Source organism: Bufo bufo, chromosome 4, assembly GCF_905171765.1.
Source record: "Bufo bufo chromosome 4, aBufBuf1.1, whole genome shotgun sequence".
Taxonomy (NCBI): domain Eukaryota; kingdom Metazoa; phylum Chordata; class Amphibia; order Anura; family Bufonidae; genus Bufo; species Bufo bufo.
This window is the reverse complement of record NC_053392.1, coordinates 302,427,435-302,499,523: the sequence shown is the minus strand read 5'-3', so window position 1 is coordinate 302,499,523 and position 72,089 is coordinate 302,427,435. Positions and strand designations below refer to the sequence as shown.

Sequence of the window (72,089 nt, the reverse complement as noted above, 5' to 3'; positions counted from 1 at the left end):
GCCCCCAGTGTGCCCCCCCCCCCCAAAAAAAAATTTGAAAGCTAGAGACGCCACTGCGTGCTAGAGAGATGAGACCTGGTCTAAAACCTTTCCAGACACCAGATGTACCTGTGTGCCAAATTTCGTGATTGTAAATGCGACGCTGCGGATTCCTTTAGCGGACATACATACACACATACACTTAGCTTTATACACTCACCTAAAGAATTATTAGGAACACCATACTAATACGGTGTTGGACCTCCTTTTGCCTTCAGAACTGCCTTAATTCTACGTGGCATTGATTCAACAAGGTGCTGATAGCATTCTTTAGAAATGTTGGCCCATATTGATAGGATAGCATCTTGCAGTTGATGGAGATTTGAGGGATGCACATCCAGGGCACGAAGCTCCCGTTCCACCACATCCCAAAGATGCTCTATTGGGTTGAGATCTGGTGACTGTGGGGGCCATTTTAGTACAGTGAACTCATTGTCATGTTCAAGAAACCAATTTGAAATGATTCGAGCTTTGTGACATGGTGCATTATCCTGCTAGAAGTAGCCATCAGAGGATGGATACATGTTCTCATTCTGTTTACACCAAATTCGGACTCTACCATTTGAATGTCTCAACAGAAATCGAGACTCATCAGACCAGGCAACATTTTTCCAGTCTTCAACAGTCCAATTTTGGTGAGCTTGTGGCAAATTGTAGCCTCTTTTTCCTATTTGTAGTGGAGATGAGTGGTACAGTTTCTGCTGTTGTAGCCTATTCGCCTCAAGGTTGTGCGTGTTGTGGCTTCACAAATGCTTTGCTGCATACCTCGGTTGTAACGAGTGGTTATTTCAGTCAACGTTGCTCTTCTATCAGCTTGGATCAGTCGGCCCATTCTCCTCTGACCTCTAGCATCCACAAGGCATTTTTGCCCACAGGACTGCCGCATACTGGATGTTTTTCCCTTTTCACACCATTCTTTGTAAACCCTAGAAATGGTTGTGCGTGAAAATCCCAGTAACTGAGCAGATTGTGAAATACTCAGACCGGCCCGTCTGGCACCAACAACCATGCCACGCTCAAAATTGCTTAAATCACCTTTCTTTCCCATTCTGACATTCAGTTTGGAGTTCAGGAGATTGTCCTGACCAGGAGCACCCCCCTAAATGCATTGAAGCAACTGCCATGTGATTGGTTGACTAGATAATTGCATTAATGAGAAATAGAACTGGTGTTCCTAATAATTCTTTAGGTGAGTGTATATTAGATATACCTAAAAAATCTCTTTTGTTGTGTGATAGGGAATTTGTATGTCTATTGCAGAGAAACCGGTCTGTCCAGTAATCAGAAACACAACATACAAATGAGAACACTGCCAAAGAAAACTATGATGTTTGTATAACCTTCCAGAAATATATACTAACTGCAAATATGTGTGTATCAGAGATTTATCACTGTGTTATCTGTGGTGTTACATAGGACTGCAGGTGACATCTACTAAATTATCCATGCTCAGAGAGTTATCACTGTTATCTGTGGTGTTACATGGGACTGTAGGTAATCTACCACATTGTCTGTTCTTAAAGGGGTTGTGTCACTTTAGCAAGTGGCATTTATCATCTAGAGAAAGTCAATACAAGGCACTTACTAATGTATTGTGAATATCCATATTGATTCCTTCATTTTTCCACCACATTATACACTGCTCATTTCCATGGTTATGACCACCCTGCAATCCATCAGCGGTGGCTGTGCTTGCACATTATAGGAAAAAAGATCAGCCTATGTGCACTCCCGCAGTCCCGGCCACCAGAGAGGCCGGCACTTTTTCCTATAGTGTGGTCATAGTCATGGAAACGAGCAGTGTATAATGTGATGGAAAAATTAATCAAGCCACCAAAGGTGCATCAGGTACTTCTGCTGGCTAGCGATGGGAAGTGCCCTTCTGCATTCAACTGTATTGCCATCCTCAGGATGTATCTCGGGCAGCAGTATTTTATGTTGGACTGTGCTTTTTGGTACTGCTGAGGCAGTCTTTAGTGCTGCACTATAGTATTGCTGGCCCTGCCTACTTATGTTGGCCTTGCCTTCTGTCGATTTGGACCCACCTGCAACATGGGGCCACTTTTAGTTTTTTTGGGCTGGCCGGCCATATACTTAGCATTACATGTTGACCCTTCAAATAAGGCTACGTTCACACTAGTGTTTTCAATTCCGCTATTGAGATCCATCACAGGATCTCAATAGCGGAAGAAAACGCTTCTGTTTTGTCCTCATTCATTGTCAATGGGGACAAAACTGAACTGAACGAAACAGAATGCACGAAAATGCATTCTGTTCCGTTTGGTTGCGTCCCCATCGCGGACAAAATAACGCTGCAAGCAGTGTTTTTCTGTCCCCGATGTGGTGAGTAGCAAGACGTCCTGACACACAATGTAACGTCCTGACACAATAGAAAACTGATCCGTCCCCCATTGACTTTCATTGGTGTTCATGACTGATCCATCATTGCTATATAAGACGTAATACAACCGGATCCGTTCATGACGGATGCAGGCGGTTGTATTATTGTAACAGAAGCATTTTTGCAGATCCATGACAGATCCGCAAAAAACGCTAGTGTGAAAGTAGCCTCAATGCCCGGCCATGTACTACAGAAGCAGTGGCTGTCCACTCTGGCTAAGGCCTATGCACACAAAAAATACGGATGACGTCCGTGTGCATTCCGTATTTTGCGGAACGGAACAGCTGGCCCCTAATAGAACAGTCCTATCCTTCTCCGTAATGTGGACAATAATAGGACATGTTCTATTTTTTTGCGGAACGGAAATTCGGACATAAGGAAACGGAATGCACACGAGGTACCTTCCGTTTTTTTTGTGAACGCATTGAAATGAATGGTTTCACATACCGTCCACAAAAAAAACGGAACGGACACGTAAAGAAAATACGTTTGTGTGCATGAGCCCTAATAGAGGGGGTCTAAACATATACACTAATAGTGGTGTGACAACCCCTTTCAAGTGGTAAAGTTCTGAAACCATTTAGTTTAAAGAATAGACAACAACAAGGAACAGCTGAAAAAAAAATAATATTTCTCAGGGCAACCTTAGGCTAATTAAACAGAGAGGAGATTGTTTATGGAACGTGTAACTTGAAAAACATGTTAAACGGTAGGTATTTTCTTTGTTCATTGCAGCCTTATTTTATGAATGTGTCTGCTTTTCCAGAATGATGAAATAATGTAATACAAGTTCAAGTATTCTCAGAAACAGTGCGACAAAAAAAATTACCTAAATTTCCACCGATATGCAGCGAAAAAAATAATCTGGTTTCAGATAATACACCTTAGGCTACTTTCACACTAGCGTTCGGGTGTCCGCTCGTGCGCACCGTTTGAAGGGGCTCACGAGCGGCCCCGAACGCATCCGTCTGGCCCCAATGCATTCTCAGTGGAGGCGGATCCGCTCAGAATGCATCCGCCTGCCAGCATTCAGCCTCCGCTCCGCTCAGTGAGCGGACACCTGAACGCTGCTTGCAGCGTTCGGGTGTCCGCCTGGCCGTGCGGAGGCGAGCGGATCCGTCCAGACTTACAATGTAAGTCAATGGGGACGGATCCGCTTGAAGATGACACAATATGGCTCAATCTTCAAGCGGATCCGTTCCCCATTGACTTTCAATGTAAAGTCTGAACGGATCCGCTCAGACAACTTTCACACTTAGAAAATTTTCTAAGTTTTAATGCAGACGCATCCGTTCTGAACGGATGCGAACGCCTGCATTATCGGAGCGGATCCGTCTGATGAAACATCAGACGGATCCGCTCCGAACGCTAGTGTGAAAGTAGCAGGCTACTTTCACACTAGAGTTTTTGCTTGATCCGGCAGTAACTCTTCCATTACTGATAAGGCTACTTTTACACTTAAAAATCACAGAAAAAACTAAGATAAAAACATCCTGCACGGTATGATATATAAATGTGCGGATGTCCCTGGCCATATTATTGAAGAAAACCACAGAAATAAGATCATAATGCACTTAGTAAAGTAGATGCAAGCATTATATATGGACAAAGTCCTCACTCTGATATGATAAAATCTGAGACACTTAGAAAATATATTTTGATCAAATCACATCTGTGCCCACCTAACAAGCGCCAAGGTGGTCTCAGGTCAGGCGGGTCCTACGCTAATCCTACCTAAGCCATTGGGCTTCAATGTTCAGGAGCGCAGATGCCACACATATGGTGTGCTGCTCCTAGTCACCTCCATGTGCATCAAGCAACCAATGGGAGGAGGAGAAAGCACACCCATATGTACCACCTAATCAAGGCGCTCTATTGGATAGGAAGGACAGATCCGGCATTCTGGTATTTTGATCCGGTGTTCTGTGCAAATCTGCTGCCCATACAAATCTGCTGCCCGCGTCACTTCCTGTCTGTACGTGCGGCTTCTTAGGTAGGTGTGTTCTAAATCCTGTAATCTTATTGGCTATATGGAGGGCTTGTCTCAGGGCAGCTGATCTTAACAGCTGCTTTCGGTGAACGCGCGGGCAGCAGATTTGCACAGCGCAGGGCTGTGTGAACGCGCAGGGGCAGCAGATTCGCATGGTAAGCACAGTGTATGTTATTTGTGCTTAAACCTATATAGGGCACAGTTGGCAGACTCGGAGGGGGCATCTTTTATTGGGGGACAGTGGGCAGACTTGGATTGGGCATCGGACACTTAAAGGGGGCCTCCGATGCATCATGTAAACCTATATAGGGGACAGTTGGCAGATTCGGAGGTGGCATCTTTTATTGGTGGACAGTGGGCAGACTTGGATTGGGCATCGGACACTTAAAGGGGGCCTCCGATGCATCATGTAATCCTATATAGGGGACAGTTGGCAGACTTGGAGGTGGCATCTTTTATTGGAGGACAGTGGGCAGACTTGGACTGGGCATCGGACACTTAAAGCAGGCCTCCGATTCTTCATATATTCAAAGCAGGGCAGCAGATTTGCACGGTAGCCTCAATGTATTTTATCTGTGCTGAAACCTATATAGGGGACAGTTGGCAGACTTGGAGGTGGCATCTTTTATTGGGGGACAGTGTGCAGACTTGGATTGGGCATCGGACACTTAAAGCAGGCCTCCGATTCTTCATATATTCAAAGCAGGGCAGCAGATTTGCACGGTAGCCTCAATGTATTTTATCTGTGCTGAAACCTATATAGGGGACAGTTGGCAGACTTGGAGGTGGCATCTTTTATTGGGGGACAGTGGGCAGACTTGGATTGGGCATCGGACACTTAAAGCAGGCCTCCGATGCATCATATATTCAAAGCAGGGCAGCAGATTTGCACGGTAGCCTCAATGTATTTTATCTGTGCTAAAACCTATATAGGGGACAGTTGGCAGACTTGGAGGTGGCATCTTTTATTGGGGGACAGTGTGCAGACTTCGATTGGGCATCGGACACTTAAAGGGGGCCTCCGATGCATCATGTAAACCTATATAGGGGACAGTTGGCAGATTCGGAGGTGGCATCTTTTATTGGTGGACAGTGGGCAGACTTGGATTGGGCATCGGACACTTAAAGGGGGCCTCCGATGCATCATGTAATCCTATATAGGGGACAGTTGGCAGACTTGGAGGTGGCATCTTTTATTGGAGGACAGTGGGCAGACTTGGACTGGGCATCGGACACTTAAAGCAGGCCTCCGATTCTTCATATATTCAAAGCAGGGCAGCAGATTTGCACGGTAGCCTCAATGTATTTTATCTGTGCTGAAACCTATATAGGGGACAGTTGGCAGACTTGGAGGTGGCATCTTTTATTGGGGGACAGTGTGCAGACTTGGATTGGGCATCGGACACTTAAAGCAGGCCTCCGATTCTTCATATATTCAAAGCAGGGCAGCAGATTTGCACGGTAGCCTCAATGTATTTTATCTGTGCTGAAACCTATATAGGGGACAGTTGGCAGACTTGGAGGTGGCATCTTTTATTGGGGGACAGTGGGCAGACTTGGATTGGGCATCGGACACTTAAAGCAGGCCTCCGATGCATCATATATTCAAAGCAGGGCAGCAGATTTGCACGGTAGCCTCAATGTATTTTATCTGTGCTAAAACCTATATAGGGGACAGTTGGCAGACTTGGAGGTGGCATCTTTTATTGGGGGACAGTGTGCAGACTTCGATTGGGCATCGGACACTTAAAGCAGGCCTCCAATTCTTCATATATTCAAAGCAGGGCAGCAGATTTGCACGGTAGCCTCAATGTATTTTATCTGTGCTGAAACCTATATAGGGGACAGTTGGCAGACTTGGAGGTGGCATCTTTTATTGGAGGACAGTGGGCAGACTTGGATTGGGCATCGGACACTTAAAGGGGGCCTCCGATGCATCATGTAATCCTATATAGGGGACAGTTGGCAGACTTGGAGGTGGCATCTTTTATTGGAGGACAGTGGGCAGACTTGGATTGGGCATCGGACACTTAAAGCAGGCCTCCGATTCTTCATATATTCAAAGCAGGGCAGCAGATTTGCACGGTAGCCTCAATGTATTTTATCTGTGCTGAAACCTATATAGGGGACAGTTGGCAGACTTGGAGGTGGCATCTTTTATTGGAGGACAGTGGGCAGACTTGGATTGGCCATCGGACACTTAAAGCAGGCCTCCGATTCTTCATATATTCAAAGCAGGGCAGCAGATTTGCACGGTAGCCTCAATGTATTTTATCTGTGCTAAAACCTATATAGGGGACAGTTGGCAGATTCGGAGGTGGCATCTTTTATTGGTGGACAGTGGGCAGACTTGGATTGGGCATCGGACACTTAAAGGGGGCCTCCGATGCATCATGTAATCCTATATAGGGGACAGTTGGCAGACTTGGAGGTGGCATCTTTTATTGGGGGACAGTGTGCAGACTTGGATTGGGCATCGGACACTTAAAGCAGGCCTCCGATGCATCATGTATTCAAAGCAGGGCAGCAGATTTGCACGGTAGCCTCAATGTATTTTATCTGTGCTAAAACCTATATAGGGGACAGTTGGCAGACTTGGAGGTGGCATCTTTTATTGGGGGACAGTGTGCAGACTTGGATTGGGCATCGGACACTTAAAGCAGGCCTCCGATGCATCATGTATTCAAAGCAGGGCAGCAGATTTGCACGGTAGCCTCAATGTATTTTATCTGTGCTAAAACCTATATAGGGGACAGTTGGCAGACTTGGAGGTGGCATCTTTTATTGGGGGACAGTGTGCAGACTTGGATTGGGCATCGGACACTTAAAGCAGGCCTCCAATTCTTCATATATTCAAAGCAGGGCAGCAGATTTGCACGGTAGCCTCAATGTATTTTATCTGTGCTAAAACCTATATAGGGGACAGTTGGCAGACTTGGAGGTGGCATCTTTTATTGGGGGACAGTGTGCAGACTTGGATTGGGCATCTGACACTTAAAGCAGGCCTCCGATGCATCATATATTCAAAGCAGGGCAGCAGATTTGCACGGTAGCCTCAATGTATTTTATCTGTGCTAAAACCTATATAGGGGACAGTTGGCAGACTTGGAGGTGGCATCTTTTATTGGGGGACAGTGTGCAGACTTGGATTGGGCATCGGACACTTAAAGCAGGCCTCCAATTCTTCATATATTCAAAGCAGGGCAGCAGATTTGCACGGTAGCCTCAATGTATTTTATCTGTGCTGAAACCTATATAGGGGACAGTTGGCAGACTTGGAGGTGGCATCTTTTATTGGAGGACAGTGGGCAGACTTGGATTGGGCATCGGACACTTAAAGCAGGCCTCCGATGCATCATGTATTCAAAGCAGGGCAGCAGATTTGCACGGTAGCCTCAATGTATTTTATCTGTGCTAAAACCTATATAGGGGACAGTTGGCAGACTTGGAGGTGGCATCTTTTATTGGGGGACAGTGTGCAGACTTGGATTGGGCATCGGACACTTAAAGCAGGCCTCCAATTCTTCATATATTCAAAGCAGGGCAGCAGATTTGCACGGTAGCAATATATTGGGGGGTGTCTGCGCAGTATATGGGGGGGGTGTCTGCACAGTATATTTTCTGGGGGTCTACGCAGTATATTGGGGGTTGTCTGTGCTATATATTGGGGTGGTCTGTGAAGTATATTGGGGTCGCCTGTGCGTTAGATGTTTGGGGGCAGTGTATTATATTTGGGGGAGCTGTGCAGCACGTGTGGCCTGTGTGTAAGATGTGTACAACCCTAGTTTCACCAAAAAATATTTTTTTCCTAGATCTCCTCTGCCATGGCATGCTTTTTGCTACGAAACTGCAGCCATCTCGTCACTCATTGGAGAAGGATGAGAAGCTGCCCCCCAGCCAGAGGGACACATCTGCCACCAAATCCGTCGCTCACTGGATTCTGTCATCTCCGTCTCTGTGTCTCCCACAATCCGTGTGTCTGTCTGCTGTATATGTGGACCGTCTGCTGCACTGCGTCTGTTCTGCCATTTACTCTAACCTGTTTTTTTTTGTGTGTCCCAACTCTGACCAGCATGTTCTCCTATGGAACACGAAGTACCTGAAGTGGATTGAAGAAGCCCATGTTTGAGGCCCGCGCCCCCGGCTGGAGCAGTGAAGGGGCATCTGACAGGTGACAAGCTGCTCCTGTTTGCACCGCTACTTCAGCATTGTGTACGGTGATCACCGCGAGGTCAGAGGTCGGCAACCATAGGCCGTCCACATGCTGTGAATTACATCTCCCATCATGCTGGCAAATCATAATGAGAGGTGTAGTCCAAAACATCTGGAATACCAAATGTGTATGAATGAAAAGCATGGTGTGTGTGACTGGTCAGTAACAAGGGTTGGAGCCTTGACGTGGCGTTACTGCTCACATGTGTGTCCATGTGCCAATTCAACCAATGTGAGTGACTGTAATACTGATGAGGTAACTAAATACTGTGACGATGGAGAATTAAACGACTGTATCTCCTACACACTGCTTACACCGTGACTGTATCTCCTACACACCGCTTACAGCGTAGCAAAAGACAAAGAGGGAGCAGTGGCCAAAAGCAGAACAGCACAAGGAGTGGTGACCAGCTTATATTCTCAGGGTCACTACGGCCAGCATCACCCGATTGACACAATCGCTACTAATTTGGACATAGTGGGATCGCAAAGGGGGGGAGGGGGTGGTTCACATTCACAGGCTACTGCCTGTGCCTGCTTGGCTGACCGCAACTTTGAAGATTACTTAAATAAAAACAGGAGTCATCTTATTCCACAACTGTATTTTATTAATAGATATTGTATTGATTAATATTTAAATCATAAATAATATTGTTTTCAACAGGACACGTACAATACATCACAATGTCATAAGTATTAGCTAAAAATACACCCTTTCACCATGTGTTGTTGTGCTCTGGGGGGGGGGGGGGTTAAAAAAAATTTGTTTCATTTATTCTTTTCCTTTAAAATACTGTTAGCAATCAGGTGATTTGTATACTGTTAATACGTTAAGATATTAACAGTTCTGTTGTATTCAGATGACACCAAATAATGACAGCTTGGCTGGCACAATTTGATATGTCCATATTTGTTTAAAAATTAGATTAGTAGATTAAATTATATAAAAAAAATAATAGTACCAAATTATTTTTTTACAGTTTTTAACTATAACTCATATAGAAACAAAAACAAGGAAAAGGTTACTCGGCAACCGTTCAACACAATGGGGAGTCCTGTTTTCCAACTGTTCTAAAAAGCAGATTCTCAAATTCGATGGACTGTGTTCACAATTGTACAACAGGTGTCAAACATTTCCCGTTTGCATCCAACAACAGTCTGTGTGGCATCATCCTACAAGCGGATGTTTAAAATACGCTTCTTTCAGCCCGGTCATGGAACACCTCTAGTGGCCACTCATCAGATGGTCACTATAGGTGCTTCCTAGTGCAGTGTTGCACAACGTGGAGGGCATGATTGCATGCTAGGGTGTGGAAAGGCGGGATCCAGGGGGCCCAAGTAAATTCTTGCCCAGGGTCCAATCAATATTAAAGATGGCCCTGAGTGTATGACATGTGCTGGGCTACATACTACAGTGTATGACATGTGCTAGGCTACATACTTATTATTAGATTAGTATATTGTGATAACTAGGGTATAGTATTAATCTTTTTATATATGACCATTTAAGATGTATCCCTTCTTCAAAGTAGTCACCTGGAGGACACTGGTTGTCTCTGTTGAGCAAAAATGTAAAAAATTTGAGGTTAGTTTACAAACCTACAACAATATTAGAGAGACATTGACAATTACTATAGTATCACAAAATTTAAAAAAAAATTAAATTTTTGTTTGCTAAATGGGAATCCAAGTGAAAGTATCTTACATGGAGCTCTTCCTTAGTCTTCCTCCTCCGTCGCAGGACACAGCGTTAGCCTCAGTCGATCCAACAAAGAAAAAGGTAAGATTGTTAGCTTGAATAGTTACCCGTTGAAGACTGAAAGTGCACGTAAGGTAGTCTAAACTCTACCGTTTTGTTCTTAGACAAGTATCTTACATGGAGCTCTTCCTTAGTCTTCCTCCTCAGTCGCAGGACACAGCGTTAGCCTCAGTCGATCCAACAAAGAAAAAGGTAAGATTGTTAGCTTGAATAGTTACCCGTTGAAGACTGAAAGTGCACGTAAGGTAGTCTAAACTCTACCGCTTTGTTCTTAGACAAGTATCTTACATGGAGCTCTTCCTTAGTCTTCCTCCTCAGTCGCAGGACACAGCGTTAGCCTCAGTCGATCCAACAAAGAAAAAGGTAAGATTGTTAGCTTGAATAGTTACCTGTTGAAGACTGAAAGTGCACGTAAGGTAGTCTAAACTCTACCGTTTTGTTCTTAGACAAGTATCTTACATGGAGCTCTTCCTTAGTCTTCCTCCTCCTCCGTCGCAGGACACAGCGTTAGCCTCAGTCGATCCAACAAAGAAAAAGGTAAGATTGTTAGCTTGAATAGTTACCCGTTGAAGACTGAAAGTGCACGTAAGGTAGTCTAAACTCTACCGCTTTGTTCTTAGACAAGTATCTTACATGGAGCTCTTCCTTAGTCTTCCTCCTCAGTCGCAGGACACAGCGTTAGCCTCAGTCGATCCAACAAAGAAAAAGGTAAGATTGTTAGCTTGAATAGTTACCTGTTGAAGACTGAAAGTGCACGTAAGGTAGTCTAAACTCTACCGATTTGTTTTTAGAAAATGATCTGGAGCTCTTCATTAGTCTTCCTCCTCCGTCGCAGGACACAGCAGTTGTGCAATCAGCATGCTAAAAGATAATGTTAGAGAGAAAATTTTTCCAAATGAGAAAATGACAAACCTCAATTAACTGTAATTATTAGATTGATCAGATATTTCAAGGGAAGGAGTTTATTGCTATATATATTTATGAGAACAAGTAAAGGGTCATACCTAGATGTTATTATGTCTGTATGTCTTGTGGATTATTTTAAGAATAAATTTACAGTTGGATGTTATTATATGTGCACATTTTGTATGAATGTAATTATCTAGATTAACCATTTGGAGATAGTTAGATATACCGGACCTTTGTACTGTAGTAGGGCACATGCTATTTCCATTCTTGCATCCCTTATATGTTCCTCCGTGGTCTTGACTTCCCAGATGGTCCTTGTTTGTAGGAATTCCTTGGCGAACTTCAAAAAAATAAAAATAAAATTTTTTAAAAACATTTCTGATTTTGAACGACAGTGACATGATTCTTTGCATAGAATTTAAGTTGGTTATAAATAAATTTACCAGCAGAACTAAAACGCCACAGCTACTCGAATCTTGCTGGTTGTTGTGATACTGGATCCAGGTCTTCCACTCTGCGGCTTGTTCTTCTGGCTTGTACTTGCTCAAGAATAGACTGTCAATCAAGCATAAAACATTTTTTTTGATAATGGCTTTAAATGTATACTACAACATACATGTTTTGCCTAGTCTCTTGGACAGCGTTAAGTCTTAATGGAAACAACCGTACTTCCAGTTCTTCTGAATTTTGTCAAGATAGCAGGTTTCGTTACCCTGGGGATCCATCACCACAAGCACTTTCTCGGACATGATCACCACCTAATAAAAATAATAAGAGCTAAGTAGAGTGAAGATATTACAAACATATCTATTTAAATAAAAAAAAAAAAAATTAAAGCACTGAATTCAATAACAACCCAAATACACATTATTAGGGCATCCATGGAAAACATTTAACGAAATTCGTTCAATGATATTTTATAGACTAAGAACAATGTGGATAATGGCTTTATTTAAGACAATGAAAGTTATACCTACTTGTAGCTGTAATAGAGTATAAATAAAATTTATACATGGTAGCATTGAGATTGTACTTCTACATATTGAAATATACACCGTAATTACATTAAACTTTAATACATGATTAAATAAGTAGAACATAAACAATGATTTGACCAATATATACCATCAAAATCCAGTGGGCTCCAACATTAATAGGGCATATCCATATATCTTCATCTGGAAACTTGACCTGAAAGAAGGTTAGGAAACATTGCCTTATCAAATGTATGTATAAATCATAAACTTAATTTTAAAAAAAAGGATTTTTATTATAGAATTATATATTATAAATACAAATTTAAACAGTAACCAACCTTTCCAAGTGTTTCTATTTTTCCGTAAAACAACACCGAGGACAAAACAGCATCAAACTGGCGCACAGGTTCCTATTGAAATGCAATAAAAGTTAGCAAGTAATCTAACTAAAGCAAAGGACATAAAAAATGAAGTAATGTACGTAACACTTGCCTCATGCTTCGCTATCAGATGATGGATATAGGCGTCAATAACCTGCATCATACAATATAAAATCGATTACACATATACACATCAGTTAATCATACTTGTCAATATTATGTATTTTTTTTACCTCGTCCACCAGCCAGTTATTGCCATGTAGTGTACAAAAGGATGAACTATACAGCTTGTATGGTCCAACAACTGCTTGCACAGAGCCGTCGTCTTCAGCTTTCCACAGCATATGAACTAAAATAGAAAAAAAAAAATAATTTGAAACTCCTGGTCGGTAATAGCAATCTGGGACCAATACCTAATACTGGTTGAGTCTGCCCAATCCTAAAATTTACTTAAGGTTAAGAAATCTAAAATTTTGAGTTCAGTCCTACAAATATTAACCACCTACCATGAATTTTACTTAATCACTGTAAATAAAAACTTTTGTAGTGCTGCTGTTATGCAAAGGGTGAAAAACTCAACCAGTATTGGGTCAAATAAAAAAAACAGAACATGTATTGTTCAAATTCATACTGATTTTATTTAATGTAATGCCAAACGGTGGCAAATACTGAAAGCCTAAATATTAAAGGGCAGAAATAGCTAAAGAGTTAAAGGCCAAACCAACAGGGCACGGCCAAACAGAAGACCAACGTGGTCAAACAAACTTTTTTACAACCAGTATATGCTACCTCGTTCTTCTATGCTGGGTTCCACATTGATTGATACTGAGGGCTTTAAAATAAATGTCAAAATCAATATTCATTGCTTACTGTTAACATATTATAATTTCAATTGCACATAGTAGAATATTACAATTGCCACGTAATTTACTGTGGATGGTACCAGTACATGTCAGACACTCCCAACTCGTTACTTTAAATGACATGTTCCGGCCGATTATTATTGTGTCTCTGATCTCGTGAATACGTGACCTGTTGTATCCCTTGTTCCCTGTTCCACTCACTGGTTACCTTCACTCCTGTATTGGTTAAGTAAGATTTCGCCTACACTTATGACATTAATACATAATGTGTAAAGTACCTTTATTCTTAATCCCCTTTTCAATTGTACACATAAAATATCTATGAAAATCAGATGTATTATAGATACATATGTAACTATGAACTTATTTGTCTGTACCAATTTCAACTCAATGTTGACATACCTGTAAAGTGCTTTCCTTGTCTGTTCCTATCCAGTTGATGACAGAGGTCCGTTGTGGTCCTGGGGACAGGTGGGTGCTGTCTTCCTGAGCCATGGTCACATCTTTTTCCGACTTCTTGACTGTGATCCTCTCACTTCTTCTGAATGGCTTTATGTGGTCAACGTTGATCTTCTTCTTTAACGTAACGCCATTGGAATTCGCAAGTTTCACCACCTTGCCGCACAGCTCCTTGATAACATAAGGACCAGAGAAATCAGGCTCCATCTGTCCACCTTTCCTACCACTCTTTCTCATATTATATAGGAGGACCTCATTGCCGATACTATACACCACATCTTTGTATTTCTTCAGCACTTTCTTGGCATGCTTCGTCTTCTGTATTTCCTGGGCTTTATCAATGTGTTCCTTGGTGCTTTCCTTGATCTTCTCCATCGATGATGTCTTTTCCTCAACGAAGGCAGTGTACGTTTTCTCATCCGGAAGAATGATGCTCGAAAGCTGTGTAGAATATACAAAATAAAAGGCAAAAATTTATTTTAAATTACATTGTCTATATAAAACTTTGTCCATATGTATATAATATTAAAGTTACTTTACAAATTCACCATAAAAAAAAAAAAAAAAAAAAAAAAAAATTCACCGGAAGTTCAACTGGAACCTCGGAGGGGAATACAGCCTCTCTCCCGTACATCAAACGAAATGGCGAGTACTTGGTGGTGGTTTGGACCTTCGATCTGATGGAGAATAAGGTAGCGTCCAAAAACACGTCCCAGTTGTTCTGCTTCTCATTTACCAGCTTCGTCAGGGCTCTAAAAAGAATGGCATAACAAAAAACATTACCTTTGATATTGTAATTAACGAACGATTGCCAGATAATATCAGATTACTATACAATAATTTGCCAAGCATCTGGTACAATAGGACATATGAAATTGTGTTGGACGGTGATTTAAAAAAAATAAAATAAATTCTTATAGTGAAAATACAATGCTTCTTTGAAAAAAAATAAGTGATTCTTTCTAACTTTTAAATAGTTCAAAATTAATTTTGAAGGAGTTGGGGCATTAAAACAGTAAGAGATGGCCTAGGTTTAGGAAAAGGAAATAATAAAATGAACTATTTCAAATGTGCCAGAATGGATCTATTAAATTTATTTTTTATATTTTAAGAGCAATTATGTTCTTAATATGTGATTGACCGAGAGCATACTACTTATTTTGAACACTTGCCTTTTGATATTATGATTGGTCTTTTCATCCAATCCGTTCGTCTGTGGGTGGTACGCCGCTGTCACACTTCTTTCGATACCCAAAATGGAACACAGTTGGCTGTTCAGCTTTAACAAAAAATAAAAAAAAATTTTTTACAGTGCCATTATCATAGCAAACAGCTTACATGTTAACTAACCGATTTAACATACAAGAGCACAGGGGAAATACACATACTTGGTTCACAAACTCTCTACCCTGGTCCGAAAGGATTCTCTTGGGACAACCATGTCGATATACCATGGAGCAGATATGGCGTCCGACCTCCGCAGCAGTCTTTGTTCTCAATGGGAATGCCTCCACCCATTTGGAGAAATAATCCGTAGCCGTCAAGATGTATTGGAAGCCATCAACCGTCTTAGGAAGAGGACCAGTTAGGTCGATCCCGACAAGCTCCCAGACAGCAGATACCTATTGGGAATAGAATATGTTATTTATAATTTTTGGACTTACATTTTGTAACACCAAGGGTATATTTAATTTTAGACAAGATATTTACCTTTATACACTGTAACGGCTGTGGAGCAGCGATTGGTTTTCCAGACTTCTGGCATTGAGGGCATTCCTGGATCTAATGAAAATGGCATGTTATTGGTGTACACCTTTCCTCCTAATACCAAATACGGATTAGAATGGTTTCTTACCCATCTAGTAATATCAACATGCATTCCATGCCAGAAGAATCGCGATCCGATGGCCGATCGTGTTCGGTTGATCCCGGAATGTCCTCCAATGGGCGACGCGTGAAATTCCACGAAGATTCTACAGGCCTCTTCCTCGTTTTTCACAAATCTTCGGTTTTCTAAGAACAACTCTCCATCTTACAAGAAAAATTTAAATATTAGAGCTTTATTTAGTGAAAAATTGTATGTGCACAGATAATCAGAAGGAGTGTCTTTGTAATACTAACCCTTTAAGGCAAATTTTGATGCGGTACGTCGTAGTGCCTGCCTCTGTATCTTCTTAGACTCAGACGGGTACTCTCCAAAGCTGATGAAATTGAAGACTTCCTTGTAGATTTTCTCCATATCTTTAAAAAGAAAACACAATGCTCATTGTCCTTTGGTCAGAAGACCAAAAAAACATAATAACTCTTCCTGCAATCCATCACCTTTTTACATCGGTAAGGGCTCTTTCACACTTGCGTTGTCCGGATCCGGCGTGTACTCTATTTGCCGGAATTACACGCCGGATCCTGAAAAACGCAAGTGAACTGAAAGCATTTGAAGACGGAGCCGTCTTCAAAATGCGTTCAGTGTTACTATGGCACCCAGGACGCTATTAAAGTCCTGGTTGCCATAGTAGTAGTGGGGAGCAGTATAGTTTCAGTCCGTGCGGCTCCCGGGGCGCTCCAGAATGACGTCAGAGCGCCCCATGCGCATGGATGACGTGTACATGCGATCACGTCATTCATGAGCGTGGGGCGCCCTGACGTCACTCTGGAGCGCCCGGGGAGCCGCACGGATGGTAAGTATACTGCTCCCCCGCTCCACTACACTTTACCATGGCTGCCAGGACTTTAGCGTCTTGGTAACCATTCAGAAAAAGCTAAACGTCGGATCCGGCAATGCGCCGAAACGACGTTTAGCTTAAGGCCGGATCCGGATTAATGCCTTTCAATGGGCATTAATTCCGGATCAGGCCTTGCGGCAAGTGTTCATGATTTTTGGCCGGAGCAAAAAGCGCAGCATGCTGCGGTATTTTCTCCGGCCAAAAAACATTCCGGTCCTGAACTGAAGACATCCTGATGCATCCTGAACGGATTTCTCTCCATTCAGAATGCATTGGGATAAAACTGATCAGGATTCTTCTGGCATAGAGCCCCGAACAACGGAACTCTATGCCGGAATAAAAGAACGCAAGTGTGAAAGAGCCCCAAGTACTAAATAACTATCCTTTTCACTATACTAAAACTGTCTTATAACAAGGAAATTGACCAAACTATACTTTAACCTGGAGTGAATGTTGTAAGATAGGTTTATACTCACTGCTCATGATGAAATCAAAAACTTTTAGACAGATGAATCAACAACAAATCCTTTATTAGAAAAAAAAGAAAATATTTTAAAATCTAACAATGTAAAAAATAATGTATTGTAATAACTCACGGTTTAGACGTATGAAATCCCCAGACAAGGATCAAGGAATTCTGAGCAAATTACATTTGGAGCCTATAACGATTCAATATTATTAGTTGATTGAAAAATTTACTTAACTGTATTGGGAATACTCACCAACACAGAATCTAAACAAACAGGACACTGCTATGGCAAATTACTGAATAAGATACCAAGCCTGTGAATAAAGAATAAAGAAACACGGCACATGTCACAGATGTTTTTATGTACTACATAATATTATTATTCGGCAGTGAAGGAGTCTCTACTATATATATATAAACACACACACACACACACACACACACACACACACCACACCGGTACGCAAACAAGAAACCTTTAACACATTGTACAATACAATCCTTTGTTTAGGAGGATAAACAAACTTTAGCGCTAAAGGACGAGCGTTATCGTCCTGTAGTCGTTCCTTCCCCCCGCGTGTGAGGTCCACCAATCTGCGGCTGTTACTGACAACCGGATCCCTGCTGCATCTCGCAATGCGCATGCGCAGTGTCGGCATCATGTTCATTCCCTGTACTGGCATCAGCACAGGGAACGAACTACGCATGCGCTAGCTCGCGCATCGCGAGATTTCGGCGCTACAGCTCTGTGACGTCAGCCAGCAAGGAGGAGATTCGGAGGACGCGGGGCGGTGCTAGGCTCCTTTACGCTTGACTCCTCTCCGGATACAGGACTCATATCAGGTCATTTGTATATGGATCAAAAAGGTTTTTTTTTTTTTCACAGGTGTGTGAAACAATCTCTCTCCTTTTGATAACATGGCCAACCTCTGTACTCACTGTCACTATGAATGCAATGCACTGCAGCGAACGGGCCGGCCGGCGCATGACTGACATCACTTAGTAACGCTCCTGCTCGCTGCCGCTCGCTTCAGTGCATTCATAGTGACAGTGAGTACAGAGGCGGCCATGTTATCAATAGGAGAGAGATTGTTTCACACACTAGTAAAATACTTTACACAAAGCCAGTTATGTGCGCAGTTTAGGACACATGAGGGGACACATAGGGCCATGAGGGGGACCAGCATAAGATGCTATATGTCTTATGCTGGCCCCCCTCATGGCCCTATGTGTCAGAACACATCCCCTATAACAGCATCCTCCACGGATCCACCCCATAACAGCGTCCTCCACAGACCCCCCACATAACAGCGTCCTCCACAGACACCCCACATAACAGCGTCCTCCACAGACACCCCACATAACAGCGTCCTCCACAGACACCCCACATAACAGCGTCCTCCACAGATACCCCACATAACTTTTAGCCAAACCATTTTTTTTTTATAAATCACAGAAAAAAAATGCACCAAACGGATATACCACTGACTATACTGGCTAGTCATAAATGCAGATATTAAAAGCTGAGACTTTCGCCAATATATTCCTGTCAGGAAAATATCGGAGCCCTTCATGCACCACGTCACGGTCACTCAGCATGGCAGAGGGTCCTACCACTGCTCTAACTATGGTGTGAACACGGTCTGAAGGTGATGTAATCCAGTTCACAGCCAGGCTTCCACGCAAACGCCTAGCAGGACAATTAGTGCAATGTGAACAAAGCCAGACTGTAAGCCACATCGCGCCGACATCCTCCACCGTATGCATTTTTTGCTGGGGATAGTAGTTTGCTGCGGTCCACATGCGGTGGGGCTGCTCCCCCAATGTAAAACACGCTACAGTGTTAGGGGTTGAGCAACTCCTCCAGAATTGCCACTACATTTTTTTTTTTACCCAAACATTTTTTTTTATCAAAGACATGTAGAACAATACATTTAGAGAAAAATTTATATATGGATGTCGGTTTTTTTTCAAAATTTTACAACTGAAAGTGAAAAATGTCATTTTTTTTGCAAAGAAATCGTTAAATTTTGATTAATAACAAAAAAAGTAAGAATGTCAGCAGCAATGAAATACCGCAAAATGAAAGCTGTATTTGTGAGAAGAAAAGGAGGTAAAATTCATTTGGGTGGTAAGTTGCATGACTGAGCAATAAACGGTGAAAGTAGTGTAGGTCAGAAGTGTAAAAAGTGGCCTGGTCATTAAGGGGGTTTAAGCTATAGGGGCTGAGGTGGTTAAAAGGGCCGCAATCGCACAAAATTCCCATATCGTGCAGCCCTAATTGGAACATGTTTGCTATACACGCAGCAACACTGATTGACTGGACAAGCTTGCAAATCTTGCAAGACAGCATGCTGGCACATTTGAATGAAAAGTGGCACATATGGTGCTGTACAAGCAGTAACACAAGCTTAAAAATAAGTAAACATTTGCTATATAGACTGCCAAAAACAGTATACATAAATGAGTGGTCTGAAAAGTACATTTTTTGAAGAAAAATAGACTTACTTTGTGTCCTGCTTGAACTTCACTCTTGCTGCAATAAGGAAAACTCGCAGAATATAATTGAGATATTAGAAAAACCTTTCAAATTCAATTAGCAGGCTGGAGACTCTCTGAAACACAGTATGAACCTGTGGTCATAACAAAAATCCAACACCCACAAAGGGATGAATGATAGTCACCCTCTTATATACTTTCCTGCACAGCCAATCAGCAGTCTTCACATGACCCTTTGACCAATGAAGGTTCATGTTATTACATTAGGCCATAAGCTGCCAGCCAATCGGCTTTTCTACAGCTATAACTGCAGTTATGAGGTGATTTAAACATAGTGCAAAATGCACAGGTGTATTTTCCCGCCAAAATTAAAAGTCAAGCAAATCCATGCTCCTTTATGTGCTGATCTGGTAATGCTGGGTAAATAGAAGGTGCAGCTTCTCTGTCACATTGACAACCGCTGTTAATATGAGAATACATCCCCTGTGAAGATACGATGCCTCTTTTAAGTGTGACCGATGCCCCCATCCAAGTCTGCCAACTGTCCCCTATGTAGGTTTTAGCACAGATAAAATACACTGAGGCTACCGTGCAAATCTGCTGCCCTGCTTTGAATACATGATGCATCAGAGGCCTGCTTTAAGTGTCCGATGCCCCCATCCAAGTCTGCCCACTGTCCCCCAATAAAAGATGCCACCTCCAAGTCTGCCAACTGTCCCCTATATAGGTTTACATGATGCATCGGAGGCCCCCTTTAAGTGTCCGATGCCCAATCCAAGTCTGCCCACTGTCCCCCAATAAAAGATGCCACCTCCAAGTCTGCCAACTGTCCCCTATATAGGTTTTAGCACAGATAAAATACATTGAGGCTACCGTGCAAATCTGCTGCCCTGCTTTGAATACATGATGCATCGGAGGCCTGCTTTAAGTGTCCGATGCCCAATCCAAGTCTGCCCACTGTCCCCCAATAAAAGATGCCACCTCCAAGTCTGCCAACTGTCCCCTATATAGGTTTCAGCACAGATAAAATACATTGAGGCTACCGTGCAAATCTGCTGCCCTGCTTTGAATATATGAAGAATTGGAGGCCTGCTTTAAGTGTCCGATGCCCAATCCAAGTCTGCACACTGTCCCCCAATAAAAGATGCCACCTCCAAGTCTGCCAACTGTCCCCTATATAGGTTTTAGCACAGATAAAATACACTGAGGCTACCGTGCAAATCTGCTGCCCTGCTTTGAATACATGATGCATCAGAGGCCTGCTTTAAGTGTCCGATGCCCCCATCCAAGTCTGCCCACTGTCCCCCAATAAAAGATGCCACCTCCAAGTCTGCCAACTGTCCCCTATATAGGTTTACATGATGCATCGGAGGCCCCCTTTAAGTGTCCGATGCCCAATCCAAGTCTGCCCACTGTCCCCCAATAAAAGATGCCACCTCCGAATCTGCCAACTGTCCCCTATATAGGTTTACATGATGCATCGGAGGCCCCCTTTAAGTGTCCGATGCCCAATCCAAGTCTGCCCACTGTCCCCCAATAAAAGATGCCCCCTCCGAGTCTGCCAACTGTGCCCTATATAGGTTTAAGCACAAATAACATACACTGTGCTTACCATGCGAATCTGCTGCCCCTGCGCGTTCACACAGCCCTGCGCTGTGCAAATCTGCTGCCCGCGCGTTCACCGAAAGCAGCTGTTAAGATCAGCTGCCCTGAGACAAGCCCTCCATATAGCCAATAAGATTACAGGATTTAGAACACACCTACCTAAGAAGCCGCACGTACAGACAGGAAGTGACGCGGGCAGCAGATTTGTATGGGCAGCAGATTTGCACAGAACACCGGCACTAATACATTCCTATGGAAAAAAATGCCGGATCCGGCATTCAGGCAAGTCTTCAGTTTTTTTCGCCGGAGATAAAACCATAGCATGCTACGGTTTTATCTTTTGCCTGATCAGATCAAATGACTGAACTGAAGACATCCTGATGCATCCTGAACGGATTGCTCTCCATTCAGAATGCATGGGGATAAAACTGATCAGTTCTTTTCCAGCATTGAGCCCTTTTGGTGGAACGCAGTGCCGGAAAAGAAAAACGCTAGTATGAAAGTTCCCTAACCCTAATACAACCGTCTGCATCCGTTATGAACGGATTCGGTTGTATTTAACATTGCCAAGACGGATCCATCATGAACTCCATTTCACACCAGTGTTTTTGCTGGATCCGGCAGGGTTCAGCGAATACGCTTCAGTTACTGATAATACAACCATCTGCATCCGTTATGAACGGATCCGGTTGTTTTATCTTTATCATAGCCAAGACAGATCTGTCATGAACTCCACTGAAAGTCAATGAGGGACGGATCAGTTTTCTATTGTGTCAGAGAAAACGGATCCGTCCCCATTGACTTGCATTCCAGGACGGAAAGCTCTCCAGTATGAGAACGGAACGGATGCATTTTGGAGCATTCCGTTCTGTTTAGTTACGTTTTATCCCTATTGACAATGAATGGCGACAAAAAGGAAGCTTTTTATTCCAGTAGTGAGATCCTATGACCCAATACCACCTGAGTGCATAACTCCCAACTATTTGGATGGTTAAAGAAAATACTCATTAGCAGGGGTGGGATTCCCATTTTTAACAACAGGTTCCCTACTCAATGCAACAGTGGACACGCGGTGTCACTAGACATGTTTACATATACCAACACCCTATATATGCAACACACATACACATACAGTACAGACCAAAAGTTTGGACACACCTTCTCATTCAAAGAGTTTTCTTTATTTTCATGACTATGAAGGCATCAAAACTATGAATTAACACATGTGGAATTATATACATAACAAACAAGTGTGAAACAACAGAAAATATGTCATATTCTAGGTTCTTCAAAGTAGCCACCTTTTGCTTTGATTACTGCTTTGCACACTCTTGGCATTCTCTTGATGAGCCTCAAGAGGTAGTCATGAACTCCATTTAAAGTCAATGGGGAACAGATCAGTTTTCTATTGTGTCAGATTGTGTCAGGGAAAACGGATCCGTCCCCATGACTTGCATTGTGGGTCATGATGGATCCATCTTGTTCAGCATCTCAGGATGGAAAGCAAACCGCAGCATGCTGCGGTTTGCTATCCAGTATGAGAACGGAACTGAATGCATTTTGGAGCATTCCATTCAGTTACGTTTTGTCCCCATTGACAATAAATGGGGACAATACGGAAGCGTTTTTTCCCGGTAGTGAGACCCTATGACAGATCTCAATACCGGAAAATATTAGCGCTAGTGTGAAAGTAGCCTTACTTGAGGTAACTGACACATTTGACATGATGAGACTTAGAAGAGCAGCTAAGTCTAGGTCATCTGTTCTCTCACCTTCGCATTTATCAGTTATGTCCGGCTAGCTACTTCAGGCTAGAAGCCGGACACAACTGATGATATATGCGCACAGTACTTCAGTGCACAGTTCCGGCATCTATACCCTGATAGCGGCAGACAGGGTATGCAGCATTGTTTTTGTCTGGCATTATTATTATGTCCAAATTAATACACTGATATTGCCTAAAATATTGAAATGTGTGTTTCATCTTTAACTTTCTGCCTTTTGACGATCATTTCATCTTCAACTTGCACAGTAACAGTAATTATGACCAGGGGTGCCCAAACTTTTGCAAGACATTGTATGTGTATGTGTAATGGCACCTAGTGATAGACTGTGATGGACTGTTATGTGTGCCAATGTGCTTAAAGGGAACCTATTATGTTGAATATGGTGAGCTGCAGCAGCATGTTATAGAGCAGGAGGAGCTGAGCAGATTGATGTATAGTTTTATGGGAAAAGATTCAGTAAAACTAGAATTTTATACATTTACGGTATATTCCTGCTCATTCTGAGCTTTGAAGTCTACTCAACTCTTCCTGCTCATGGTGTTTGTAGCTTACATTGCATTTTCATGGTGACAGGTTCCCTTTAATATGCATAATATGCTTAATCCTTACATAGTGCATTGAATACTTGCCAGGAGAGTGGCACTCCGGTCCCCAAATTCTGGTGGTCATATGACCAGTCCTGTCCATCAGTGGCCTTGAATAACACTGCAAATAGACTGTGCATGTGCTAGTTCTCCTGTTTGTCTAAACTGTTAGTCAATGAAGACTACTGATGGACTTGTCATATAATCCACCATTAGCGGCCATTTTGGCCATGTGAGATGAAACGTCACTAATGCATGGGTGAATGGAAGTTCCAAAACTTGATTACTCCAGTCCTTTTGCCAATTTATGCAAAAGGTTTCCTTATATATAGTTCTACAGTATAGGCTACTTTCACACTCGTGTTTGGTGCAGGTCCGTCATGGATCTGAACAGACGGATCCGTTCAGATAATACAACCGTCTGCATCCGTTCAGAACGGATCCGTTTGTATTATCTGTAACATACCCAAACAGATCCGTCTTGAACACCATTGAAAGTCAATGGAGGACGGATACGTTTTCTATTGTGCCAGAATGTGTCATAGAAAACAGATCCGTCCCCATTGACTTACATTGTGTGTCAGGACGGATCCGTTTGGCTCAGTTTCATCAGAGGGACACCAAAACGTTGCAAGCAGCATTTTAGTGTCCGCCTCCAAAGCGGAATGGAGACGGAACGGAGGCAAACTGATGCATTCTGAGAGGATCCTTCTTCATTCAGTATGTATGTGTACGTGTAATGGCACCTAGTGATAGACTGTGATGGACTATTATGTGTGCAAATGTGCTTAAAGGGAACCTATTATGTTGTACATAGTGAGCTGCAGACAGCATGTTATAGAGCAGGAGGAGCTGAGTAGATTGATATGTAGTTTTATGAGAAAAGATCCGTTTTGGACCGCTTGTGAGAGCGCTGAACGGATCTCACAAACGGAAAGCCAAAACGCCAGTGTGAAAGTAGCCTTAGTTATACCGTAAATAAAACCAATTTAGTAATGTCAACACCTAAAAAAAAAAATCTTATCCATATTGCCTCCTTTGTTGGCTTGATTCATTTTTCCACCGTATTATACACTGCTTGTATCCAGGGGGTTACAACCACCGCTGCAGCGCAGATCTAAGGTGGCCTGGACGGGAGCTGCTGCACATGGGTATCTATATGAGCTCCCATGGTCCCGTCCACTAGAGAGGCTGGCGTCTTTTCCTATAGTATACAAGCACGGCCACCACTGCTGGATTGCAGGGTGGTTGTGCAGTATCCCAGGGGGTCAGTAGTGTAGCCTTAGGTATGCGGGGCTTTGTAGTGCAGGGCGACCCACTAACCTGGGATTCACTGTCGTCTTCAGTCGGGTCAATACTGGAACAGGCAGTTGATAAATGTCGTGACGCCAGTGCCAATCGAACGGTGGCACACCGTGTAGTGATAGGTGGAATAATGGAGCAATCCGGATATTTATATAACAGGTTAACTTTACTGAACGAGTTTGTAGTAGGGTGAACAGCCAGTGAATACAGTTCCAGAGTTATTCCACACTTTACCATACAGTTACAGCAGTGGTTCAGGCTTTTACTCACAGTCACAAAAAGACTAACTTCAAGGCAGGCCTCCTAGGATCAGGGATTTCCTCTTACGCTAAATGCAGCAATACCCTCAAGGTCCAGACACCCAAATCCTGGTGATAACCCTTGAGCAAAGGTTCTGTAGAGGTTTCCTTCTCTCCTGATGGCAGGCTCTATCTTTGGAGTTCTTCAGGTATAATTAACCTGGAAAACTGGGTGGGAATGATCCTCCACACCAGTAGTGAAATTTCTGCACTCCTTAATGAGTCCTGAATCTCACAGCACTAACTCTAGCAACTTCCAACTAACTCCCTAGGCTAGGCCCTAGCCTATTTGTACTAAACTGGGGGCCCCCTCTGCTGGCTGGAATAAGAATTGCCTGCAGCAGGCCTAACTTTCTTAAAGGGAGATACACATTATAATATAGCAGTGTCGGGTAACCTACCCGTATGCTGCACACCCCCAGACTTTAACGTGAGTAAGGCCTCGTACTCACACACACACCTTCCTGAACCGGCATAATATGGTACATAATTTAAGCATTACATTATAAATATGATAAATAATTATTTCACACAGAAGATATAACATTTGTAACTCAATGAACAAATGACGCAAGGGAAAGGGGTGTTTTCTTGCTTCTTAGACACGGCCGCTGACCTGGCACAGCGGACTAAAGGTGAACCAGGTTAGTCCATTTTTTCTTGGTTGCAGTATAATAACGGAACTACACAGGGGTTTCCTGCGGATGTATAACAGGCAAGGACTCACGTGGAGGAGTCCATTCTTGCGCACAAACGTCAAGCAAGCTATTTCCAGTAGTAACTGCTCGGGAGGAGACACCACCAGCATAGTCAAAGTCCCCTAAACGGACTGGCGGACGTCCCCTGTTCATCCGGGTGGACCTTCTCAACACAGGGGTCTCCTCTTCCCTTAGCATCGAGATAGAAGAGAGAGGAGCAACAGGAGAGTCTCCATCAGTGAGACCCTGGTCAGGAACAACAGGAACAACTAGATCCCCTAGAAGGGGGACTGGATCCGGGGCATCTTGAACCGGCTCTTCTGGAGGTGAAGATACAGTAGGTGCCGGAGCGGGCACCAACAAATTCAACCATGGTGTCAGGAGCCAATGCATGGGATCAGTGTCATACCTTAGATTACCGACAGCCTGCATAGGATCCTCGGGCTGTATTGATGGCTCTGACACAGGTGATTCAGATCTAGAACTCTCAGCACTGGGTTCTTGCGTCAGGCAGAGCTTTAACCGGTTTCTGTGCACAATTTGGGATCCCCTGCCTTCCCGGGTGATCTCATAAGTGTGGGTCCCAGCATTTGGGATTGCAGTGACAACATAGGGACTCTGCTCCCATTTACTGTCCAGTTTACTTGTACGGCGGTTATTTTTCAACCACACCACAGCCCCTATTGTCAAGGGTTCTGCATGGGCTGCTTGATCATAGTCTCTCTGCTGTCGGTCTCTAGCATAATCCATACGTTCCTGAACAATGGCTTTGGCCGTATTCAATCGCCTTTGGTGCTCAGCAACCCAGTCGGTATTAGGTAAGGGGTTGATGCAATCAGGTACGTGTATGTCCAAGGAGTGATCAGCAGGCAATGTCCCTTGGCGCCCAAACATCTAATAAAAAGGGGTATACCCAGTGGAACAATGGATGGTATGGTTGTACGTGTACATGAGCTGTGGCAACAGACTGGGCCAATCTCCTCTGGTTTCAGGAGGCACGGCCCTCAGCATCTCTATCAAGGTCTGATTCATCTTTTCACACAATCCGTTACCTTGAGGATGGTAGGCTGTTGTCCGGATCTTCTTGCAGTTGTGTAAGCGGCACAGTTCATGGAACAGATGGGACTCAAAAGCAGGTCCTTGATCGGTGAGGATCTTTTCTGGACATCCGTAGGGCAGGAGGAAGTGTTTCCAGAACAGTTCGGCTGTAGTCTTGGCCGTCTGGTCTCTCACAGGCACCGCTACAACAAACTTAGTGAAGTGGTCAATAATAGTCATGGCATAAGCATACCCTGAGCGACTAGGCTCCAACTTCACATGGTCGATGGCGACAAGTTCAAGAGGACGGGTACTTACAATGGGTCTCAGTGGTGCCCTCTGGTCGTGGTGCTCACTTCGTTTTAAGGCACAGGCTACACACTCCCGACACCACCTCTCAATGTCTTCTTTCATGCCCACCCAATAAAACTGCTGGCGGATATTAGCCTCAGTCTTTTGGACCCCAAAATGACCGGATTGATTGTGGTACATCTCCAACACCATACCTGCATCTCGTCGGGGTATGAGAACCTGGTGCACTCTTTCGTTGGATACTGGGTCTAGGCTTCTCCGTAGCAATAGGCCCTTTTGTATGAAGAGCTGATGGCGCTGTCTCCACAGTTTGATGAGCTCTGGATTTGCACTCTTACGCCTAATCCTCTCAGGGGCTCTGCCACTAGTAATAAAATCCAACAACTCACCCAGCACTCTACTTTCAGACTGTAATTTCACCCACCTTTCCTCTTTGGGCTCAGGCCTACTGGAGGGTGAAGGGGCTGCGGCTCTGTCATTGGTAGCTCGAGCCTGATCCTGTTGAGCAAACTTGTTATAGAAGGCCGGCATTTCTACATCTTCCCAAGCATCCCGCCCATCATCAGGAGCTGTCTCTGTGGGAAGCCTGGATAAAGCATCAGCATTGTCATTAGTACGTCCAGCACGGTATTTTACAGAGAAATCATAGTTGGCGAGGCGAGAGGCCCATCTCTGCTCCAAGGCCCCCAATTTAGCTGTATTTAGATGCGCCAGAGGGTTATTGTCGGTGAATGCAATGAATGGGGTGGCGGCCAGATAATCTTTGAATTTCTCCGTCACTGCCCACACTAATGCCAGGAACTCTAGTTTGAAGGAACTATAATTCTGGTCATTTTTCTCAGCTCCTTTCAGGGAGCGGCTTGCATAAGCTATCACTCTTTCTTTTCCCTCTTGGATCTGGGCCAACACAGCTCCCAGGCCTCGCTTGCTCGCATCGGTATAAAGATGGAATGGTTTGCTGTAGTCTGGATAACCTAACACAGGAGGCTCGGTCAGTTTCTTTTTTAACAATTGGAACGCTATTTCCCTTTCCTCATTCCACTCAATGGGCACAGGAGTTCTAGGACTTTTCTTGGGTTGCCCCCTCAGGAGTTCCTGGATAGGATCAGCTATTTGAGCAAAATGGGGGATAAAACGTCTATAGTAGCCTGCAAAACCAAGGAAACTCCTCACCTCTTTGACGGTAGTGGGGACCGGCCAATTACGGACAGCCGCTAGCTTATCCGGGTCAGGTTGCACGCCCTCTTCGCTTACCACATGCCCCAGGTATTTTACTGCAGGTTTGAGCAAGTGACACTTGGATGGCTTTACTTTCAAGCCATATTTGATGAGGATTTCAAATACTTCTGCTAAATGTTTCAGATGGTCCTCATATGTTTTTGAGTACACAATGACATCATCTAGATACAGCAGCACTGTTTCGAAGTTTTTGTGACCCAAACACCGCTCCATTAGTCTCTGGAAAGTCCCTGGGGCATTACACAGCCCGAACGGCATACAATTGAATTCAAACAGGCCCATGGGAGTGGTGAAAGCAGTCTTTTCCCTATCTGCAGGGGCCATGAGTACTTGCCAGTAGCCACTGGTCAAGTCCAATGTGGAGAAATAGGCGGAGGAGCCCAGAGCAGTTAGTGACTCCTCAATGCGGGGCAGTGGGTATGCATCTTTGTGGGTTATTTGGTTAATTTTCCTATAATCCACACAGAAACGGATACCACCATCCTTCTTCTTTACAAGGACCAGGGGGGCAGCCCACGGGCTACGGCTGTCCCGGATTACATTAGAGTCTTTCATCTCTTGGATCATTTCTTTTACAGTCTGATATGAAGTAGGCGGTAAGGGTCTGTATCTCTCCTTGATAGGAGGATGAGAGCCAGTAGGTATGGTGTGTTGTATGGCACTAACCTCTCCATAATCAGTAGCATGTTTACTGAAGGCCTGGTGGTACTCTTTGACAAGCTGTAGGATCCCTTCTTGTTGATGTTGGGGGGTAGTCTCGTCCCCTACATGGAGCTCTTCCCACCAGGGCACTTGTGGCTGGGTCACCGACGGACGTCCCCTGACTGCAGCTGGCGGCTTTTCTGTCACTGGAAGACGAATGATGTCTTGGAAGGACACCTGGGAAAGCTGGGCAACACGGCAATGCTTAGTAAGCGCAACAGGATGATCACTCAGGTTAATCAGACGGACAGGTACTTTACCTTGGGAGACGTTCACCAGGCACTTGGCAGCTCTCACATAAGGGTAGTTCTCCATCTGGATTGGTTCCACCAGGGCTGGATAATCTTGGCCTTGGACTCCCAGGATAGCACGACACCATAAAAGAGTTTGAGAATTAGGAGGCAAAGTCACAGGCTTAATATCACGGATCCTGGCAGTACAAATTTCTCCTTTCCCATTAGCAAACCTCTGCTGAGCACTTAACACAGTAATAGTCTTCTGAATCACCCTCTTGGATGCAGAGTAAGCAGTGGGCAAAGTCTGGTGTAATGCGGCAAGTATTTCAGAATAACAGTTTTTGAAGACATTGGTGCCTAGAATGACAGGATGTCCTCCTCTGTCGCCGGCCTGTACTACTATCACCCCCTGTTGAGGCAAGGTTACTTCTCCCACCTGCAGGGTGGGTTCCCAGTATCCATGAATCTTTATCGCCAGCAATGGCAAACCGGTAATCTCCACCCAGGATTCAGGCGGCTGGGTTAACTGGTTAGTGTCCCAGAACTTTTCAAATGCGGGCAGCTGAATGGTAGTGACCTGGGACCCAGTATCTAATAGGGCTTCAAAGGAGACCCCGTTGATCCTTATATTGATTTTAGGATGGGATCCTACATACCGGGGCATCCAACTTGGATCCTTTGGACCTAGTGTTCTACCTCCCGAGGAGCGGTCCTCAGCCTCGAGGGTAGCCCGTTTAACTGCCAGCACGTGGATTCTTTTTACAGTATTTACACACATCTTGCGATCTTTGGAACGATCTCTATTACGCCTCCCAGGATCCCTGGGGTGAGTCTCTTGGTATGGAGGTGAGAACGGCTTAGGAGGTGACAGGAACTCTTCCTCTGACATTATGGGTTTTTCCCATTCCTCTATCTTTCTGCACACTCTCTCCAGACTTTTAGTGAGGTGATTTACCTGTTCTGTCAGCATGGCAATAGTATCGGTAGCTGAAGCTTGAACAGCTTGACCGGCCTCAGCCTGGTTAGTGCTAAGCGGTTTTGGCCTGCAGGCTGATGACTCAGGTGGGGTGCTCAACTCAGTAGATACTGCTGACCCCAGAATTCTTATAGCCAGCTCTTTAAAGTCCAGAAAGGTACTGTTAGGGTGCTGGGCTGACAGCATCTTTAATTGGGTCCTTATTTGCTCACTAGACACCCCTGTGATAAATTGTTCCCTCAGGGTCTGGTCCTGATTATCAGCCTCCTTGGGATCTATCTGGATTACAGCCCCCAAAGCCTCCTGAAGTGATAGGGCATAGTCACGGAGGGACTCACCGGACTTCTGTTTCTTGCCAAAGAAGTGCATCTTTATCTCTGAGGCAGTCCTGGTTTCAAAAGTGGCCCTGAGGCGGGTGAATATTTGCTCTAGAGTACTCCGCTCAGCAGCAGGCCAGGATAATACCTCTCTGCGGGCAGCTCCCTCCAGTTGTGCTAGCAGGATTTCCATCTGCTGTTCGGCATTTATGGGGTACAGTTTGAATAATGCCAGCAACTTTTCTTTAAAGTCTCTTAAGGTATGGGTCTCCCCTTTATAGCGGGGGAACCATGGGGCCCCAAAATAGTAAGGCATGGTAAAGGGCATCATGCTGGGGGCTATAGGATGATTAGGAGCCGCAAGCTTTCCCGGGGCCGGCTGCTCGGGAACTCCCGGTTCTGACATGTTAGTTTATTAAGATGTGGCCGCTGGCGACTAAAGGGGCCGGAACAATCCCCTTCCCTCCGGTTACAAGTCCTTACCGGTATCGCCGGGCTTGCGCAGGCCAAGTCTCGAGAGATTCCGGACGTCCTGTGTACGCGGTGACGTTGCTGACGTAGAAGAAGTCGGGCCGCGTCGGTGCGATGATGAAGAGGGGCGGGATTCTCTATGTCTTTGAAGGGATCCGCCCACGAAGGTCCTCAGCAGCACGGGAAACTTTACTCCAGGCGGCCGGTGGCCATCTTGGTCACCATTCCCTGACAGCAAGCAGGGTTGTTGACAAGCTAATAAATTGTGATCCACAAACACGATTTCTCTCTCCCTGGGGGTAGCGCAACACAGCACAGCGCCTCCGATTCCTCCCAGGCACAATTGTAATCCACCGACTTGGAAATAAAGGGTACAGTCCTTGCAATACGGTGGTGGAATAGTTAAAGCACACAGTTCACACTTCTCTGCACTCCAGAAGCATGCGGATCCTGTTCGTGACGCCAAAAAGAGCGATGCAGTATCCCAGGGGGTCAGTAGTGTAGCCTTAGGTATGCGGGGCTTTGTAGTGCAGGGCGACCCACTAACCTGGGATTCACTGTCGTCTTCAGTCGGGTCAATACTGGAACAGGCAGTTGATAAATGTCGTGACGCCAGTGCCAATCGAACGGTGACACACCGTGTAGTGATAGGTGGAATAATGGAGCAATCCGGATATTTATATAACAGGTCAACTTTACTGAACGAATTTGTAGTTGGATGAACAGTCAGTAAATACAGTTCCAGAGTTATTCCACACTTTACCATACAGTTACAGCAGTGGTTCAGGCTTTTACTCACAGTCACAAAAAGACTTACTTCAAGGCAGGCCTCCTAGGATCAGGGATTTCCTCTTACGCTAAATGCAGCAATACCCTCAAGGTCCAGACACCCAAATCCTGGTGATAACCCTTGAGCAAAGGTTCTGTAGAGGTTTCCTTCTCTCCTGATGGCAGGCTCTATCTTTGGAGTTCTTCAGGTATAATTAACCTGGAAAACTGGGTGGGAATGATCCTCCACACCAGTAGTGCAATTTCTGTACTCCTTAATGAGTCCTGAATCTCACAGCACTAACTCTAGCAACTTCCAACTAACTCCCTAGGCTAGGCCCTAGCCTATTTGTACTAAACTGGGGGCTCCCTCTGCTGGCTGGAATAAGAATTGCCTGCAGCAGGCCTAACTTTCTTAAAGGGAGATACACATTATAATATAGCAGTGTCGGGTAACCTACCCGTATGCTGCAGTTGTAGCCACTGGAAACTAGCAGTGCATAATGTGATTGAAAAATGAATCCAGCCAGCAAAGGAAGCAATATGGACAATCACAATACATTAGTAAGTATCTTGTATTAACTTTCACTACATGATAAATGCCATTTGCTCAAGTGAGACAACCCCTTTAAACAGAAATAAAAGCTTGGATTGCAGTAATTTGCAGGATACAATAAAATTTCTAAAAACGGTCAAGGTAACATGAAAACAAGATTTTTTTTGCTCTTAAGCCCAGTTGACATTTGCATATCTTGCAAGTTTGTTTCATTTGGAGGGACAATTCATCTGCTCAACCACTGCTGATTGGGCACATCGTGCAGCATAAGGGTCCATTCACACGTCCGTAGAATAGGTCCGGATCCGTTCCACAACATTGCGGAATGAATCCAGACCCATTTATTCTCTATAGGGCCAGAAGAGATGCGGACAGCACACAGTGTGCTATCCGCATTTCCGGAGAGCGGCCCCGATCTTCCGGTCCGCGGCTCCCGAAAAAAATAGAACATGTTCTATTCTTGTCCGCAATTGCGGAAAAGAATAGGCAGTTCTATGGGGGGTGCCGGCCGGGTGTATTGCAGATCCGCAATACACTACGGACGTGTGAATGGACCCTTAAGGCTCATTCACACGACCGTGCCGTTTTTTGTGGTCCGCAAATTGCAGATCCGTAAAAAACAGATGCCGCCCATGTGCCTTTCGCAATTTGCAGATCGGACCAGGAGGCCCATTATAGAAATGCCTATTCTTGTCCGCAAAACATAATTTTTGCGGGGCCATGGAACGGAGCAACGAATGCGGACAGCACACGGATGCGGACCCATTGAAATTAATGGTTCCGTATACGGCCCGTATACGGAACGCAAAATACGTTCTTGTGAACAAGCCCTTAATCTGATGACCAGGCATGGTATTCAGCCAGTTCCTTCCAGTTCTCCAGATCCGGTTGTTAAAATTACAACTGGATCAGAGAACCGCGTTAGGCTACTTTCACACTAGCGTTAATATTTTCCGGTATTGAGATCCATCATAGGGTCTCAATACAGGGAAAAAAACGCTTCCGTTTTGTCCCCATTTATTGTCAATGGGGAAAAAACGTAACTGAACAAAACGGAATGCTCCAAAATGCATTATGTTCCGTTCACATATAGGAGCTGCGGTTTGTTTTCTGTCCTGGGATGGGGAGCAAGATGGATCCGTCATGACCCACAATGCAAGTCATGGGGACGGATCAGTTTTCTCTGACACAATAGAAAACGGATCTGTTCCCCATTGACTTTCAATGGAGTTCATGATGGATCCATCTTGGGTATGTTAAAGATAATACAACCGGATCCGTTCATAACAGATGCAGATGGTTGTATTATCAGTAACAGAAGCGTTTTTGCTCAACCCTGCCGGATCCAGTAAAAACGCTAGTGTGAAAGTAGCCTTACCGTTCTCCGGCGGCACAGCAGCTGGAGATGTTCACTTCCATTGCTTTGCGCACCGCTGATAGTTTAGCTCCTTAGTTGGGTGGTATGTGTGTGTACCATGTATATGGTGTATGTATGTGTATGTGTGTTGCATATATAGAGTGTTGGTATATGCATATATAGAGTGTTGGTATATTGGGGAAGATCTCTTACTTTCACACTAGCGTTAATATTTTCCGGTATTGAGATCCATCATAGGGTCTCAATACAGGGAAAAAAACGCTTCCATTTTGTCCCCATTTATTGTCAATGGGGAAAAAACGTAACTGAACAAAACGGAATGCTCCAAAATGCATTATGTTCCGTTCACATATAGGAGCTGCGGTTTGTTTTCTGTCCTGGGATGGGGAGCAAGATGGATCCGTCATGACCCACAATGCAAGTCATGGGGACGGATCAGTTTTCTCTGACACAATAGAAAACGGATCTGTTCCCCATTGACTTTCAATGGAGTTCATGATGGATCCATCTTGGGTATGTTAAAGATAATACAACCGGATCCGTTCATAACAGATGCAGATGGTTGTATTATCAGTAACAGAAGCGTTTTTGCTCAACCCTGCCGGATCCAGTAAAAACGCTAGTGTGAAAGTAGCCTTACCGTTCTCCGGCGGCACAGCAGCTGGAGATGTTCACTTCCATTGCTTTGCGCACCGCTGATAGTTTAGCTCCTTAGTTGGGTGGTATGTGTGTGTACCATGTATATGGTGTATGTATGTGTATGTGTGTTGCATATATAGAGTGTTGGTATATGTAAACATGTCTAGTGACACCGCGTGTCCACTGTTGAGTAGGGAACCTGTTGTTAAAAATGTGAATCCCACCCCTGCTAATGAGTATTTTCTTTAACCATCCAAATAGTTGGGAGTTATGCACTCAGGTGGTATTGGGGAAGATCTCTTACACTTCACTTTTTGTTTCAAAGATAACATATGGGTGTGGGCACACATTTCTTATGCGCTTCCAAATTCCTATTGGACAAGAGGTAAGTTTATGCTGCTTTTATTTGTGTAGTAAATATACAATGGTTTTTTATCAACCTCCTCGGGTTCTTATGTTCTTTCGCAACAGCAGAGGTGTTCTTTTCTGACTAATACACACAACAGATGATCAGGTTACACTTGTTCGCCATCCCTTAGTAACAGCGTTGTGGCTTTGTGACAGGCGGAGGAAATGGTTTTAGTATGAATGTTTAATGCGTTGAGCATGCTGTAGGCTTTCCGTCTTTACTCACACGTCAGGTAGGTCTTTATCATTTTCTCAGTGTTATTATGATTATTCCTTTTACCCGGGGAACACACACAAGGTCAGGAAGATGTGGCTGTGCTCTGTATTTAGTGTGTGACCATCATGTTTTCGACTGATTATACTTCTGTGGGTTGTCTAGAACATTTTACCATTCATTATTTTGGATCTGATAGTATTTCAGTAAACCTTCCAGCAAGAGGTGGATAGGTTTTTCTCTGGCATCATGTATTGTTGTTACGGTCTGGAAAATATGAGCATGGCTTTCTGCATAACCGAGAGCAGTAACTGAAGACATTCATTTATTTAATACTGTACAGATTAGCAGTAACAGTTCTAATTTCTACATAGTTTTGCAACGTATTATCTACTGGGGGCATTTCAAGAAATTGTTCTCGTCTGGCTCCGATACAGTGTCAATATCATTCATTTACATTTAGAATTCTTCTATATGTTTGCTGATCATATCTTTTCTTGTAGGCTAGTCTATGCTTATCAAATTAGATAGTAGTGTGTATTTTACATACTGTTAGATGACAAAATGGAAGAAATATATTAGTAACATTTATCAATATAGAACTCTCCCCCATGCGATTGGTAATAATTACTGACTTGTTTTTTGTTTCTGCCAAAACAAACTGAAATTGCATTCTCATGAGGACAGCTCTGTAGCAGGCAATGCAATTTCTCAAGGGTAAGCTGACATGCTTGACTATCATCTGCATAAAAATGATTCCTTAAAGGGTTGGCCACTTTCTGGCTACTTGTGACCAATGTGTATGTAAAATGACTTTATGGCACTAAGCAGTACAGCCTTTGTTGATATTCTTAGCCATTTGCTGTATTTCAAAAGCCATGCCCCCTTGTTAGGCAAATCTTCTGTGTGGTCCACACAGAGGTCCTGTCCATAAGATGTATGCCGATGGAGGGTCATGTGACCAGGCAAATCATCCCCATATGATGTCTCCTCCATTCAAACACACTGCACCTGTTCTAAACTCCCAACAGTACAAGTGCAGATGGCAGGTGCAGTATATTTAAACATCACATGGAGGTGATTTGCCTGGGCACATGATCCTCCATCAGCAGCCATTTTATTGACAGGACCTCAATGCGGACAGCACAAAAGACTTGGCAAACACGGGGTCATAACTTATCAATTATAGAAAATGGTGCAGAATTTTAACAAAGGCTATATTAGTAAGATGACTATATGGCACTAACACATTGGTCATCAGTAACCAGAAAGTGGTCAGCCCCTTTAAAGTGTACATATACATATGTTCGAGTAAAACAGTGGGGTGTAAAACACTACATCAGTTTAACTTAAAGGGGTTATCCAAGTCCTGTAATGCCCCCCATAATATATGACTGAGCCCCTCACAGAAGTTGTACTTACCTCGCTCCCCAGCACCCACGCCGCTTCTCATACCGGCATAGCCGCTGCTGCAGCTTCTTGTCGCGCGGATGAATACATCTGGGAGCCAATAGCATGCCACGTTGGGAACGAGCCTCCCTAGCGTCACGGGTGCCGGGGAGTGAGGTAAGTACAACCTCTTTGAGGGGCCCGGGCATATGGGGGGTGGGGGCATTAGAGAACTTGGATAACCCCTTTAATGAGAATGGTTGATAATTAAGTATAGATATTGATTTTTAGTGATGTATTAATCACTGCTGTCTTACTCTTGATCATTGATAATAATTACAGTGGGGCAAAAAGTATTTAGTCAGCCATCAATTGTGCAAGTTCTCCCACTTAAAAAAATGAGAGAGTCCTGTAATTTTCATCATGGGTACACTTCAACTATGAGAGACAGAATAGGGGAAAAGAATAAAGGAAATCACATTGTAGTATTTTTTATGAATTAATTGGTAAATTCCTCGGTAAAATAAGTATTTGGTCACCTACAAACAAACAAGATTTCTGGCTCTCACAGACCCGTAACTTCTTCTTTAAGAGGCTCCTCTGTCCTCCACTCATTACCTGAATTAATGGCACCTGTTTGAACTTGTTATCAGTATAAAAGACAACTGTCCACAACCTCAAACAGTCACACTCCAAACTCCACTATGGCCAAGACCAAAGAGCTGTCGAAGGACACAAGAAAAAAAATTGTAGAAATTCACCAGGCTGGGAAGACTGAATCTACAATAGGCAAGCAGCTTGGTGTTAAGAAATCAACTGTGGGAGCAATTATTAGAAAATGGAAGACATACAAGACCACTGATAATCTCCCTCGATCTGGGGCTCCACGCAAGATCTCACCCCGTGGGGTCAAAATGCTCACAAGAACGGTGAGCAAAAATACCCAAACCACACGGTGGGACCTAGTGAATGACCTGCAGAGAGCTGGGACCAAAGTAACAAAGGCTACCATCAGTAACACACTACGCCGCCAGGGACTCAAATCCTGCAGTGCCAGACGTGTCCCCCTGCTTAAGCCAGTACATGCCCGCGCCCGTCTGAAGTTTGCAAGAGAGCATTTGGAAGATCCAGAAGAGGATTGGGAGAATGTCATATGGTCAGATAAAACCAAAGTAGAACTTTTTGGAAAAACTCAACTCGTTTTGTTTGGAGGAGAAAGAATGCTGAGTGGCATCCAAAGAACACCATACCTACTGTGAAGCATGGGGGTGGAAACATCATGCTTTGGGGCTGTTTTTCTGCAAAAGGACCAGGACGACTGATCCGTGTAAAGGAAAGAATGAATGGGGCCATGTATCGTAAGATTTTGAGTGAAAACCTCCTTCCATCAGCAAGAGCATTGAAGATGAAAGATGGCTGGGTCTTTCAGCATGACAATGATCCCAAACACACCGCCTCGGGCAACGAAGGAGTGGCTTCGTAAGAAGCACTTCAAGGTCCTGGAGTGGCCTAGCCAGTCTCCAGATCTCAACCCCATAGAAAACCTTTGGAGGGAGTTGAAAGTCCGTGTTGCCCAGCAACAGCCCCAAAACAGATCTGCATGGAGGAATGGGCTAAAATACCAGAAACAGTGTGTGAAAACCTTGTAAAGACTTACAGAAAACGTTTGACCTCTGTTATTGCCAACAAAGGGTATATAACAAAGTATTGAGATGAACTTTTGTTATTGACCAAATACTTATTTTCCACCATAATTTACAAATCCATTCTTTAAAAATTTAGACAATGTGATTTTCTGGATTTTTTTTTTTCTCATTATGTTTCTCATAGTTGAGGTATACCTATGATGAAAATTACAGGCCTCTCTCATCTTTTTAAGTAGGAGAACTTGCACAATTGGTGGCTGACTAAATACTTTTTCCCCACTGTAGGTTATATTCACATAGTGAATATACACGTCAGAAAAATCCACGGTGTATTGGCCAAGAAATCCAAGGGTGACTCTTGGATTTCTACCCCAGATGTATAGTTTTAACGTTGCATGTTCTTTCTTGACATGGTTCCAAATCATATGAATGGCAGCACAGATTCCCAATTAAGATCAGGGAACTTACAATGCACAAGGTTTTCCTGTATATATCTGTGCATAATACATTTGTGTGAACATGCCCTAAGTCAGTCTTTTACAAGTGGCACAAACACAGTTCCTTATGCAACTTTGTGATTCAGATTCACATTCTCTCTTTACTCCTTAAAAGTCCCTCTTGTTGACCCGATAAATGAATTGTATCAAATGGTCATCTCATAAACACAACCCCTGTCCATATGTTCTATTAAAGTAGATAACAATAAATTACTGAGTGAGAGGTCAGAACTGATGCATGTCTGCACTCTAGATGACCAAAAGTCAAAACATTATTCAGAAAGGGTTAATCCTAAAACATAACATTTAATAATAATGCAGATAAAATATGAAAGACTCCTAAATATAGTGTGCAAAGACAAACATTGGGATAGAGGGTGATGGGCCCCCAATTGACGCTATGGTAATTATCCCAAATGAAAAACATACAAAAGATATAAATATAAAGTGCGCGGCGGCACTAGAAACCAGCAGGTCCTACCGGTACCATGGTACGGACACCAGTGCGTTCACCGCCAGCTGAAATCGTTGGATGCCTATCCACAGATGATGTTCAAATAGACCAAAAATTCTGGCAGTGATGCACTGCTGTGCAGGGTCCCTGTTCAGGCCCTATGGCTGACTAACCGTATAACCCTGATACTAGATTATAAGTAGCAGCCTGACCACAGGACACTCGTCCTGACAAGGACGACCTTGTCCAGAACCTGTCCCTAAGATCTAAATTGCTATTTGTCCCTAAAGATCCACAAAACACTCCCAGTGTTTTGTGGATCTTTAGGGACATACAGTCAGGTCCATAAATATTGGGACATCGACACAATTCTAACATTTTTGGCTCTATACACAACCACAATGGATTTGAAATGAAACGAACAAGATGTGCTTTAACTGCAGAATGTCAGCTTTAGTTTGAGGGTATTTACATCCAAATCAGGTGAATGGTGTAGGAATTACAACAGTTTGCATATGTGCCTTCCACTTGTTAAGGGACCAAAAGTAATGGGACAATTGGCTTCTCAGCTGTTCCATGGCCAGGTGTGTGTTATTCCCTCATTATCCCAATTACAATGAGCAGATAAAAGGTCCAGAGTTTATTTGAAGTGTGCTATTTGCATTTGGAATCTGTTGCTGTCAACTCTCAAGATGAGATCCAAAGAGCTGTCACTATCAGTGAAGTAAGCCATCATTAGGCTGAAAAAACAAAACAAACCCATCAGAGAGATAGCAAAAACATTAGGAATGGCCAAAACAACTGTTTGGAACATTCTTAAAAAGAAGAAACGCACCGGTGAGCTCAGCAACACCAAAAGACCCGGAAGACGACGGAAAACAACTGTGGTGGATGACTGAAGAAATCTTTCCCTGGTAAAGGATACACCCTTCACAACAGTTGGCCAGATCAAGAACACTCTCCAGGAGGTAGGTGTATGTGTGTCAAAGTCAACAATCAAGAGAAGACTTCACCAGAGTGAATACAGAGGGTTAACCACAAGATGTAAACCATTGGTGAGCCGCAAAAAGAGGAAGGCCAGATTAGAGTTTGCCAAATGACATCTAAAAAAGCCTTCACAGTTCTGGAACAACATCCTATGGACAGATGAGACCAAGATCAACTTGTACCAGAGTGATGGGAAGAGAAGAGTATGGAGAAGGAAAGGAACTGCTCATGATCCTAAGCATACCACCTCATCAGTGAAGCATGGTGGTGGTAGTGTCATGGCGTGGACATGTATGGCTACCAATAGAACTGCTTCTCTTGTATTTATTGATGATGTGATTGCTGACAAAAGCAGCAGGATGAATTCTGAAGTGTTTCAGGCAATATTATCTGCTCATATTCAGCCAAATGCTTCAGAATTCATTGGACGGCGCTTCACAGTGCAGATGGACAATGACCCAAAGCATACTGCAAAAGCAACCAAAGAGTTTTTAAAGGGAAAGAAGTGGAATGTTATGCAATGGCCAAGTCAATGACCTGACCAGAATCCGATTGAGCATGCATTTCACTTGCTAAAGACAAAACTGAAGGGAAAATGCCCCAAGAACAAGCAGGAACTGAAGACAGTTGCAGTAGAGGCCTGGCAGAGCATCACCAGGGATGAAACCCAGCGCCTGGTGATGTCTATGCGTTCCAGACTTCAGGCTGTAATTACTGTGTAATGAAGTCAGGCGGCACAGCGTACTGGTTGAGGGGTGCTCGGTTTGTGTGGAGGTAATCCCAAAATCAGAAGAATGAAAGAAAACCGGCACTCCCAAAAATCTTTGCTGGTGATAGATTTATTGGTCACTCATATATGAGTGACCAATAAATCTATCACCAGCAAAGATTTTTGGGAGTGCCGGTTTTCTTTCATTCTTCAGGCTGTAATTGACTGTAAAGGATTTGCAACCCAGTATTAAAAGTGAAAGTTTGATTTATGATTAATATTATGTCCCATTACTTTTGGTCCCTTAACAAGTGGGAGGCACATATGCAAACTGTTGTAATTCCTACACCGTTCACCTGATTTGGATGTAAATACCCTCAAATTAAAGCTGACGGTCTGCAGTTAAAGCACATCTTGTTCATTTCATTTCAAATCCATTGTGGTGGCGTATAGAGCCAAAAATGTTAGAATTGTGTCAGTGTCCCAATATTTATGGACCTGGCTGTATAGCAATTTAGATCTGACAATGGTGTTTGTATCATTGACAGAATCTATAATGGAGGGTCCTAACAGACCCTAAAATCCAGATGTGAACACAGTTATGAACACTAAAATACACAGGGGGGACTGGGAACTTAAATTGGCCCTTGGAAAAAAAAAAGTGGCTCTATGTTGTAGGGTGTCCAAATTGACAGAAGGTGAGGCAACACAAATAGGTGGGGCCAGCAATACCATAGCGCAAAATGCCAGCCTAACAGAACCATATATTGCCCCAAAACCTGTGCTTCTGTTGTGGCTATCAATAGATGCCATTTTCTGTCCTCCTCCAGTTGTCGTTGATTTAGATATGGAGCAGGGGGTTCAGAGGGCATGTGTGGTCGCTGGTGGGTACATAAGTTTCTGATTCTTACAGCAATAATTACCACTGAGAGCTCATTATGTACCCGGCCAGTGGCAGAGAGGAGGGCTTGGGTGGCCCCATGGGCATCGGCACACCGGGAAATTTCCCTGTAAGGTCTATAGCCAATACACCCCTGAAAATGTGGCTATATTAGGGCTGTGCAAATGGAGCTTAAAATGGGTAGACTTTGTGAAGCAACCAATAACGTACTATAACACCCCCCAAAGTCACAGTCTGGGAGTAGAGGAAGATTTAAAAAGGTAAGTACCAGTATATTGTGTTTTTTTTAATCACAAATACTTTTCAGTTAAAATTAATTTCTAGGCCTGTGTAGCCCCAAACCTCAGTAATCAGCGCTCTGATGTCTTTTCACTCCTGCCTAATGTAAAGGATATGTCTGATAGGTGTGGGTCCCACTGCTGTGACTTGCATCTATAATGAAAACGGAGCCCTGAAATTGGTGGAGCGCGCACTGCGCATGCGCAGCCACCCTCCATTCATTTTCTATGGGGCGGTCAAAAATAGCTGAGCACTGGCTTGGCTATTTCCATCAGGACCACAATAGTGAATGGGAGCAGTAGCCAGTCATGTGTGGTGTGCTTCCATTAATGTCTATGGGGAGAGCGCTTGGTGGTGTTGAATCCTCCAGCCACCAATTTGCGGGGCTCCGTTTCTGATATAGGAGCGGGTGGGACCGGACTTATAAGACAATGGGGGCATATCCTAGCAATATGCCCCCATTGTCTGTTGTGAGACAACCCCTTTAATGGTCCTGCACACAACCATATTGTGCTAAAGTGGAAGCAGGGAAGCAGCTGCTTCAAGGCCTGACCTCAGAAGGGGCCCGCCCTGGAGGAAGACTGAAAGATTTTATTGTCAGGTCCCCCTCAACAATAATATACAGTGACAGTATATAAAGGGTCATGACATACAATATATACGTGTATGAAACGGATGAAGCGGCTGTCTGGTCTGAGAAAGCTATTTTCACTAGCGGCAGGAGTGAGGGTTGCATGGGAGGGGGCCCATTTAAAAATAAGTTTTAGTTATGTCACTGGTGCTATCCATTTTAAAATGAATAGCACACTGACCCATACATGTAAGTGGGGCTAATCACACATCTGTGATGTGAAATCTCACTGGAGGTCATGTTCTTGTCCATTTTTAATGACAAGAAAAGTCCTTTCTGTTGAAGGAAATGAGAATAATTTGAAGTGCATGCAGGAGCTCTAAGTTTTTCCAGGATCTGATACAACTGTGTGCATGAGGGCTTACCGGATATTGTTTGCCTCTTGTTAACCCATCTTAGGATCCCTGCACTGCAGGCAGCAGAGAAACATCTCATGCTAAGACATAGCCACATAAAGCAGAACCTACGTGACCGCTGAGCCCCCTTTCCAATGCTGCTAAAATATAGGTAATCTTGCAGCTAATCAGGCCTTTGCACATTCAGTTCCTGCTCCCTATTCCCTCTGGGCAGCTTGCTGTACCTGCTTAACAGACCGCATGTTTACCCCTCAGGTTGGAATTATAATGCATACAACATGCAGTTACACAGCTAATCACATGTTGTTCTGACTTTGTTTTCTTAGATTTGAAAGATGATGCGATTATCCTTTCGTGAGCAGTTGTGTACAGTATCAAGTAAAAGACTTACTGCACACATTAGAAACGTACATAATGGCAAAATATCTGCGTTGTCACTTTTAATGCTTCCAAATTCTTTTTTCTACATAAAAGGTGTGGATAAGTGCGACATGCTGGGTGCTTGAGAAAAAGTGTTGGATGTGAAAGCGCTGTTGGCCAGACTGTATGTATGCCAGGAAGTCCTGAAAATAAAGCATTTTGGCTCATTTTAATGGCGAGCGCGGTAGAACTATTTTCCCTTGGATGATTTCTATTATGAAATAACTGCCAGCACAACAAATTGATAGCATTATGGCTCTATTGGTCTCATTAGTGTGATACTACTATTGTTACTGGGGTCTGTTCAGCAGTACCAATGGAGAGTTCTCTGGTCAGGATTATGTACGGTATGAACATTAGTGCCCAGAAGTGATACAATAACTAGAAAGAGAAGGATAGCACACATAGGAACGATCGCAGAGCAAGGATAATAAAGTCGGCTAGTACTCCGCTCACCTGATCATGTTGCGCTCAGGGCGCAACAATCTGCTGAGGCCTAAATAAAGGTGCCACTCGTGAGCCCCACCAGATTGGATACTGGAATTTAGAAGTCCCCCTTCTTTTCTGAACTCCAGAAGTGATACAAATGATATTTGAACAAAAATTAGAGGAGAATGATTACTTACTCAAATTATAAAGGTGCTGGTTTTTCTCTTTGTAATGCTAAGTGTCTAATGTATATAAAAAAACATGCCTCTATTAAAAATTATTCTTCATGAGAACACCTTATAAATATATTTGCAGTGGTCATTTGTTAGTCTTGGAAGTTGGGTTCACAATATGCAATTTTTCCTTTTTTTATGTAATTTAAAACAGAAAAGAAAATTAGGAGTAGATTCAGTATGCAGCTAGATAAAGAACAGTGGATCTCACTGTCCCCTTGGCTTTCTTAGTTTCATTCACATTTTTTGTAGGGAAAAGTAATGTTAAAACTATAGATAGTGTTGAGCGAAGCATTCGAAGCGGAATTCGGTCCCAAGTTTAGGAAGACTGAATTTTTTTGCGCTTTGTGGTAATGAATCAGGTTTTCCTAAAATGGTGGCTGCATGTGTTACAAAGCAAAACTAAGTGTAGAGAAGACAAGCCCGGGAACACATGATCACCCATAATGCCATGCAGCCAGCCAACCCGCAGATAGCCATCCCCTGTTATGTCACAGCCTTATAAGACCCTTATCCTGCGCAGTCTCCACCACTGTACTGTGAGCTGAGCATAGGGAGGGACGTGGAAAACGCTCATGCACTAGGGACAGTGCTGCTGAAAACTATTAATAGAAGAATATTGGTGAGGGAGAGTGCAGGGAGACTTATTCTGTGTCAGTTTTGTTTATTTATTCCTACATCAGCTGTGAACTAAGATATGTAATTCAATACCAATAAGATGGAAACCTTTATTATTCCACTGCCAGCGTGCCAACCAATACCATCCAGTGTGCACCCGTTAGGGGGGGTTGGCCTTAATGATGACCATCCTCATCTTTTGCTGGCTTTACTTCCTAGAAAACTCAGCAAGATGCAGAGAGGAGGAGCTGGATGTTCCTGATGACATATTCTCATCGATATTAGATGTGGAAAAGGAGGAAAAGCAGATGGCAGAAGGGCTCCCACCTGTAGGGAAGGAGAGCGCTGGAGTTGGAGAGGTGGGTACAGCCCCTGTTCAAAGGTGTATTAAAGGTGCCGCGTAGCCATTCGCAATGAAGAAGGACTATATAGTGAGGTCTTAATTATTAAATGAAAGGCAACTGTGGGCTAATTGGCCACAAGGTTCTTCACCACATCACTGCTCCGTATGGCTGTACCCTAAGGCAAAGTCACCTGGGTATACCTGATTTATAGCAATTTGTGATTAATTAATTAGTAATGAATCAAATTTATTGTTGAACTGAGGCGAAGCTGGCAAATCGAATTTTTCAAAACTTCACTCATCTCTAGCTATGGAGTAAACTTGTTCCGCCACATAAATGATTGGTCAGATGTGACTATTCTGAAGAGAACAAGAAGAGAAATTCTGGAAACTGACCTTTTGAGGGAAGTGCATGAAAAAATTATGTATATTTATAGCCATCCATCTATCTATATTTGCTGCTTATGTTGTTTTATAGCAGGTTTTGTTCACACAGTTAAGGTTTTAGTTTGATGATGGATTTACGATAAAATTTATTAAAAGGGAATAGGGGTAATTTATTATGAAACCTTTCTGCTAGTTTTTGATGTTAAAATTTTTTTAAATTGCACGGCCCCGTTTTATGACTTTTCAAAAGACCTGTGTCTAAATCTAGGTGCATGTGTCATTTTTATGCCGTCCTAGACACTGGCGGGGGTAGAGTGGGGAATTAGTGGGGACAGGACAATCAGCCCCAGCAAACTCACTAACATTTATGCCAAGAAAGAGGACTAAATGATAACTAAAATCTACTCCAGTTAGGAGCTCGAATAAATTTCAATCTAGGCGCATGGACTGGTGGAGGATGCACCTAATTTATGATGAGGCCTGTGGCTGATCATAAATGCAGCACATCCTCCAGCAGCCAGGGGATATAGAAGATCGGTGCATGCTCAGCCCATTGCTATCACTGCACCTGCATTACTTGTTCCTGACACAGTCTTTGCTAAATGGAGGTGGAGTGGGCAGGCAGTTCAGGGTGTTTGTATGTCTAGTTTGGTGTTACATGTCTGGTGGTGTTTGGTGTCCAGCATGTTTGCTAGATATTCCCCTGTCTTACGTTTTCTTGTATCCTCTGGAAGGGGGTCTCTGGTTCCCCGGAGGGGGGATCAATTGTCCATACGCAGCTAAGTGTGTCCTGGATACCTGTGTGGTTGTTGTATGTGCTGTGTCCTTTATGTGTGTGGACATTATCACTTGTGCATGGGTTCCAGTCGGTGTGCCTGTGGCAGGTAAGTGTGTTGCATTCCTCGCTTACCTGCCTATTCCATATGCTGTATACGCTCTATACGCTCTCCTTTCTTTGCAGCTTGGCCGGTGGAGACTCCTGTTCGTCCGTGTTTTGGAGGAACAGGTAGTCTTTACCCTGCTCCTAGTCCAGGGATTTCCTGAGGGTTAGTAGGGCCCCGAGGTTCCAGAGTATGAGCCCTCCTACCTTCTGAGTTGGCTCATATGGTTAGGAGACAGGGCCAGAATTAGGGATGCTGTAGGAGGTGACCTGCTCCCTTATTCCCCCTCCTGGCCTTGTTGCTTCCAAGTTGCCTCCTCATTGTACGGTGGGGAGTTTCCCCCACTCCCCACCGTGACATTATGCCCATATGTACCTCTTCACAGTATAAATGCCCACATTATGCCCCTAATGGTAGTTATGCCCAGATACATGCCCCCTTTAGAGAAAAAAAAAAAACTGTAAATACTCACCTAGTTCCTCCAATGATCACAGCTCCAATGATAAGCAGCAGCAATATACTGTTACACATCGGACTGCTGTGTAGAACGAGTACAGGCTGATTCCTAGTCTGCCCCGCTCCTCCTACAAAGACCAGCAGCTCGATGTGTGACAGTACATCGTGCTGCTGGGGAGCGCCGGTAGCTAAGCTGAATGGTGAAGCAGGGAGCGGATGGCTCCGTGCTTCACCATTGCAATCAGCTGAGTGGGAAATACCTCAGCTGTTTTGGGACCGCAGGACAACCACTGAAATCTGGGTTGGTTAGGATGTATGGATCTATGTATTTTTGACAGTTTTACCACAATGGAGGTTACTAATCTATAATTACCAAAGAAAGACCTGGAGCCCTTTTTGAACATAAAAGCAACAGAATGCGGGCGATGATACAGAATTCACACTCACAGTATGGGACTAATGGCACAAAACTCACACTGACAGTATGGGACTGATGGCAGGAACACCCACTGAAGTTAATGGTATGCTGGAATAAAACAACAAAAAGCCATTATGAATGGAGAGTTACTGTTAATCTTTGTAAGAATAGAGAGCGAGTACAAAATCATTTTCCATGAAAAAGAAGGAGTTAATGTTGTGGTCTTTGACAGAATTACATGTGTGCTGATTTGCCTCGCAAAGGATAGGAAACAGCCTAGATATAATGCAAAAACTGCACTTTGCATACTGCTGACATTCACTGAGTGAAAATAATGTGTGCCGCACATTCACTTCTCTACAGAATAATCCAAAATTGGACCCCTGTCCCGGAGAATTCCAAACTGACACATGTTAAGGAACTTCATTATTTGAACTAACCGAATTGCACCTACCACTATTGCTGTAAATCAAATGTGGCAGTTTTTTAGTCTAACCCAGAAGTGGATCCAGCAGGAAGAAGTAGAAGTCATTCTTTTTTATTTGTCATTCCCCTCCTATTCACTTATGGCTTTGGCTCAAAAGACTATCAAAAAATGCCATGAAAAGCTTTGTGTTACATACAGTGGGGCAAAAAAGTATTTAGTCAGCCATCAATTGTGCAAGTTCTCCCACTTAAAAAGATGAGAGAGACTGTCATTTTTATCATGGGTACACTTCAACTGCGAGAGACGGAATGAGAGGAAAAAATACAAGAAATCACATTGTAGGATTTTTTATGAATTAGACTTTCACACTTGCATTCAGAGAGGATCCGTCTGGTGTCTGCACAGACGGATCCTCTCCTATAATGCAGACGTTTGGATCCGTTCAGAACGGATCCGTCTGCATTATAGTTTAGAAAAAATTCTAAGTGTGAAAGTAGTTCAGACGGATCCGTCCAGACTTTACATTGAAAGTCAATGGGGACGGATCCGTTTAAAAATTGAGCCATATTGTGTCATCTTCAAACGGATCCGTCCCCATTGACTTACATTGTAAGTCTGGACGGATTAGTTTGCCTCCGCACGGCCAGGCGGACACCCGAACGCTGCAAGCAGCGTTCGGGTGTCCGCTTGCTGAGCGGAGGCTGAACGCTGCCAGACTGATGCATTCTGAGCGGATCCGCATCCACTTAGAATGCATTGGGGCAGTACGGATGCGTTCGGGGCCGCTTGTGAGCCCCTTCAAACGGAGCTCACAAGCGGAGCCCCGAACGCTAGTGTGAAAGTAGCCTTAATTGGTAAATTCCTCGGTAAAATAAGTATTTGGTCACCTACAAACAAACAAGATTTCTGGCTCTCACAGACCTGTAACTTCTTCTTTAAGGGGCTCCTCTGTCCTCCACTCGTTACCTGTTTGAACTTGTTATCAGTATAAAAGACAACTGTCCACAACCTCAAACAGTCACACTCCAAACTCCACTATGGCCAAGACCAAAGAGCTGTTGAAGGAGACAAGAAAAAAAATTGCAGACCTTCACCAGGCTGGGAAGACTGAATCTACAATAGGCAAGCAGCTTGGTGTGAAGAAATCAACTGTGAGAGCAATTATTAGAAAATGGAAGACATACAAGACCACTGATAATCTCCCTCGATCTGGGGCTCCACGCAAGTTCTCACCCCGTGGGGTCAAAATTTTCACAAGAACGGTGAGCAAAAATCCCAGAACCACATGGGAGGACCTAGTGAATGACCTGCAGAGAGCTGGGACCAAAGTAACAAAGGCTACCATCAGTAACACACTACGCCGCCAGGGACTCAAATCCTGCAGTGCCAGACATGTCCCTTTGCTGCTTAAGCTAGTACATGCTCGGGCCCTTCTGAAGTTTGCTAAAGAGCATTTGGAAGATCCCGAAGAGGATTGGAAAAATGTCATATGGTCAGATGAAACCAAAGTAGAACTTTTTGGTAAAAACTCATCGTGTTTGGAGGAGAAAGAATGCCGAGTTGCATCCAAAGAACACCACACCTACTGTGAAGCATGGGGGTGGAAACATCATGCTTTGGGGCTGTTTTTCTGCAAAAGGACCAGGACGACTGATCCGTGTAAAGGAAGGAATGAATGGGGCAATTATTCGTGAGATTTTGAGTGAAAACCTCCTTCAATCAGCAAGGGCATTGAAAAAGAAACGTGGCTGGGTCTTTCAGCATGACAATGATCCCAAACACACCGCCCTGGCAACAAAGGAGTGGCTTTGAAAGAAGCATTTCAAGGTCCTGGAGTGGCCTAGCCAGTCTCCAGATCTCAACACCATAGAAAACCTTTGGAGGGAGTTGAAAGTCTGTGTTGCCCAGTGACAGCCCCAAAACATCACTGCTCTAGAGGAGATCTGCATGGAAGAATGGGCCAAAATACCAGTAACAGTGTGTGAAAACCTTGTGAAGACTTACAGAAAACGTTTGACCTTTATTATTGCCAACAAAGGGTATATACAGAGGGATGCGAAAGTTTGGGCAACCTTGTTAATCGTCATGATTTTCCTGTATAAATCGTTGGTTGTTACAATAAAAAAGGTCAGTTAAATATATCATATAGGAGACACACACAGTGATATTTGACAAGTGAAATTAAGTTTATTGGATTTACAGAAAGTGTGCTATAATTGTTTAAACAAAATTAGGCAGCTGCATAAATTTGGGCACTGTTGTTATTTTATTGATTCCAAAACCTTTAGAACAAATTTTTGGAACTTAAATTGGCTTGGTTAGCTCAGTGACCCCTGACCTACATACACAGGTGAATCCAATTATGAGAAAGAGTATTTAAGGGGGTCAATTGTAAGTTTCCCCCCTCTTTTAATTTTCTTTGAAGAGTAGCAACATGGGGGTCTCAAAACAACTCTCAAATGACCTGAAGACAAAGATTGTTCTTCATCATGGTTTAGGGGAAGGATACAGTCTCAGAGATTTCAGCTGTCTGTTTCCACAGTTAGGAACATATTGAGGAAATGGAAGACCACAGGCTCAGTTCAAGTTAAGGCTCAAAGTGGCAGACCAAGAAAAATCTCGGATAGACAGAAGCGACGAATGGTGAGAACAGTCAAAGTCAACCCACAGACCAGCACCAAAGACCTACAACATCATCTTGCTGCAGATGGAGTCACTGTGCATCGTTCAACCATTCGGCGCACTTTACACAAGGAGATGCTGTATGTGAGAGTGATGCAGAGGAAGCCTTTTCTCCGCCCACAGCACAAAAAGTGCCGCTTGAGGTGGGCTAAAGCACATTTGGACAAGCCAGCTTCATTTTGGAATAAGGTGCTGTGGACTGATGAAACTAAAAATGCGTTATTTGGCCATAACAAGGGGCGTTATGCATGGAGGAAAAAACACAGCATTCCAAGAAAAACACCTGCTACCTACAGTAAAATATGGTGGTGGTTCCATCATGCTGTGGGGCTGTGTGGCCAGTGCAGGAACTGGGAATCTTGTCAAAGTTGAGGGACGCATGGATTTCACTCACTATCAGCAGATTCTGGAGACCAATGTCCAGGAATCAGTGACAAAGCTGAAGCTGCGCCGGGGCTGGATCTTTCAACAAGACAACGACCCCAAACACTGCTCAAAATCCACTAAGGCATTTATGCAGAGGAACAAGTACAACGTTCTGGAATGGCCATCTCAGTCCCCAGACCTGAATATAATTGAAAATCTGTGGTGTGACTTAAAGAGAGCTGTCCATGCTCGGAAGCCATCAAACCTGAATGAACTAAAGATGTTTTGTAAAGAGGAATGGTCCAAAATACTTTCAACCAGAATCCAGACTCTCATTGGAACCTACAGGAAGCGTTTAGAGGCTGTAATTTCTGCAAAAGGAGGATCTACTAAATATTGATTTAATTTCTTTTTTGTGGTGCCCAAATTTATGCACCTGCCTAATTTTGTTAAACAATTATAGCACACTTTCTGTAAATCCAATAAACTTCATTTCACTTCTCAAATATCACTGTGTGTGTCTCCTATATGATATATTTAACTGACATTTTTTATCGTAACAACCAACGATTTATACAGGAAAATCATGACGATTAACAAGGTTGCCCAAACTTTCGCATCCCACTGTAACAAAGTATTGAGATTAACTTTTGTTATTGACAAAATACTTATTTTCCACCATAATTTGCAAATACATTCTCTAAAAATCAGACAAAGTGATTTTCTGGATTTTTTTTTCTCATTATGTTTCTCATAGTTGAAGTATACCTATGATGAAAATTACAGGCCTCATCTTTTTAAGTGGGAGAACTTGCACAATTGGTGGCTGACGAAATACTTTTTTGCCCCACTGTAGCAGCCATTTTTATAATATACTACGGAAAAGAAGCAGATGACTTAGGGCTCATTCAGATGACCGTATGAAAGAGTCCGCATCCATTCTGCAATTTTGTGGAACATGTGCGGACCCATTCATTTTAATGGGGCTGCAAAAGATGCAGACAGCACATGTGTGCTGTCAGCATCCATTGTTCCGTTCTGCGGCCCCGCAAAAAAAATAGAGCATGTCCTATTTATGTCCACAATGCGGTCAAGAATAGGCATTTTCTATCATAGTGACGGCCATGTGCGGTCCGCAAAATGTGGAACACACACGGGCCGGTGTCCACGTTTTGCAGATCTGCAATTTGGGGACTGAAAAACACTGGCCATCTTAGAGCTGTATAGGGGAGATTTATCTTTGAATTTATGGCACTTTTCTGCTGTAAATACTTTGAGAAATAGAGAGTTCAGAAAGAGCGTCATAGGTGGCTAAAGTGGATGAAGTCTATGGAAATAACATCATAGAAAATAAGAATGAACTGCATGGACATGGCCATATAACCGCAGCTCAGAACAGAAGTTACCTTCATAAATGATTACTTTAAAGAGGCTCTGTCACCAGGATCAACCCCATTAAACCAGACACACTGGCTGCTATGGCTCATCATGCTGATTAAATCTATACCTTTCTTTTGTCTATATGATAAACAGCTGAAGAGAAATCTGCATTTTATTCATATGCATATTAGAATTTTGAGCACCAAGAGGCGGGGCTGAATCCTTTGAGCACTGCTTTGTAACACTCCTCTGCCCCCCCCTGCCCTTGATTGACAGGGCAGAGCTGTGTCCAAGCATCTACATATCATTTAGACTATGTACTATAGCTTCACCACACTGAGATCTGCTCAGAAAGTTAATCTACATGTTACTGTTTTCTTCACAAACTAAATAAATAATTAGAAAGACACCAGTAATGTGTATTAGCTTGTAAGCATAGGAAAAACGCATATCTTTATGTGCTAAATGGTATAGCTTGGTGGTAAATGATTGGTTTTGCATGTAGAGATCCCAGGTTTGAGTCTTGGGAGAGACGTCTAAATAATTTTTTTTTCAACAGTCCAACACCAAATTCCTTCAGCGGGGACATTTCATGTGATATGACAGATAGGTGCTCCCATTTATTGGCCGTTTCACAGGTAGGTATGCAATCTCGATCTAGAAGTATATCGTCTTTTCTATAAGCTGGAGTTAGATATAATGTGAAGTTTGAATGAAGTCCTCTAATGCTCAGTCCTTTGACCTTTTGACTGTTCACTAATGTGTCTCTCCCCGTCATTGTGGTGAGTTTGAGCTTCACTGGTTGTGTAGCCACTTGTAATTTCTTGATCAATGAAGGTGACATCACTCTGGGCATCCAGTAGTGCATAGGCGTATGTATACCTTCTTGTTCCTCCTTTTAGGATTTGAAATGCAAACTGGTACAACCATTGATGTGCCGTTGCTTTCTCCTTCCCTCACTCTGCAAGAGAATACCAATACTTTCTTTCCTTCCTCAGTATCTGTAGGTATTGAGGATTTTTCTTTCTTTGGACATTTTTCATGTGGTGTAGGATGGCGTCCTTTGCAAATGCCGCATGTGACCTTTTTCTTACACTCCTTAGTAACATGGCCTTTCGTTAGACAACCGAAACACAGTTGGTTCTCAACTTGCAGGATGACAGGGCGAACTGGATGGACAAATGTATTTTTCGGCCTTATGTACTATGTTACTAAGTACAAACCTTTTCTTTTCATCTGGGGACTTCTCCTTCAATTGTTGACACTTGTGTATGGAGTGGTTCTCTCCACAGAACATACAGTCCTGGCCAAAAGTTTTGAGAATTACATAAATATTGGAAATTGGAAAAGTTGCTGCTTAAGTTTTTATAATAGCAATTTGCATATACTCCAGAATGTTATGAAGAGTGATCAGATGAATTGCATAGTCCTTCTTTGCCATGAAAATTAACTTAATCCCCAAAAAAACTTTCCACTGCATTTCATTGCTGTCATTAAAGCACCTGCTGAGATCATTTCAGTAATCGTCTTGTTAACTCAGGTGAGAATGTTGACGAGCACAAGGCTGGAGATCATTATGTCAGGCTGATTGGGTTAAAATGGCAGACTTGACATCATTGTTCTTCCATTGTTAACCATGGTGACCTGCAAAGAAACGTGTGCAGCCATCATTGCGTTGCATAAAAATGGCTTCACAGGCAAGGATATTGTGGCTACTAAGATTGCACCTCAATCAACAATTTATAGGATCATCAAGAACTTCAAGGAAATTGGTTCAATTCTTGTTAAGAAGGCTTCAGGGCGTCCAAGAAAGTCCAGCAAGCGCCAGGATCGTCTCCTAAAGAGGATTCAGCTGCGGGATCGGAGTGCCACCAGTGCAGAGCTTGCTCAGGAATGGCAGCAGGCAGTTGTGAGCGCATCTGCACGCACAGTGAGGTGAAGACTTTTGGAAGATGGCCTGGTGTCAAGAAGGGCAGCAAAGAAGCCACTTCTCTCCAAAAAAAAACATCAGGGACAGATTGATCTTCTGCAGAAAGTATGATGAATGGACTGCTGAGGACTGGGGCAAAGTCATATTCTCCGATGAAGCCTCTTTCCGATTGTTTGGGGCATCTGGAAAAAGGCTTGTCCGGAGAAAAAAAGGTGAGCGCTACCATCAGTCCTGTGTCAAGCCAACAGTAAAGCATCCTGAGACCATTCATGTGTGGGGTTGCTTCTCATCCAAGGGAGTGGGCTCACTCACAATTTTGCCCAAAAACACAGCCATGAATAAAGAATTGTACCAAAACACCCTCCAACAGCAACTTTAAAGAATTGTACCAAAATACCCTCCAACAGCAACTTCTTCCAACAATCCAACAACAGTTTGGTGAAGAACAATGCATTTTCCAGCACGATGGAGCACCGTGCCATTAGGCAAAAGTGATAACTAAGTGGCTCGGGGACCAAAACGTTGACATTTTGGGTCCATGGCCTGGAAACTCCCCAGATCTTAATCCCATTGAGAACTTGTGGTCAATCCTCAAGAGGCGGGTGGACAAACAAAGACCCACTAATTCTTACAAACTCCAAGAAGTGATTATGAAAGAATGGGTTGCTATCAGTCAGGAATTGGCCCAGAAGTTGATTGAGAGCATGTCCAGTCGAATTGCAGAGGTCCTGAAAAAGAAGGGCCAACACTGCAAATACTGACTCTTTGCATAAATGTCATGTAATTGTCGATAAAAGCCTTTGAAACGTATGAAGTGCGTGTAATTATATTTCACTACATCACAAACAACTGAAACAAAGATCTAAAAGCAGTTTAGCAGCAAACTTTGTGAAAACTAATATTTGTGTCATTCTCAAAACTTTTGGCCACGACTGTACACTTGAGGGTAGTCTGAAGATTTGTCGGTTCTGTCTCTCTACTGATCCCATTAGTGACTTTGAACTTGCTTTCGTAGGTATCTGGACCTTTAGCTGCTGCGTTGGTTGCAAATCTAGTTGCTCTTGCATGTCTTATTTCTCTTGCAGGCCTTTCTTCTAAGGATTTTAAGATGTAAGATGATGTTACTGGATTACATGCTATCCGTACTTCCTTATTGACAAACTCAGAGAACTCTTTAAAACTTGGGAAGTTCTTGCCTAGATCTAACTGTTCAGTCACATAGCGATTCCATCAAGAAGCCACTTCTTCAGGAAGCTTGGTTAGCATCCTGTGGTTTTCTAGATAGTCGTTCAGTACTTCCCGACCTTGAACATGTGGTATGGCATTGCTGCATGCTTGCAGGAAGTCAACATACTCTTGGAGTCTGAAGTGTTCTTTAGGACCTATTTTAGGCCAGTTATTCAATTTCTCTCTAGAAGCTCTTTGTACTAAGAAAGGATGACCATATCTTGCTCGTAGGCTTCTTCGTCTTTTCTATAGAAGTTACCTTCAAGAACCTTCTTTGCTTCCCCACCAACATATCTCTGAAGGTAGAATAACTTGTCGACTGGACTGAAGCAATGATGCTCAATGAACATTTCAAAACTTGCCTTCCACTCTATGAACTTCAGTACGTCTCCTGAAAATACAGTAGGTTCCGGAACGGGAAGTCTAGCTAGGACTGTTCTCTGTGGTCTTGTTGGGACAATGGTTGTAACATTCTCCTGAGCATTGCCGTGGCATCTAGGAATAGAATCATCCGGTTCTATTTTCAGTGATGAGCAGCAGGGGCAATATTCGAATTTGCAATATTTCGGGAATATTCGTCATATATTCGCGAATTCGCGATCAACACTATCTATTTTATCACTTAGTTTTGAATTAGGCGAGTCCCTTTCTTCTTCTTTTCCAGTACAGATAGAGGGTAAATCCACACACCTTTTTCCTAACACTGGACTAGGCCTCTCTTTGTCTTTCTGAGCAGGAATGGAAGGATAATGACTTATTTCCTCACTAAGTGCTGGAGATTTCCTTCTATTCTCCTGGGAGTATGTAGGAAAGTAGGAGTCTGCTTCTTCACTTAGCACAGATTTGAACCTATGACTACTCTGATTCATATCCTCTTCATGCAAAAACAGAAGTATAAGCAGCTCTCACCTGTGTACCTTAGCAATGAGCACGGACGCAGCCCCTGGAAAATGCTGGCAATCTGGAATCCAACAAACTTGAAAAACTCCAGTTTTAATTGCCAAAGTGAAAAATTTGTATCTTTATTTCTGCAACTTTGTAAAACCAACAGGACAAATTGTTACGTGTTTCGGACCATTTTAGTGGGGGTCCTTCTTCATGACAATACAAAACTTAACTGACCATGCTATATATATACCATCCCCCCACATCCACACCAATAAGGCTCCTGATTAGGAACAGGTGAAGGGGGAGGTACAAACAGCATGATTAAAAACACATGTAATACTAGAAAAGAGTTGTGCAAATATATGTGCTTCATTTAAACTTCATAAAAATACATATAAGTAAAAAAGTCAATATCATTAAAGCAACACAATGCATTGGCACAACCCAAGGATAGATTTGCATAAATATAATGTGTCTATTAATATTGCAGAATAAGATCACATCTTCTGTTTAAACCTTGCAGATAGCGTGTAGCCAACTGGAACATCCAGTAAGCCTCCCTATTTAATAGTTTCCTTCTATGATCGCCTCCTCTCACGGGGGCCATCACTCTTTCTATACCCTGTGCACACAATCCGGATGTGTCCCCACCATGACAAACCGCAAAATGCATGCTGACCGCAGACACGTTGCGGTTCTCATGATGGGGCACATCCAAAATCTGCTTGCGGATCCTGGATTTAAGTTGGTTAGAAGTGCAGCCAACATATTGCAAGTGACATGCTGTACAGGTAATCAAATAAATTACATATTTAGTGTTGCAGTTTAGATAGGATTTCATCTCAAATTCTTTTTTATTAACTTCAGATCTGAAACATTTAGTGATTACCATGTGCTCACAACATATACACCTGCCATGTCCGCACTTAAAATTACCCCTGTAATTTAACCATGTTGGCTTAGGGTCATTTGAGCTCCGGAATAAACTAGGACTCAAAATATCACCCAGGGTAGGCGCTCTGCGTGCCACACATCTGACACCTCCTCTCACGACATCCGACCATTGTTCATCAATTTTTAGAAGAGGTAAAGGTTTCTTTACAATCTTACACACTTCCGAATATTGTTCACTGTATTGTGTGACAAACATGGTGGCCGATAGCCTCTCCAGTATGTTTTTTGATTCTATATTAAAGTAATCCTTATCAGTACAGTTCCACCTTGCTCTGATGAGCTCACCTTTCGGGATGTTGCGGATGACATGCGGTGGGTGGCAAGAAGTAGCATGTAATATTGTGTTCCCTGCCGTATCCTTTCTATATGTCCTAGTGTGAACACTGGCCAAACTGACATTCCCCCTCAGGCACAGATCCAAAAAGCAAATCGAATCCAGTTCATACTGAACTCCAAAGGAAATAGAGTCTACACATTGATTCAAATAATCTGCAAAGAGTGGTATGGCCGCCACATCACCAGACTATACAAAGAGCAGGTCATCGATGTAGCGACCATACCACTGCACGCAATCCGTGAAAGGGTGGCTGTCGATGAGGATGAAGTTTCTCTCCCACTACGTTAAAAGATATTAGCTATGGAGGGAGAGAACTTAGCCCCCATCGACACCCTGACACCTGTAAATAATATATGTTATCAAACATAAAAAAATTGTATCGAAGAAGGAAGTCAGTGACCATGCCCATATACTCCTGGAGTTCCCTTGTGTAGTCACTATATGTGTCTAAAAACCAGGACAGTGCTTGTAATGCCAATGTATGAGAAATATTAGTATAGAGAGCCACGACGTCTGCCGTGATCCACACAAAATTCTCTCTCCACTCAAAAGATGGAAGACTGGGATGAGCAGGTTCAATACGAATATATAATCCCGTTCTTTTTGAGTCAGAAATCCCGACTCCATGCCTAGGGTCAAAATCCTGCCAAGTTCTGCTTGGAAAGGGGGGGGGGGGGGTTACCACTCAGTTCAGTGTATATTGCGTTTTTTCATAACATAGTAAAAACCTGTGTCTTATACACTGAGCTGTCTAGAACAACTACCGCTTCACCCTGGTCCGCATTTTCTATAATCAGGTCATCCCTGTCTTCCAAAACCCGCAATGCCTTTTTTTTCCTTAGCAGATAGATTTAACCGCCTTGTACTTTTGGGAATACCTAATTGTGCCTGTCCCATTATCTTGTCATTCAGGACACAAAGGTCCCTTTCAACAAGTTCTTGGAAGCGGTCCAAAGCCGGGATATATAGCATGGTCAGTTAAGTTTTGTATTGTCATGAAGAAGGACCCCCACTAAAATGGTCCGAAACGCGTAACAATTTGTCCTGTTGTCTTTACAAAGTCGCAGAAATAAAGATACAAATTTTTCACTTTGGCAAATATCCTCTTCATGTACTCTTAGTCTGGCTTCTATGATCTTAACTTCTTTTTGCCTTTCCAGACTTTTCAATTCAGCTTCCATTTGATGGCGCTGTGCCTCCATTTCAGCTTCCATTTGATGGCACTGTGCTTCCATTTGACAGAGCTGTGCCTTGATGGCAGCTTTCATTTCAATTTCTGCTCTCTTGATAGCAAGTTGTTCAGCTAATTTCTTTCTTTTGGCTGAAGTATTTAAGGACTCTGATATATGGTGGGCACTTCTGCTAGTGAAGGAAGTCACACTTGAGATTGTGGTTCCCCCTAAGAACCTAGCATAGTCTCTCATAAAAAGCTCATTCATTCTACTTCTTGCTTTAACTTCATCATAATTAGCTGCAGATGAAAGTTCTCTCCTGAGCTTTACTAAATCTTTAGTGACTGCAGTACATGTGTCCATGTTCCTTACAATATCCTGGGAAGGTGTTGTAAACAACCGCAGGTTGACATATGCTGCCATAAGCTCTGATTCAGATTCTTCTACCGTCTCTACCATATCACTCAAGTTCCCTTTTATACTTTCTTGCTTTAGCTTTTTACAAATGTCTTTAATGTATAATTTCCAATTATCATACATTCTGGTGAACTTTTTCTCTTTTAATGCTGCTTCTTGCTCCAAATTTTCCAGCATCTTTGAGGTCGGTTTTCTGGCACGTGATGAACGTCTTAGTTCATCTGCTTGGGCTATATTTGTTTGCATCAGACTCTTAACTCAGACAGGTTCTCTTGCTCTTCACCTTCTACCCTATCTAACTTTGTATCCTCTAACAGTGACATTTTTACTTTAAATGCTATAACAATCAATACGAATAATAAGGTGCCTTTCACTTTAAATGCAATATTGACAAATGCAAATATAAATGACTTTCACTTTAAATGTAACAGCGATAAATGCAGGCCATAAATTACTTTCACTTTAAATGCAATAGAGTCCGTGTATTACAAACTGTCCTTTGACTTTTTTTCCTGAACACGAAAATGTCTCTTTATACCAAAACCTATGTGCAATGATAAGTAATAAAAGGAAAGCTCTGACCTTATTCTGAAGATCAGGAACAAATATCAGTCTTAAAGGATATCTGTCTTCTCTTGATGATGTGATGCTCTGCGCAGACTTGCGATGCTCTGCGCAGACCTGTGATGCGCTGGTATTGGATACGCTGCTTGCAGGCTTTGGGCCTAGTGGCGGGAAACTAGCTGGCTGTACGTGGTCTCTTTCTCTCTCTAGGGATCGCAGGAGGGTTGGCGCTTTTTCTCTGACTATTTTTCCTTTGCATTTCTGCCGGCTTCAGTTTGACTAATGTACATGTTCTATGGCCTCTATGGTAGCTCCGCTGAGGTGTCTTTGCTTGCTCACTCAGGGAACAGTTGCTGCGCAACGGTATATGCTGGCGCTCTGCTGCGCTCTTTACTGTGCAAGTTGAGGAGCGCTATCACTTCACCCTCTGAGGGTAATAGTTCCACTGTGGCAGGCACAGAACTATGAAGTGTCTTTTGCGCTGTGGCATTAGAAGAATTCTGATATCTCTGGCTTTTTAGTCTAACCAGACTGTCTATTACTCTGTAATTCATCTAGAGCTGTTCTATGGAAACAGTAGGTTTAAAGAGCAAACCAAATGCTTGAAATAACTTCTTTATTAACGTCAACTTTTCTTCATATATAACATTGCCGTCTCCGCAGCAGATAGTCCCTGTACATAACACGTGTTGAAAAGATATCACAAAATGGCAGTATGCATAAGATCGTGGTTCAACTGTTCAATCTTGTAACATAGTAACATAGTACATAAGGCCGAAAAAAGACATTTGTCCATCCAGTTCGGCCTGTCATCCTGCAAGTTGATCCAGAGGAAGGCAAAAAAAAAACTGTGAGGTAGAAGCCAATTTTCCTCACTTTAGGGGAATAAAAAATTCCTTCCCGACTCCAATCAGGCAATCAGAATAACTCCCTGGATCAACGACCCCTCTCTAGTAGCTATAGCCTGTAATATTATTACACTCCAGAAATGCATCCAGGCCCCTCTTGAATTCCTTTATTGTACTCACCATCACCACCTCCTCAGGCAGAGAGTTCCATAGTCTCACTGCTCTTACCGTAAAGAACCCTTTTCTATGTTTGTGTACAAACCTTCTTTCCTCCAAACGCAGAGGATGTCCCCTCGTCACAGTCATAGTCCTGGGGATAAATAGATGATGGGATAGATCTCTGTACTGCCCCCTGATATATTTATACATAGTAATTAGATCTCCCCTCAATCGTCTTTTTTCTAACGTGAATAACCCTAATTTTGATAATCTTTCAGGGTACTGTAGTTGCCCCATTCCAGTTATTACTTTAGTTGCCCTCCTCTGGACCCTCTCCAGCTCTGCTATGTCTGCCTTGTTCACAGGAGCCCAGAACTGTACACAGTACTCCATGTGTGGTCTGACCAGTGATTTGTAAAGTAGTAGGAATATGTTCTCATCACGGGCATCTATGCCCCTTTTGATGCAACCCATTATCTTATTGGCCTTGGCAGCAGCTGCCTGACACTGTTTTTTGCAGCTTAGTTTGCCGTTTATTAAAATTCCTAGATCCTTTTCCATGTCAGTGTTACCGAGTGTTTTACCATTTAGTATGTATGGGTGACTTGCATTATTCCTTCCCATGTGCATAACTTTACATTTGTCAGTGTTAAACCGCATCTGCCACTTATCTGCCCAAGCCTCCAATCTATCCAGATCCCTCTGTAGTAGTATACTGTCCTCTTCAGTGTTAATTACTTTACACAGTTTAGTGTCATCTGCGAAAATTGATATTTTACTATGCAAGCCTTCTACAAGATCATTAATAAATATATTGAAGAGAATAGGGCCCAATACTGACCCCTGAGGTACTCCACTAGTGACAGTGACCCAATCTGAGTGTGTACCGTTAATAACCACCCTCTGTTTTCTATCATTGAGCCAGTTACTTACCCACTTACAGACGTTTTCTCCCAGTCCGAGCATTCTCATTTTATATACTAACCATTTTATGCGGTACAGTGTCAAATGCTTTGGAGAAGTCCAGATACACGACATCCATTGATTCGCCGCTGTCAAGTCTAGAACTTACCTCCTCATAGAAACTGATTAAATTAGTTTGACATGACCGGTCCCTCACGAAGCCATGCTGATATGGCATTATTTGCTTATTTCCGTTAAGATGCTCTAACATAGCATCTCTTAGAAAACCTTCAAACAGTTTACCCACAACAGATGTTAAACTTACCGGCCTATAGTTTCCAGGCTCTGTTTTTGGACCCCTTTTGAATATTGGCACCACATTTGCCATGCACCAATCCTGTGGGACATTCCCTGTCAGTAAAGAGTCCGCAAATATCAGAAATAAGGGTCTGGCTATGACATTACTTAATTCCCTTAGGATACGGGGGTGTATGCCATCCGGTCCTGGCGATTTGTCTATTTTGATCTTTTTAAGTCGCTGTTGTACTTCTTCCTGAGTCAGACAAGACACTTTTAATGGCGAATTTATTTCAACATTCAGCATTTCATCTGACAGTTTATATTCCTCAGTGAATACATTGGAGAAAAAAATATTTAACAGCTTTGCTTTCTCCTCGTTGCTCTTTGCGACTCCCCCCTCATTACTCTTTAAAGGGCCGACACCTTCAGATTTATACTTTTTAACATTTATATAATTGAAGAACATTTTAGGGTTAGTTTTACTCTCTTTTGCAATTAATCTCTCGGTCTCTAGTTTGGCCGCTTTTATTTGTTTTTTACATGTTCTGTTTTTTTCCTTATAGTTTTTCAGTGCTTCCGTGCTACCCTCCTGTTTTAGTGTTTTATATGCTTTCTTTTTGTCATTTATTGCTTTCTTTACAGTTCTGTTTATCCACATTGGTTTCTTTTTGTTCCTTAACCTTTTATTCCCATACGGTATGTACCTCTCACAATTAGATTTTAGGATATTTTTAAAGATATCCCATTTTGTGGCTGTATTTTTATTTTTGAGGACTTTGTCCCAGTTAGTTAGGCCTATGGCCTCTCTTAGTTGGCTAAATTTAGCTTTTTTGAAGTTTGGTATTTTTGTTCCTCCCTGTAGAAACGCTCTTTTGAATGATAATTGGAAGGTTATTACTTTATGGTCACTATTTCCCAGGTGTCCCCCAACCTGCACGTCTGTTGTTCTGTCAGGCCTATTGGTTAATACTAAGTCCAGTATGGCCGTCCCTCTAGTCGGGTCCTGAACCAGTTGGGAGAGGTAATTGTCTTTGGTTATTGCCAAGAATCTGTTTCCTTTATGAGATATACAAGTTTCAGTTTCCCAGTCTATATCTGGGTAGTTGAAGTCCCCCATAATAACCACCTCATTATGATTTGCCGCCTTGTCTATCTCGTTTAGTAGTAGATTTTCTGTGGACTCTGGTATATTAGGTGGTTTATAGTAGACTTCTATTAGTAATTTATTGTTGTTTTTAGCTCCATGTATCTCTACCCACAGTGACTCCACATGTTCATGTCCCTCACTTATATCTTCACGGAGTGTGGGCTTTAGACAAGACTTTACATAAAGGCAGTTCCCTCCCCCTCTCCGGTTTTGTCATTTAACATAAAATGGTGGATATATTTCTCTCTTCAGTATCTGTACTCTTGCTTTAAGTAAGCACTTTATGATCTCTCTGAGAGGTATATCTGAGGTTAACCAATAGTTCACTTGCTCTACTTGGTTTGCAGTTTGCTCTATACAATTGCTTATGATCTGGTATGAGCAGTTCGCACTTGTATGCAATTTGTTTGGATTGTATGATTGTATGGCTCATTAGTTCGTTTGTATGCAATTCTGAACTTTGTAGTTTGCAATTGGTGGAACTGTAAGTAAACACACATAACTGGTTCAGTATACAGTTCTAATCACTATATTAACAGTAGGAACATTATATAACTGTTTTAAATACCTATTTTGGCCTCTCTGCTTCCATAAAACACATCTCTTAGTGGAGTGAATGTCTGTTCAGCTTCTCTCCTCTGGTGTAATGATTCTAGCAGCTCCTGCTAGGGGAATTTCCCACACAGGCTGTGTGTGAGGCTGGCTGTGATTGGTCAATACTCCTGCCCAGCAACAACAGTTTAACTCTATGCTTGCTGTTGTGTCATTGAGCTTACCTTACATTATATAAAGAATCTTAAAGGCATATTATCTTTTCTGCTTCTGTAAACACAATATATATATATAACAGTTATATGACATCCAAACATGAAGTCACTGTAAAAAAAAATCTGCTTTTGTCTTTAACATACAAACATAGGAACTATATTAAGGTTTAGCTGTATAAACATATAAGCTATATTAGCAACCTAGGACAGGTCTTAGCTGGCCAGCTACACTCCAGTCTCAGGAAACTTATACCAGCTTAAAAAATGTAGCATAAGTGACCCACGCCTGTATTTCGTGCGCATTACGCGAATATTACATTGCTGATTTTCGCAATCAAGAATATAATCTCGAATTCGCGAATATATGATGAATATTCTACAAAATATAATACATTTATCCACATTGAACCTCATTTGCCAAGTTGATAATAATCACAGCTCTTTAAAAACTCTTGGTTGTAATCCATCTGGACCCGGAGCCTTGTTTACCTTATTTAACTTAGCTTGGACCATATCTACAGTTAGTACATCGAGTAATATACTCAATTGACTAACAGCCCCAGCACCACAGATATCAGCTCCCTTTCTCTTCTTTTGTATATGAGCTAAAAAAAACTTTAGTAACTCTGCCTTTTTCTTATCTTCAGGGACCAACCCCCCTTTACCATTATTTAGGAGACCTACCTGCTCAGACCTTGGTTTTTTAGCATTTATATATTGAAAGAATTTTTGGGGGATTTGTTTTGCTCTCTTTTGCCACCTGCTGTTCATTGTGAATTTTTGCTAATTTTATCTCCTTTTTACAGATTTTATTAAGTCCTTTGTAAACTTCAAAGACTACCTCTGATGCCTTAGATTTTAATTTTTTAAATGCCCTTTTTTTGTCATTTATTGCTCTTTTCACAGTAGCCGTGAGCCATGGGGGTTTAATTCTAGCCGTTTATACTGGTTACCTAAAGGAATACATTTTTTAGTGCAATTACTGTGGATTTAAATCTCTCCCATTTATCCTCAGTATTATTATGTGACAGTAGCTGCTCCGAATCTATGCCCTGAAATGCTGCCCTCAACCCAGGGAAATTAGCTTTTTAAAATTCAGTGTTTTCGCTCTGCCTGACAGAGTTTGCTTCTTATAGTTGTATTGTGGTCACTATTACCTAGTGTTTCTTGAACAGTAACATTTCCAACAAGCTCTGCATCATTAGACATTATCATATCCAACAGAGCATTGCCCCTAGTGGGAGCTTCTATAAACTGGCCCATAAAGTGGTCCTGCAGCAAGTTGAGGAATCTTCTTCCCTTTGCGGTTGAGGCAGAACCATGACCCCATTTAATGTCTGGGAAGTTAAAATCTCCCATTATAAGCACTGTACCAGCCTGTGCAGCCCGCTCTATTTGGTTATACATTTGAGCTTCTATCTCCTCTGTGATGTTAGGGGGTCTATAGATTACACAAAGTATTATTTTTTTCAGTGTTTCTATCCTTTTGAACTTCCACCCATAAGGTTTCAACATTCTCACCATCCGCACCCACAATTGCCTCTTTCACATTTGTCTTCAGATCACTCCTCACATACAATGCAAAAGGAGATCCCAGCAGTCGTCAATTGTACTGTAGATAAGAATATTCTTTTTATTCAGTCATAATAGTATGTCTTATGACGCGTTTCGGCTATAGCAGCCTTCATCAACAAAGGTTACATACAAGTGTTCAATACCATCTTATATAGAAAGTATACAGGTGATTCACTGGTGACATCAAACGCCCAAATCAAAAGCAGCTGAGATTGCACCAATCAACAGCTTGGTTTCACTATGTGCAAATAAAGAAACCAAAATCCTGACGATTCAGTGAATGATTCAAATAAGTGTTGCTGAAGGCTGCTATAGCCGAAACGCGTCATAAGACATACTATTATGACTGAATAAAAAGAATATTCTTATCTACAATTGATGACTGCTGGGATCTCTTTTTGCATTAGACGTGGAGTTTCACTCCTTCCCGCTGCAGCGCATACACAAGGTCGAGTGTCGGCTGATTCATAATACTGAACACTCCTCACATACAGACACACACCACCACCTTTTCTATTGACCCTGTCTTTCCTAAATAGTGTAAAACCCTCAATATTAACAGCCCAGTCATGCGAAGAGTCTAACCATGTCTCAGCCACACCAACTACGACTCTGTTCTTCTAGTACCATAGCCTGCAGCTCCCCCATTTTTCTAGCTAGACTGTATTTGTGAAAATACATTTTAAATTACTATTACCTGTAAAGTGAATATCCAGGATTTCTGGTTACCTTGGTTGATGTTAGTATGTAACAGGTTCTTGTTACCAGGAGCTCTATTTTTCATCGGTGTACAGTTCTGTCCAGTCTTCTCCCTACTTTCCTAACTAATCCCAGCCCCCACTGTCCTCTCCTATATCCCACTCTCTATCTATCCCCTTATTAGTATGACCCCCCCCACCCTCCCCCAGATCCTAGTTTTAAGGCTCCTCTAGCCATGTAACCAGTTTTCCCCCAGAGCAGTCGTACCCTCCCCATTAAGGTGCAGCCCATCCCTAGTGCAGAACCTGTAACCGACAGAGAAGTTAGCCCAGTTCTCCATGAACCCAAACCCTTCCTTCCTGCACCAGCTTCTGAGCCACTTATTTAACTCCCTAAGCTCCCGTTGTCTCTCTGGTGACACTTGTGTCACTGGTAGTATTTCTGAAAACACTACCTTTGAGGTCCTGAACTTGAGCTTCTCAACACATTATATAGTTCCATTACACACAGAGTGATCTATTTAAAATGTTTATATCTTTTAATATTGATGATTATAGCTTACAGCTAATGAAAACCCAAAAGTCAGTATCTCCAAAAATTAGAATATTATAGAAGACCAATTAAAAAAATGTTTTTTGTTTTTGTTTTTATAACTGAAATGTTGGCCTACTGAAAAGTATGTATATGCATGTATATGCACTCAATACTTGGTTGGGGCTCCTTTCTTATGAAAGTGTGGCATAGAGGCGATCAGCCTGTGGCACTCTTGAGGTATCATGGAAGCCCAGGTTGCTTTGATAGTTGGCTTAAGCTGGTCTGCATCGGTAGGTCTGGTGCCTCTCATCTTCTTCTTGACAATACCCCATAGATTCAGTTTAGGTCAGGCTAGTTTGCTGGCCAATCAAGCACAGTAATACTGTGGTTATCAAACCAGGTATAGATAGTTTTGGCAGTGTTGGCAGGTACCAAGTACTGCTGGAATATTAAATCAGCATCTCCATAAAGCTTGTGGACCAAGACCAGCAGATGACATGGCTCCCCAAACCATTACTGACTGTGTAAACTTCATACTGGACCTCAAACAACTTGGATTGTGTGCCTTTCCACTCTTCCTTCAGACTCCTTCAGACTCTGGGACATTGATTTCCAAATGAAATGCAAAATTTACTTTCATCTGAAAACAGGACTTTGGACCACTGAGCAACAGTCCAGTACAATGTGTTTGATCCAAGTCACAGACCAAAGTCGTGCATGTCTTGGTGAATTTTTCTCTGACCCACAGTCAGTAAAAAAATACTGTTTTGTGAACAGACACATTAAAATCAATGGGTAGGTGCGTGTGCTCTCTGTGGAAAATGCAGACAGCCCGTTAGTGGAAAATGAAAATGTGAACGAGACCCGAGGGAATATTTAAAGGCTTAGGAAACCTTTGCATATGTTTTGTGTTGATTAGCTGATTAGAGTGACACCATGAGTCTACAATATTGAACTTTTTCACAATACATAAATTTTCTGAGATACTGACTTTTGGATTTTCATTAGCTGTAATACACAATCAACATTAAAAGAAATAAACACCTGAAATTAATCAGTGGGTGTAATGTATCTATATAATATATGAGTTTAACCATTCTAGAGCATCCATCCAAATTTCATTAGCTAAATAGCTGGTCTATGGCCTCTTTCACATTAGCCTTATTTAAAGTAGATCTGCTCTGCTATAATTGACTGTCCAGGAGTCAGCTTTTTTAGCTGAGAAAAAAAAAGACCTGCATGTAGTACTTTACTGTCCACTGCTTTGGATTGAATCTATGACAGAGGCCCTGAATGAAGCAAATGACACAGATATGAACAAGCCCTACGCTGGCTGTTTTTCACAGTTCCTTTGGAAAATAAAAGGTGGAATCTGATTGGTTTCTATGGGCAACTAAGCTAGTTTTCCTTTACACCAGTTTTGATAAATCTCCTTTATGTTAAAAATCTAACATTTTGCAGAAAAAATTGGTTTCAATCCTGTCTCATCTTAGCAAAAGAATTTATTCTATATCTATAATGGCACAATTTTTTGTTGTTGAGCTAAAGTTATAAAGGTGATTATTACACAAAAAAATAGCAGGTCAGATCAGTTTTGAAAATGGAACATACAGGTCTAATGCACATGACAAAGCCATATCTGCGGCTCTGTATTATGAACCTATAGGCATTCAGCATGGAAAAAGCCCAGGAGCCTTTAACTACCCCTTTTATACATCACACCATACTTTTCCTGCCATTCATCAGCACAGGGCGCACTATGAACAGCACAGGCAGCACATTAAATGTAGGCAGGGTATTATAGCTAAATGATAAAGTACATGGAAGGTATACTACACTGCTCCAAATAATAAAGGGAACACTTAAACAACACAATGTAACTCCAAGTCAATCACACTTCTGTGAAATCAAACTGTCCACTTAGGAAGCAACACTGAGTGACAATCAATTTCACATGCTGTTGTGCAAATGGGATAGACAACAGGTGGAAATTATAGGCAATTAGCAAGACACCCCCAATAAAGGAGTGGTTCTGCAGGTGGTGACCACAGACACTTCTCAGTTTCTATGCTTCCTGGCTGATGTTTTGGTCACTTTTGAATGCTGGCGGTGCTTTCACTCTAGTGGTAGCATGAGACGGAGTCTACAACCCACACAAGTGGCTCAGGTAGTGCAGCTTATCCAGGATGGCACATCAATGCGAGCTGTGGCAAGAAGGTTTGCTGTGTCTGTCAGCGTAGTGTCCAGAGCATGGAGGCGCTACCAGGAGACAGGCCAGTACATCAGGAGACGTGGAGGAGGCCGTAGGAGGGCAACAACCCAGCAGCAGGACCGCTACCTCCGCCTTTGTGCAAGGAGGAACAGGAGGAGCACTGCCAGAGCCCTGCAAAATGACCTCCAGCAGGCCACAAATGTGCATGTGTCTGCTCAAACGGTCAGAAACAGACTCCATGAGGGTGACATGAGGGCCCGACGTCCACAGGTGGGGGTTGTGCTTACAGCCCAACACCGTGCAGGACGTTTGGCATTTGCCAGAGAACACCAAGATTGGCAAATTCGCCACTGGCGCCCTGTGCTCTTCACAGATGAAAGCAGGTTCACACTGAGCACATGTGACAGACGTGACAGAGTCTTGAGACACAGTGGAGAACGTTCTGCTGCCTGCAACATCCTCCTGCATGACCGGTTTGGCATTGGGTCAGTAATGGTGTGGGGTGGCATTTCTTTGGAGGGCCGCACAGCCCTCCATGTGCTCGCCAGAGGTAGCCTGACTGCCATTAGGAACCGAGATGAGATCCTCAGACCCCTTGTGAGACCATATGCTGGTGTGGTTGGCCCTGGGTTCTTCCTAATGCATGACAATGCTAGACCTCATGTGGCTGGAGTGTGTCAGCAGTTCCTGCAAGACGAAGGCATTGATGCTATGGACTGGCCCGCTCGTTCCCCAGACCTGAATCCAATTGAGCACATCTAGGACATCATGTCTCGCTCTATCCACCAACGTCACGTTGCACTACAGACTGTCCAGGAGTTGGCAGATGCTTTAGTCCAGGTCTGGGAGGAGATCCCTCAGGAGACCGTCCGCCACCTCATCAGGAGCATGCACAGGCGTAGTAGGGAGGTCATACAGGCACGTGGAGGCCACACACACTACTGAGCCTCATTTTGACTTGTTTTAAGGACATTACATCAAAGTTGGATCAGCCTGTAGTGTGTTTTTCCACTTTAATTTTGAGTGTGACTCCAAATCCAGACCTCCATGGGTTGAAAAATTTGATTTCCATTTTTTTATTTTTGTGTGATTTTGTTGTCAGCACATTCAACTACAGTATGTAAAGAACAAAGTATTTCAGAAGAATATTTAATTAATTCAGATCTAGGATGTGTTATTTTTGTGTTCCCTTTATTTTTTTTGAGCAGTGTATATTAGACTGTAGTATTCAGGTTAAATTGCCGATTTGGCACTTTGCGATATATATGTGCGTTTTGGTTTAGAGTTTGGGCACCCAGTCTGCAAAAGGTTTGCCATCACAGGTATAGGCCCATAGCGGACGATAGGCAATGTACTACAGATCCATAACACAGCCACGTGCTTGCAGCCATACATGCATTTAGATTGATGGTGGTCTGAATATATTTAACCAGAATACACAGGAGAAAATAAACGTAAATAACAATCCAGTAGCATATGAATCCTAAACTATCTTATTTATATAACTATAGTTATAAGCATTTCTATAATTATATATTTTTTTTCTTTCCACAGAACACTTCCCCTGCAGAGATATGAGCTGGTCTTTTCTTCGAGACATACTAAGTGGTGTTAACAAATATTCAACAAGTATTGGAAGAGTCTGGTTGTCAGTGGTCTTTATATTCCGACTCCTAGTGTATGTTGTTGCTGCAGAAAACGTTTGGAAAGATGAACAGAAGGAGTTTGAGTGCAACATCAAACAACCCGGGTGTGAAAATGTCTGCTTTGACCACTTCTTTCCTATTTCTCAAATTCGCCTTTGGGCTCTACAGCTGATAATGGTGTCTACACCTTCTCTCCTTGTGGTACTCCATGTAGCCTATCGTCAAAGTCGAGAGAAGAGACACAACAAAAAACTGTACAAGAACACAGGAAGCATGGATGGTGGCCTGTTTTGGACATATGTCGTTAGCCTCCTATTCAAAACGGTGTTTGAGTTTGGTTTCCTGCTGCTCTTTTACAAATTATATGGTGGGTTCAGTGTTCCACGACTAGTGAAGTGCGACATTGATCCTTGCCCAAACCTTGTAGATTGCTATATCTCTAAGCCTACAGAGAAGAGGATTTTCCTGTACTTTGTAGTAATTACATCAGGACTCTGTATTGTACTCAACCTCAGTGAGCTGCTGTACCTCATCTTCAAAGCCGTTTCTAAATGTTGTCTAAAACAGTATGCTGATAAACTGAGCTCAAGCCAGTGTGGCTGTGAAAACCAACACCGGAGCATGGAGCAGGATATTACCTTACAACAATTCACCAACAATTCTATTGAACACACTGCAAACTCATAAACAGATTGTCTACATGAACATTTTTGTACTGTAATAAATATCTACAATAGAATTGGCTTACATGAATGCTCAAAAAACAGATATGTGCAAAACATTTTCTCTAAAAAAGAGAATTGGCTGTAAACACACATATTGCTGTTGCAATAGACATATGATGCTCTTTGGACAGACTAGATGGGCCAAATGGTTCTTATCTGCCGACACATTCTATGTTTCTATGTTTAATATAGAAGCATTCTTAAAAGGGTTATCCTACGAAAAGTATTATTATGAAATGAATAGGACATTTCAATTGACGTATTCAGCAATATGCATACAATAAAAATATTGTTAGGGTTTTTACTTATATTACATTTACTTCCCTGGTAGCACCCCTTGCTGTTTCTCCTATGGCCAAAATTTAGGTCCACCTTTACCTCCAGTTGTAGACTGATATGCTCAGTAGCTAAGTGCTACATAATGCTTGAGTCCCCCTTTGGAGGTATACACTTTCAACGTATACCTGAGATAGAAGGCTCTGATGTATTCCATTGTATAGGCACACAGTAGCATACATCACCCCGAGGTGGCCAAAAAATATATGTTGCGCAGGTAAGCCAACACATACCAGGTGGTGGAGGTCAAAAGGGCAAACCTCCAATGGGGTGAATGAGACTCTAGGCATGTGCCTAAAATATACAGATTCATAATTCTACCATTTAAAAAAAGCTATAAAAAGGACAGAACAAAAGGAAAACTAGTGAAAAGGACAGTTTTTTCGTTCTTTAGGTCTTTTGTTAAAATTATCAGTTTACTATATGGCCCAAATATAACAAGCTTTAAAACTTAAAGGGTTCAGACTTCGCACACCTAATCTTTTAATGTAGACACAGCAGTATTTATGTCATATCAAATAGGAGGCTTCTTTAAAAGCAGTCTACAGACTTTGTATGTTTATATGGTAAGAAAACTACTTGGTACCTCCTAAACTTGTGTGTTATTCTGTTTAGTTTACATTTATGGGTCAGCAGAAAACCTACAAT

General features: G+C 42.8%; 1 protein-coding gene and 1 long non-coding RNA gene across 3 annotated transcripts; both read left to right on the top strand.

The window, feature by feature from the left end:
* Positions 1-4,501: 4,501 nt before the first annotated feature.
* Positions 4,502-10,417, top strand: LOC120998171. The gene is made up of 3 exons (XR_005778308.1): positions 4,502-4,585; positions 8,243-8,601; positions 10,365-10,417. It is a non-coding gene; the product is annotated as an uncharacterized LOC120998171 (long non-coding RNA).
* Positions 10,418-35,094: 24,677 nt separating this feature from the next.
* Positions 35,095-71,869, top strand: GJB7 (gap junction protein beta 7). Of its 2 annotated transcripts, XM_040428741.1 has the most exons (4): positions 35,095-35,231; positions 44,981-45,120; positions 70,289-71,092; positions 71,857-71,869. In XM_040428741.1, exon 3 carries the CDS (start codon positions 70,309-70,311, stop codon positions 71,065-71,067), a length of 759 nt encoding a protein of 252 aa, XP_040284675.1. In that variant the 5' UTR covers positions 35,095-35,231; positions 44,981-45,120; positions 70,289-70,308; the 3' UTR covers positions 71,068-71,092; positions 71,857-71,869. The 2 variants fall into 2 exon arrangements, with proteins under 2 accessions (XP_040284675.1, XP_040284674.1); XM_040428740.1 differs by lacking the exon at positions 44,981-45,120.
* The last annotated feature ends 220 nt before the right edge of the window (positions 71,870-72,089 follow it).

Bases quoted from the DNA above. Each gene is read 5' to 3' on its own strand.
- GJB7 (XM_040428740.1), top strand. From the start codon at position 70,309: ATGAGCTGGTCTTTTCTTCGAGACATACTAAGTGGTGTTAACAAATAT.